General features: G+C 36.6%; 2 protein-coding genes across 2 annotated transcripts in view; one reads left to right on the top strand and one right to left on the bottom strand.

Annotated features, from left to right (window-relative positions):
* The window catches only part of TGDS (TDP-glucose 4,6-dehydratase), a 17,773-nt gene extending 1,286 nt beyond the window's left edge, over window positions 1-16,487 (bottom strand). The window contains exons 1-11 of the mRNA XM_061170945.1: window positions 16,320-16,487; window positions 13,936-14,002; window positions 12,817-12,885; window positions 11,649-11,739; window positions 8,419-8,561; window positions 6,116-6,214; window positions 5,094-5,153; window positions 3,721-3,764; window positions 2,981-3,146; window positions 1,510-1,568; window positions 659-756 (exon numbers count right to left, since the gene is read on the bottom strand). Coding sequence (XP_061026928.1) covers window positions 659-756; window positions 1,510-1,568; window positions 2,981-3,146; window positions 3,721-3,764; window positions 5,094-5,153; window positions 6,116-6,214; window positions 8,419-8,561; window positions 11,649-11,739; window positions 12,817-12,885; window positions 13,936-14,002; window positions 16,320-16,405 — 982 coding nt within the window. The 5' untranslated portion in view covers window positions 16,406-16,487. The remainder of the gene's footprint in view (window positions 1-658; window positions 757-1,509; window positions 1,569-2,980; window positions 3,147-3,720; window positions 3,765-5,093; window positions 5,154-6,115; window positions 6,215-8,418; window positions 8,562-11,648; window positions 11,740-12,816; window positions 12,886-13,935; window positions 14,003-16,319) is intronic.
* Window positions 16,488-19,851: 3,364 nt separating this feature from the next.
* GPR180 (G protein-coupled receptor 180) lies at window positions 19,852-45,674 on the top strand. Its single transcript, XM_061170988.1, has 9 exons — window positions 19,852-19,996; window positions 22,420-22,578; window positions 29,077-29,277; window positions 35,656-35,836; window positions 35,974-36,023; window positions 39,061-39,218; window positions 42,157-42,348; window positions 44,336-44,413; window positions 45,404-45,674. The coding sequence occupies exons 1-9, from the start codon at window positions 19,852-19,854 to the stop codon at window positions 45,560-45,562; spliced, it is 1,323 nt and encodes a 440-aa protein (XP_061026971.1). The 3' UTR covers window positions 45,563-45,674.
* Window positions 45,675-72,089: the final 26,415 nt, after the last annotated feature.

Below are 72,089 nucleotides of genomic sequence, written 5' to 3'. Positions count from 1 at the left end.
AGGGAAGTCCCTGAATTTGCTTTTTAAAATTCAACACAAATATTTTGTATGTCAAGCTCTGAACCGAGACTTTTTCCTACACTTGGGTATCTTTTCTCTTATCTTTCTCTCTAAATAAATTCTGTTTAGTACATTTCTAAACAGAATTTAACATATATGCACAAACTATATATACACTTATTTTAATGGCTATTTCTGCACATACTAAATTTGCTTCCTATCTGTTTGTTTCAGTATAAAAAGACTCAAGACGCTCAAAGACGGCAACTGTCTCTATTTCACCAAATCTCAGATGCCTGATCTTAAGATGGACCATTACTTCACATATTAGTAAGAAAGAAAAAAAGTTGAAATAATAATTATAAGACACTAGTGATTGTAAAACACATACCTCTCAAGGATGTGAAAAAATGTGTATCTGAGAATCAATGAAATAGGTATCTGATAAATGCTAGTAAGACAAAGGAAGCCTAATCAGAAGTTAGTCTATGAAATTCAGAATACTTAATTACTAATGTTAGAAATACATTAAATGTAAATATTTGAAAAGCGAAAGTGATTCACCACAACACTGTTTGTAGTGTCCTAAAATAAATTACTGTGCCTTAAAATTTTTCTGATTCTCCCCCTCCCCCCAAATGATCAATTCATAACATACTTGTTTTCTTTATTCCTTCTTTCCAAGGCACTTTAGGTCTCCATCCTAAGCCATGTATTTTTTCTGATTTCATTGGGTATCTCATGTCATTGGTAGGTCTTGGAAAACAAAACAGATTTAAAATGATACTGTGGATATATATTTACAAATGTATTTATTTATTTATTTTTGGCCCTGCTGCACGGCTTGCGGGATCTTCGTTCCCAGACTAGGGATTGAACTCAGGCCCTCGGCAGTGAAAGCGTGGAGTCCTAACCACTGGACCACCAGGAAATTCCCTATTTACAAATTTAAATACTAAGAGAAATAATGTGTGTCCATAATTCAAATTTTCTCTCAAAAAATTCTCCCTGATGACACACTTATATATTTGTAAAATAAAGTATACGTTAAAAATCATCTATAATCCAGAAGCCTAACCCTCTCTGTGGCTTATCCTTTTCTCATTTCAACCACAATCTAGGTATGAATGCAATGTCTCATACCTAAATGTTTGATGAATGTATGAATAAATACACATAAACTTGTTAGGACTCATATTCCATGCCCTGGGTCTGGTAGTTTATATACATTATAAATTAAATTTTAAAATACTTCTATAAGCAAGATATTATTATCCCTATTTCACACTCAAGGAAATCGCAGACTTGGAAAGGGTCAATAACTTTCTTTAAGTCACACAGCTAATAATAATGCTACAGTTTATTGTTATGACATTTATAATAAGGAAAAAACATTTTAGCAGAAAACTCAAAAAAGATAAACTTTTCTGGGTAAGTCCATACATTTTATAATCTTATAAGTACCTAAGATTTCACAACCTTTCCCCAATGTTTTAACTTGTTACTCACCTATCATTAACATAATCAACCCAGTTTTCCATTTCAGACTCTGAATTGGTCTCTTTGATCTGTCAAAATGGAGAAGACTTTCGAGTCAAATTATAAAGTGAGACCAGAGAATAAAATGGTATTCAACAACTGATTCAAAAGACAAGAAAAACAACCTCCTCCAAGTGGGGAAGACAGCTAAGACGAATAGCATTTTATTAACACTTTCCATACTTTATAACCTGAATTCCATCTGAAGCTCAGAGAGAATACACATTATATAAACTATAGGAGAAAATGAATTTTTTTGGCTTTTGGTTATTACTCAGTGTGATATTGCAATTTAAAATAAGAAATATATGTTTGGTGTTCATCCCTGCTCCTGGCACAGAGTTCCTAAAACCTTTGGAATTTCCTGGTGATGAGAGATAAAGGTGTCATAAGTTCCTTTCAACCACACCAGAGTTCAGGTTAACACGTGATTTTTGGAAAGCACCTAAGGATGAAGACTGCTTGCCAAGGGAACCAACCATGTGATTGAAGAGATGGAACTCAGCCTCCCTGCCCCCGCCTCCAGGGAGGGGAAGGGGACCAGAAGTGGAACTAATCGTCAGTGGCCATGATTCAATCAATCATGCCTACTTCATGAAGCCTCCATAAAAACCCAAGAGGAGAGCTTCCAGGCTGCTGAACACATGGAGGTGCTGGGAAGGTGGCACACCCGGAGAGGGCAGGAAGCTCCACGCCCTTTCCCTCATATCTTGCCCTATGCATCTCCTCCATCCTTTGTAATAAACCGGTAATCTAGTGGGTAAACTGTTTTCCTGAGTTCTGTGAGCCCCTCAGACTTATACCTCGTCGATCAAAAGCACAGGTGACAGCCAGGTCTCGGGGTTGACATGTGAAGTGAGGGCAGTCTTGTGAGACTGAGCCCTTAACCTGTGGGATCTGACACCATCACCAGACAGGTAATGTCAGAATTGAGTTAAATTGTAGGACACCGAGCTGGCGTCTGAGAATTGCTGGGCGTGGAAAACTCACACGTTTGGAGGACAGAGTGTTCTGTGAGTAGTGTAAAGGAAAACAAGTTTTTTCCATTCGTTCAGTCGCTCTTTTTACTGAATCCTGAGATTTATAATTGATGCTCACTAGTACATAAAAACACTCATAACTATTATCTATATATCAATGTTCCTTGATTCTAGGACACACAATTTAACATTCGATTTTCTGAAATTGAGTATGTCTTATAATGGGTATGTACATTTAATGCTGTGGAATTTTTTTCCTGAAAAGCTGTGACTAAATGAGTGATGCAGTTTCAAATAATGACACATCTCAGCATACATATGGAATTATGAAGTTCCTTTTTTCACCGGTTCACTTTTCAAATGAGTAAACTGTAAATTGTTGATTTTGACAAAATTAGTGATTACTGTCACTAATTTAGTGACAATTTTGAAAATACTACCCTTTTATAATATATACATACCAGTTGTATTAGTTCTTTGGCAAGCTGGAGAACTGACATTTCAAAATTGGTTCCAATGTTATAAATTTCACCTGGTTTTCCCTTTTTGAGGACAGTGAGAAATGCTTCTACTACATCAGTAGCATAAAGGAAGTTTCTTGTTTGAAGCCCTGATCCATGAATGCAGCTAAAAAGATGAAATGAAAGGGAATCATAAAGTGTAAAAAAAAAGTAAGCTCTACAATTCCAGAGAAGGCAATTCCCATGAAGATCCTAGACATCTCTTACTGAAAATACAAATTCTCATGACTTCCAGATTTTATCCATAATTCTTAACTGACCTCCAAACCCCCTGTGGGTGCTCAGTAGGAAAGTGGCAAACATGTAAGTGACCCCTGCAGAAATATTTATTCATCAATTTTATACCTTAAGTTCACTTCGAAGACTATCTACAGTTCAGTTAAATCTTTTGAAAAAGTAAAATTATATAACGATGGATGACAAATTTTAATGCTATAACTCAAAGTTTTAGGATGGATTATTTAAGAATTAAAATTATCTTAGTAATCAAATTATAAAGATGAATTATATATTATAATTATTTTTAAAACTATTACACTGACTGTAGAAGGAATTCTTAAATTTGTTGGGACATTAAATCCTAAGGCCTCCAACTCTAACACTTTATGATTTTCAAGAAAGACAGACACTAAATACTCTAGCATACCAGAAAAACATGGGTACAAAGGTAAATAACATACCATTTCCTGTTGTGTTGAAGTAAAGATATAAATTTTGGAATAACCTAAAAGAATATTTAAATTATCATTTCAGACTTTGGAAATTCATTCATTAATATAAACCTGAATTCATCATAAGATTAAAAGATTATTATTGTTAAGAAATACACTTATGGGCAAATTCTAATTCTTATCAGGAGTTCAAGAAACACTTAGTATAATTTTGGTAAGTAAAAGAACTGTAAGATCGTTTCCTATTTCACAAATACCAGTTATCTGCTAGATAAAAATGAAGATAAAATGATATAGTGAAAAGTTCAGAAAAAATCTTCCTGAACAGTTTGCTCTCACTGCAAGCTCACTTTTGTGTTGATTTTATACGAGCAGGAATCATATCATACTTTTTACTTTACATACAGTACCTATTCAATAAGTGCTTGTGAAATTAATAAAAAGTAATTCCAGTGCCACTGGATTCAAAGAAAATTTGTTAAACATGGTAAGATAAGAAATTATTAAATTTATAATAAGTCTGTTAAAAAATTAAGCCAAATATATATTAATATCAGCAGATCATGATATGGCCCTTTCCTCTGGGCAGACAGATCAAGGCAACCAGCGGCTAAGAAGTGAGAAAACCCAGCTCTAAATTTAGGCAGTGAGATATATGTATAACTGATTCACTCTGTACACCTGAAACGAACACAACATTGTAAATCAACTATACTCCAATAAAAATTTTAATAAATAAATTTAGGCAATGAGACTAGTAGTTACTTAACATTGGGCTTAATGATACAGAATCAACCTCCCACATTTTCAGCCTTTTAACTACATTTCTTTATTTGTTAAACTACTTTCTGGACGACATTCAGGCCTGCAACAATACAGAGGAGTTGGGGAACAGCTAATCGGCTGCCTTTAAGACAAGTTTATGTACAAGCTTCCTGCATCACTCTCTAACTAGCGTCTACGTTTCTGTACAGCCTGACATATGGTCTGACTGCATACTAGGAAGGAGTCTTCACTGGTGTGACAGTAGTGATGGGAGTACTCTATAGTGTTTTAGAATCCTGCAAAGTACAAGGCATTTTCACATACATCATCTCACTGGACTCTTCAAAATCCTTCCTAAGTATCATCATTACCCGTGAATTTAAAGACAATGCTCAAAGGACCTAAGGTCATCCCAGCTGGTGAGTATCAAGTTGAGACTTAAACTCAAGTTTTCAAACTCTAAACATGATGAGATTTGTATGTGGCCTATAAAGCATTTATAATTACAGTTAATTGCAACATAAATTATTTTGGACAAATAACTGAAGAGAGATTATTTTAAATAATGAGAAGTTACAATCACTAAAACACATCAGGAATTCAAAAGTAAAATGTACCTTTTCTGGATATTGATGTGGTCCATAAACATTACTGCTTCGTGTGATGACAACTGGAAACTTAAAGAGAGTTTGACCTTAAGGTAATGGAAAGGTCCAATAATAATGATTATCTAAAGATAAGCAGTTTTAACATACGGGCACTTTTGACTGAATAATTCCACACACCTTAAGGACAGAAGCAAAGGGATTTTTTTTCTAATGTAAGGTTCCTGAAAAGACAGGAGAGGACGGGATTCAGATAAAGGCAGAGGTTCCAAAAGGAAGAAGAGGAATAGTCTCTTCACTGGGACAAGGGAAGGATGAATACAGATGGAGGCAGGTTTGTAGGTCTGATAGCAGGAAATTAAGGACATTTCTACCTGATTATTTCAGAGACCACCTGAGATGTTACACTTCAAGCTGGCTTTCTCTGTTGGACCAACCCTTACAAATAAAAAGAGCGTCTGTGGAGGGAAAAGACCAATGCTACTGGAACACAAAAGGCTAGAGAAGCTGAAGCAATTCCTTGGTTCGCCTTTCTGACCCAGTCCCTAATAACTCTGGAAGATCAGTGGGAAGCCAAGTGCAGGGGTTCCAGCTGATGATTCATAGTGGGCAAGGCTCCCGCATGGACACTGACACAGCCACTGGGGTAAATCTCTCTCCCTTTCACGAGGGGCCGAGAGGAGCAGCGGCAGGTAAGGGAACCTGCCCTCCCTCTGTCTTCCTTCACTCAGAGGACTCCTGGGAATCAGGACATTCCAGCAGGGCTTTTCACTCTAGCTGTAACACCCTACCTATTAATGAAGTAGAAAAAAATATATACATAAATTATTCCTTTAAATGATGAACTGGATAAGAAGTAGGTCCCTGCTTTGTCCACACAATATAGGAAATCAGTTTTTAAAATTCCTTAATATATAACTTTTCTTAATCTATGTCTGCCATCCTAAAAATGAAATGTTGCTAATGCTAACTTGGAGTTTTAACACCTAAGTCCAAAGAAAAATGATTCTAGAGTTTCTGAAATCAGTTCTTACCCTGTATCGTTCCCAGTAAGACTGTACAAAACACTCAGCAGCTGCTTTAGATGATGCATAAGGATTTGTAGGTTGTTTGGGAGAAGATTCATCAAATTCCTAATTTTAAAAAGACATATTAAAAAGTAAGTATTATGTATACTTTCTAAGTAGAAAAATCGGAGAACATATTACAAACTTGAAATGTAAATCAGTACATTTAAAAAACATTTATCGAGGACGTCCCTGGTGGTGCAGCGGTTAAGAATCCTGCCAATGCAGGGGACACGGGTTCGATCCCTGGTCCAGGAAGATCCCACATGTCGTGGAACAACTAAGCCAGTGCGCCATGACTACTGAGCCTGCGCTCTAGATCCCACGAGCCACAACTACTGAGCCCACACGCCGCAACTACTGAGGCCCGCGCACCTAGAGCCCATGCTCCGCAACAAGAGAAGCCATCGCAGTGAGAAGCCCACGTACCGCAAGGAAGAGTAGCCCCCACTCGCCGCAACTAGAGAAAGCCCGCAGAGCAACAAAGACCCAATGCAGCCAAAAAAAAAAAAAAATTTATTGAAACCCAACTATGTGCCTGGCATTTTTCTAAGCACTTTACATGTAGTAACTTCTTTAAAGTTCACAACAACCCTGTAAGGCAGGCAGACAGAACAGCAAGTGCAAAGGCCCTGAGACAGACTGTGTCCAATGGAACTACAAGGAGGCTAGTGTGAGGGAAGAGAAATGTGAGATGAGGTCTGAAAGCTAGAGGCCAGAGCATGTGGAACCTTGAAGGCCACTGTCAAAACACTGATGGGTTTTGATGAGAGTAATATCATGATCTGACTTATATTTTAAAAAGCATTCTGGCTACTGTGTCAGATCTGATGTAGGCTGACAGGAGTACAAGGAAGAAGCTTACCTGATAAAAATTGCAAAGAGAGTTTGCAAATGGTTGTTCCTCAGAAGTGGGATTGGGCACTGAGGAGAAGTGGTCAGGGTCTGCTTTTTCTCATTATAAGTCTTTTCAAACTACTTGGTTTTTTTCCCACTATGCACGTGTTTTGGTAAATAAATGCATTTAAAAAATAAAACAAAACAAAATGAGGTCATTGTAAACACTGACTATGAAAAATACAGACTGGAGAATGGAGTCTTTCTTTGCATAAAAAGTATAATGTTTACAAATGATTAACAAAGGAGAACAGATTCCAGTTTCTACAACAATTTCACACTCACTCCTTGACAGTACAATATGCTTTGCTGAGCGGAAGAGAAGGGAGACAGGCCTTATGCTGCAGCGTAACTTACACATGCTTTGGCCCATGGGAATGACATTCATGATGTAAGACTGGGTGATCAGGGAAAAGCTGCTGCTCGCTTGCAAAATGTCGGTCAAATTACATATATAAATCTGTACCAGACTAGGCTGTGGTTCCCCATTTGGGGTGGTATTATTTGATTTGAACAGAAGACACAATAATATTCTTGGGAATCCCATAAGTGTGTATAATCAGAAGATGAAAAAAGTCCAGAGTAGGTTTTCATAAGACAGGTTTGTATGGTGGTACAGGGTAAGTAGGTGAAACAGTCATTTTCTTTTTATAACATCTGTTTTATTTATTTATTTAATTAATTTATTTTTGGTTGCGTTGGGTCTTTGTTGCTGCGCGCGGGCTTTCTCTAGTTGCGGTGAGCGGGCGCTACTCTTCGTTGCGGTGCGCAGGCTTCTCGTTGTGGTGGCTTGTCTTGTTGCGGAGCAAGGGCTCTAGGTGCGCGGGCTTCAGTAGTTGTAGCGCAGGGCTTCCCTAGTGGCTCAGTGGTTAAGAATCCTCCTGCCAATGCAGGGGACATGGGTTCGAGCCCTGGTCTGGGAAGATCCCACATGCTGTGGAGCAACTAAGTCCGTGCTCCGCAGTTACTGAGCCTGCGCTCTAGAGCCCGTGAGCCACAGCTACTGAGCCCACGTGCCGCAACTACTGAAGCCCACCTGCCTAGAGCCCATGCTCTGCAACAACAGAAGCCACTGCAATGAGAAGCCCGCGCACTGCAACGAAGAGTAGCCCCTGCTCGCCACAACTAGAGAAAGCCCGTGTGCAGCAACGAAGACCCAATGCAGCCAAAAATAAATAAATATTAAAAATTATTTTAAAAAAAAAGTAGTTGTGGTGCCTGGGCTCAGTAGTTGTGGTGCACGGGCTTAGCTGCTCCGCGGCATGTGGGGTCTTGCCGGACCAAGGCTCGAACCCGTGTCCCCTGCATTGGCAGGCGGACTCCTAACCACTGCGCCACCAGGGAAGTCCAAAACAGTCATTTTCTAAGCTCACCTTATCAAGACTGCCTCCATAGACCTCATCTGTGCTGACATAAATAAATTTCTCCACTCTGGCTTCATGAGCAGCACTTACCAAAACGTGAGTGCCATAAACATTAACATACGTAAACTCAAAGGCACGGACAAACGAAAGATCTAAAAAAAAGAAGAAAAAGCTAGAACAATTCCATTCAAGGGACAAAGCAAATGCTAAACAGTAGACTCAGGCTTAAGGAAAGCTCTATTCACTTTTCTTCATTCACCACAACTGTAATGGTGCTAAAAATAACATAAGGTGCATTGCTATTTATGATTTAAGCCCAAATTACATAGTACATGGGAATTCTTAGAACCTAGAAAACTATCAGTGCTATATTTGCAGGAAACACTTTTTTTTTAATTCAAAAAAGAAATGATACATCTAAAATTTTAAATGTTCTTACATTTTAAAAAATTTTGGAACAACTAAAAGGTAGGAGGGTTTGCTTTGCTGGTATCAAGAATTATTATGAAGTTACAGTAATTACAGTGTGGTAATGGCATAAGGATAGACAAAGACCAATGGAACAGAACAGGAGCCCAGAAACGGAACCATGCATACATATATGGGTACTTGATCTCCAACAAAGGTGGCAATGGGGAAAGGTTGAGTCTTTCAATAAATGGTGCTGGGTCAAGCTGATATTCATATGGGGAAAAAATCTGAATGTAGAAGGCAAAACAATAACTTTTATGAAAAGAATATAAGAGAATATCTCCATGACCTTGGAGGTAGGAAAAGAGTTCTTACACAGAACACAAAGAGCACTAACCATAAAGGAAAAGGTTGATAAACTGGACTACACTGAAATGAAGAATTTCAAATGATCCAAAGATATCATTAAGAAAGTGAAAAGGCAGGGAAATTCCTGGCAGTCTGGTGGTTAGGACTTAGCACTCTCACTGCCAAGGGCCTGGGTTCAGTCCTTGGTTGGGGAACTCAGATCGCACAACGCAGCTGAGGTGAGGTGAGGTCAGGTGAGGTGAGTTGAGGTGAGGTGAGATGAGATGAGATAAAATAAAATAGAAAGGAAGTGAAAAGGCAAATCACAGATTGGAAAAAAGGTAGTGGCAAAAGGTTTGAATTCAGAATATATAAAGGACTTATAAAAATCTGTAAGGAAAAAACTGACAACCCACTTGAAAATGGTAAACAGACTTACACAGAAACTTTCTAAAGAGATATACAAATAGGAAAGGGAGGAGGATAATCCAGTAAACAAATGCAAAGGTTTTTAACATCATTAATAATCAGGGAAAAATATAATAAAACCACCAAAGACTGACAACAGGAAGTACTGGTAAGCATCTCATAAATTGTTGGAAGGGAAACCACTTTATCATTAACAAAGTAGAAGGATTTGTTCTACCAGATATGAAAACACTACATTAGTCAATATACTGTGTAATCAGCACAGGCACAGACAGACAAATGGGGAGTTGAGAAACAGATACTCATATAGATACTTGATACATGACAGCGCAGTGGAAACTGGTGAACTTTCCCATAAGTGGTAGAGGTCCAATTGGTATTCAAATAGAAAAAAATGAAATTGGATTCTTATCTCATACTGCATATAAAAATGAGTTTCAGATGGATTACAAATCTAAATGTGAAAGGCAAAACTATAAAGCTTTTCAAGATAACACAGAAGAATATCTTCATGACCTTGGGGTAAAAGAGAATTTCTTAAGACCCAAAACGCATTAACCATACCATAAAAGATATATAAATTCATTAAGAATTTATATAAGAACATCTATTCATCAAAACACACTAGCAAAAAGATGAAAAAATAAGCCACAGAGTGGGAGAAGATATATATAATACACATAACAAAGGACTAGTATCCAGTGTGTGTGTGTGTATATATATATATATATATATATATACAAACACACACACACATATATATACACACACATATATATATATTCCAACAAATCAATGAGAATTGATTTAAAAATTTTAAAATGGACAAAAGATTTCAACAGCATTTCACAAAAGAAGAAACTGAAATTATTAATAAACATATAAAAAGTACACAGCTTCATCAGTTATCAGGGAAATAGAAATTAAAACCACAGTCAGATGCCACTCTACACACTACTCAGATTGACAAAAATGGAAAAGACTGACAAAACTAAGCTTTGGTGAGATCTAGAATAACAGAAGGTCTCATATACTCCTGCAGGAGAAGAAACTGGTATAACTGCTTTGGAATATAGTTGGAAATTATCTCCATGTTGAAGTGCGCAGATCTTACAATTCCAGTTATATACTGAGAGAAATGTGTATTTATGTGTACCAAGATGCATGTGTAAGAATGCTCATGGTAGTATTGTTCAAAATTGCTCCAACGTGCAAACAATCCAAATGCCCATCAAGAGTAAAACAGACACAGGAATTGTGGTATATACTTAGAATGCAATATTGTATGTCACTGACAAGGAACAAATTATATGTACACCCAACTGCATGGACGAATCTACAAGGATGAAAAAGCAAGACCAAAAACCCTACATGTTATTTTATATACGCATTTTTATAAAATCTAAAAAGAGGCAAAACTAACCTACACTGTTTAGAGATAAATACAGAGACAGTAAAACTGCAGAGAACACCAAGGGAAATTATAACTTAAAAATCAGGTAATAAGGCAGTAGTAATACTACTACTAAAGAGGGTTCAGCAACATTCTTTTGTTTAGGTGATGGCTACATGAGTATTCACATTATCATTATTCATTTAATCTTACTTCTAAATTCTTCTGAATATATATTACATTTCACAATATAAAATGTTAGACAAATTATTAGAAGACATCTTAGGACAAAACAGTACAGATAATAATATAATGTTCAGCTGTGTATCTACCACCCACCTTAAGAAAAACAACATAAAAATACAGCTGAAGGCCCATTTCCCCAGAAGTAATCACTATTCTGGATTTGGCTAAACTCAGTTTTAAGATAACAGTCAAGGTTACATTTTACCCTACACTAACACAAGGGATCTGAATAGCGCCAAGTATCTAGAGGACAGAGTGACTACGGGCTTTTCTGGTAAAACATGGTATATGTTCTTTCGCATACATTAAGTACCTACTTGTTCAACCCCATTATTGGACCTTCATTTTGGCTAGTTAGCCACTGGAAAAAAAACATTTTCCCATCATAACCGTAACATAAAACAACGCTTACCTACATGTGTTTGTGCGGCAAAATGTAGTACTATGTCTATTTTCTCTGTTTCAAAAAGTAGTTTCACGAAGTGAGAATCACATATGTCACCCTATATAAAAAAACAAACATGAAAAAACTAAGTTTCACTGAGCACTCCCAACCATAAAAACCATTTTACTTCATGAACAAAAAAATGATAAGAAAAAAGATTAATCCCCCCCAACCCAGGTACAAAAGAGAATATCTGGAAAATTCAACTGAGGGGTCAAATACAGTAATGAGGTATTTCTTCAGCATCCTAGGATACAAGATATTCAATTCAAAATATGTTTTTGCAAATAAGTGTCTAAAACAGTATTTTTTTGAGCACCAACTACTTCTGTGGACTGTGCTAGCCTTTTTTCTTAACATTCTTGCCAACCTAAGGTAACTATGTTAGCAGGAAAAAATTTAAACATACTTTTAAAAGTTTGGGATAACCACTATTGAAATATATTCAAAGTAAGTATAACAACTGGAATGATGGATTTCACCACAACTAAGTAAACTTAGGAGTATTTTTAATGTTATATGTACATTTAGTTCTAAAAATACGTATTCTCAACAATTCTTCAGTGACTAAAGGAGACACTTTCAGATAGAAGAAAAAAATTATGAAATGTTTGCTTAGTATATTCTCTAAGATTTGTGGTTAAAAAGAGAGTTTATAGAATCACTTTAAAAAACATAAATCATAAGGTAGTTTCATTTGACATTAAAATTTCCCTTTCTGAATTAGTGACCTGGCTGCCTGGCTTATATTTTGGACTACCATGGGCTTGTATGGTGGGGTTTTTGACTACTGACTGGCCTGACTAATACCCTACTTTATACCATCTCTTATAAATACCATCAAGGCCTTCTGAAGAAGGCTAGTGAGGACCTAAAAAGCACATACCATGGAATTTCAGTCAGCTACTCATAGATCTGCCAAGGCACCAAAAATAACATGTAGCTTTATATGCAGTATCAATCTACAAGTAATATTCTCTATAGCACATGGTACTTCTGGAAATTAAAAAGGTCTTTAATAAGCATGCTTCCAAGCCCATATTACACAAGTTTACAAAGTAGAAAGATATAATGTCTAAATGACTAAAGAGGCACAGTATAAAATAATTATATAATTATAAGAATACTTCCATACCTGTATAAATTTGTAATTTTGTTTATTAGAAATGGTTTCAAGATTCTTCAGGCTTGCACAGTAATCCAGCTTAAAATAAGTAAGGATGGGGGAAAAACAACACAAAAATTGATAATAGCTTTTCTTATAAAATATCAACTTATTTAAAATACTATAGATTTCTGATCATAACACAAAAGCATGTCTTTCTTAAAGTGTTTGCTCTCAGTGTGTTTAGAAGTTTCTGATATCTTAAAAGTAAAAAACAAACAAAAATATGTAATTTTGTTACCTTTTCAAAATACAAAAAAATTAATTTTTATAAGCCCCTCCTTTAAAAAATTTTCCTGCCCAGATTTGCCTTCAGCCACTGGGGGCTGTAAGAGTTCACCATTCCTTACTGAAAAGGAATTAGTGATTGCATACAATTACACCTGTGTTACACATATTGTAACTCATTATGCCTTTTCCTGAGTTAACTGTTGGTAAATCAGTGTATACAGATGGAAAAAATTACTGTCTATGATATTATGGCAGGCAAAAATTATTAAGACTTACAGATTATTTTTTGTCTCTCTCTCTATATTTTTTACTATTATGTTTTATAAAATTAAGGTAACTAATTGTATCTTGTGTTTAGAGTCAACAACACAGTGATTACCAATCATGGCTTTCAGAATGTCCAGGGAACTTCCAATTATTACAGAAAAATTCTCAAAACTAAATTAATTTACGTGCACTTTAGTTTTTAAAATAAATATATAATTTTCAGGAGGTGGCAGTTATAAAATCATATAATAAAATAATCAGAGTATCTCAATGCCAAAAAAGGTTAATAATCACAAGATTACACTAAATACTGAATTCAGAGTGACGATTTTCTTTTAGTAAAAATACTGCACTTAAAACCTTTACGTTATGGGCTATCATAACAAATTTAAAAGTTTCAAGACTTTATGTAAGATTTAAAACTGTACGAACACATGACTATATAGGCTCCTAAGCTGCTAAAATGACTAAATAAAAAACTAAAATATCAGCAGGACAGGATTCTAATACTTTTTTAAAAATATAAATAAGTTTCAGCACACAGGGCTCTTTTTTTTTTTTAAACACAGAGCTCATTTTTATAAAACTTACCTTGTCTAGATTTATGATCATATAGTTTGGATAATCTTCTACTAAGGAGACAATCACATGTGATGCACTATAAAGAAAAGTGTATCTTGTTAGCAGAAAATTTAACCTTTTCCTTAAATTCTCAAACGTTATCCTAAGTTGTTGAGTATTAGGAAACTATTCAAAGATACCTTCAAATTGTTGCAAGATAACAGAAATGATATAACTACGCTGAATATACACACATCCACACTTTTCATTAATCTTCTCAACAGTACTGATACACAAAGTCTTACACTCCCTTTACACTATGGTGAAGAGAGAATTTACTGGTCTTGGGTATAAGAAAATAATTAACCAAATGATGCTGTCCATGCATACTTTGAGCGTGGGAGTAAAGCAGTATCATAAATACAATGGGTGGTGTTCACTGAAGATGGACTTAAACGACAATGTGCCTTTTCAGAGACTGCAGGTGTAACTATGTAAAAGTTAAGCTGCTATGAGCATAGGAGTTGTCCATGTTCACAGTAGCCTATTGCAATGGCTATTTCTTGGTATAAGAATTTGGTGGTGTAGGGCTTCCCTGGTGGCACAGTGGTTGAGAGTCTGCCTGCCGATGCAGGGGACACTGGTTCGAGCCCTGGTCCGGGAAGATCCCACATGCCGCGGAGCAACTATGCCCGTGTGCCACAACTACTGAGCCTGCGCGTCTGGAGCTGTGCTCCGCAACGAGAGGCCCGCGCACCGCGATGAGGAGTGGCCCCCGCTCGCCACAACTAGAGAAAGCCCTCGCACAGAAACGAAGAACCAACACAGCCAAAAATAAATAAATTAATTAAATTAAAAAAAAAAAAAAAAAAGAATTTGGTGGTGTAAAGTGGTAAACCTAGGTTTCCAAGGCTAAGAACTGCTGAAACCATCCTGAAGTTAGTGGCACAGTGGGTTTTAGAGGACCCTGAAATGGAGCCAGAGGCATCTCTCAGTGAGATGATCCACCAGATTTTTATCACATACACCAAAACGTTGGGCTCCTAGGAACAAATTATGAATTCAAAGTTTGTACTTGACAGCCCTTTCACAGAACTTCCTAGGATGTACCTTTCCTGGACCAGCACTGTACCACCCTTTTATGCCCATGCTCCCCTTTTCATTAAATGAAACTTGCCTGGTACCCTCCTCCAAGTCACTGTCAGATTGGAAGGGATGATCTAATATACTAATGGGGGGGGGGTAAGCATTCTTCCAGGTGTTGAGGGAACCACAGTCTCTGCCCTCACTCGGTTTACATCCTAGGGTTGGGATGCAGGCAATAAGCAAGTAAACACAAATATGCAATATAGTTTCAGGTAGTGATAAGTGTGTTAGTTGGGAGAGGGGCTATTTTAGATAGGGTGGTCAGCTAAGGCCGGGAGGAGGTGACCTCTGCGTAAGCATCTGAGTGCTGCAGAGTGTAGAGTGATGCAAACAGCCTAAGCAAACAGGCTGTAGAGTGATGCAAACAGCCTAAGCAAAGGGGGAGCAAGTGCAAAGGCCTCAAAATAGGGGAAACTAGCCTCCTGGGTTCCAGGAACTGCAAGAGGCCCAGAAAAGCAAGAGGTGGAACGACAGGAGATCCGGTTTGAGCTCTGACACCTGAGAGTCTTCTAGACATGGTAAAGAGTTTGCATTTTATTCTAAGTCCGACAGGAATCTTTGGAGTGAAATTACGCACTTATTTACTTAATAAACACTGACTTGTGCGTGAGAACAGGCTTTAAGGGAACAAGAGTGGAAGCAGTGTGACTAATCAGGAGGCTACAGTAGCAGTCTAGGCAAAAGCAGACATTAACAGGGGCTAGGGTAGAACAGGGGAGGAGGGTGAGAAGTGGTCTCTTTGGAAGGAGTGAGAGAAGACTTGCTGATTAAATACGGGTGTGAGAGGGAAAGAAGCTTCAAACGACTAGTACAGGTCAAAACACCGACAGAGGATTTTTTTAAGTCTGCTGAATAAATGAAACCCTTATCATAATCCCAAAACCGGTTCATGGAGCCTATACGTCCAAGGCCTGTGTATCGTGGGCCCTGGGCTCGGGTTGGGGCAGTTGGTGAGAAGCTTACTGCAAAGGGGATGCACTCAGAAGAGTGACAGGTACCTCTCGGGCCAGGTAGAAAGGTGGACAGTACCACAGCACTTTTGCTTCGTTTGGGAGGCGCTTAAAAGAAGACGTTTCAAAGGAGCAACGCACGTCTTCGCAGGCCGGGAAGTGGAGAGAAGGTGGGATGATCCTAGTCGTGCGTTAAGACCCTCCCCCTGTCAATCAGATCCCCAAAGCTGATCCCAAGTTGCCAAGGGCAAGCAGAGGCGCAGGGAAAGGTTGGGGTTTCTGGGGAGCCACTACTCTGCCAGCGGCGCCGTTACCTACATGAAACCAGCACCCCCGGTCACCAGGACCCGCTTCGCAAAGCCGTCGGGAGGACGCAAGGGCTCGGGTCGTCCCGTAGCCGACATCTCCCAGCTCAGCAGGGACTGGAACCGTAAAACGCCAGGTTTGTAGATCGTAGGGAAGTTCCACCGCGACTTTTTGCGACGCGTCTCCCTCCCCTGACACGTTAACGGGGCAGGCAGCGGCCGCTTCCGGAGCTCGGGCTGACTTGTCCCCGCCCACTGAGGGCTGGGCGGGGCCTCCGGGTGTGCGGGCCGCGCAGCGCCACTGCGCAGGCGCAGCTCTTCTCTGCCAACACCTCGGAGGATTGGAGTGACTGGGGTAGCTGGGAAAGTAGGGTCTTAAAGGTTCCGGGGCAAATGACACCACCGTGGATTAGGCTTTACTTAGCTACACGTGTGGTCGGAGTTAGGAATGATGACCTTCTTTTCATTCTTGAACTACAGCGATCTCCACAGATTACTCACCGGTTGAGCTGAGAACTCCAGTTCTCTTAGTTCTCTTCTTTCAAACTGTGGAGATGGGAGGTTGGAATTGCAAAATGGCCTTTTACTTTGTCGTCGGCACCATTTACAGACAGTGCGGGCCGCTTGCAGTCGTGGTAAAGATGTTCCCTAGATCCTATCCTTAGATCTCTTCCTACTGTTCTCCCTCTTACTCACCCTGCCTCAGCCTCCCTGCCCTCCTTTGGTCTTCCTTGCATTTCCCAGGTATGCTTCTTCTCTTGGGCTTGGGTGCCCTTTCCTCAGATGTCTGCCTAGTTTTTACCCTCAGGTCTCAGCTTGAATGCCACCCTAGTGGACAGTCCCTCCTTGATCACTCCAGTTAAAATAGCAAGCTGTACCCGAGCCCTGCCGAGCCACTTTACCCTTCTTTATTTTTCTCCATAGCCATCTTCAACATTTATGTTGAATTGCTCATTGTTACTATTCTATGAAGGTAGGGCCTTTGTTTTGTTTCCTGCCATAATCCCAAGGCTTCAGGACCAGGCCTGGCACAGAATAAACCATCAGTAAATACTGTTTATTCAGATGGATAAATATCTTGGATTTTTGTTTTTGTTTTCCACATAATGTGCTGGTAAAGTCTAAGAAGAATGGGAATACCCAGTATATGTGGATGTGTCATTTGTTACAACTGTTTTTGGGGGCCAAGTGGTAACATACATGAAAAGTTCAAATGTACACACCACTCTATGATCCCCAAATTTCATGATGTAAAATATAGATAATTGCAGAAAAACATAAGTATGTTCATTGCTATAATGAAAAACTGGATACAATCTAAATGCCTACTAGTATTGTCTCACTTCTTCAATGCAGTGGGCTGATATATAGCTTTTAAAAAGAATGTACCAACATGGAATGAGGACCAAAATATATTGTAGTGAATACTTACGGTTCTATCTGACCAGACTTCCCTACCCCTTATCATCTCCCCAAGTTGACCCACCCAGGCAGACCACAGGATGTGCATCTGACTCACCATAGGCTAACTGAATCCTCTTCCTGGGATTTGGAATTGGACTAAGGTTTTAGCATAGTCTGGTTGCTCTTCTTGAACTGAGGACCTATAAAAATTTGCAACTTGTTGGTAGCTATACTCATTCAAATGAAACAAGGAATCAAGAAGCCTATCTTCAGTGAGAGAGAAAAACAAAGTTGATTATGAAGAGAAGAAGAAATAGTCACAGTATTCAAGGCCAATGTTCAGATTTTTTTCAGGACCAATTTTATTCCTGTCCTTGGTTTGCAAACACCACATAATTTGTAAATGCACGTCTTAAAGGATCCACCCTAAACTATTAACAAGGAGTTACCTTTGGGTATCCAAATGAGCAGGGAAAGAAGGAAATGAGGACTTCAATTTTTACATCATACTTTTTTTCCCCGTACTTTTTTGACTGTGAATTTTTTTCTAAGCTGCATGAATTACTTTTATAATTAAAAATAAATAAAATATTTTAATAAATAAAAATCTCATATATTAATATCTCCAGTTTATTCCTGGTCATCCAGATATAAAAAACGCTGGGTATATATGAAATGTTCCCTCAAGATTTCTTTTTCTAAATGATGAGGTCTGTTGTGAGAACTTGATTATATGTAATAAAAGCTTGTTGTCAAATGAAAATAATTTATATACATTTATTCATGAAATGATTTTTGAGCTTCTCCTCTCATCAAGACAGACATAGTCTCTGACCAGCTGGAGCTTACAATATAGTAAGGGATTCAGATAAATCAATAGACATTTACAAAATAGTGTGGTAACTGCCTCGGTAGGGCAGTAAGGGATTCTGGTACCAGGGGTATCTAACACAGATTTGAGGGTTTGAGAAAGGCTTCTTACCGTGCCTTGGGAAAGTGAAGTAGGAAAAGGAGATGAAGTGGAGGTTGAATGGTAGGATATGTGAAGTATTCCAGCAGGAGGGATCTGCAAGTGCTATAGGCCCAGAGGGGAGAACTTGGAGTGTGTTTAGCAAACTGACAGTGGCTCAGTAAGGATGGACATCAGCTGTTGAGAGATGCCAATTCGAGAGACTTGAAGGTCATATTCTAAAGGGTTTGGGTTATGTCCTAAGGCAACTGAGAGACTTTGAAGGAAAGGGATACAGTCATACCGCGCTTCCCAAAGCTTTCTGTGGTACTAGGCTAGAGATAGACTGTGTGTAACCACTTGGAGAAAATTGACTGTTGTCGGGTTAGTTGCCATAGGCCAAGTAAATAACGGTAAGATGGTGGCCTGCATAGAATAGTGGCTGACACTTCCTAACCTAACCGTCCAGAAGAGGCGCTAATAAACTTCTGTTTCATTGAATTGATTGGATGTAGAGGTATGAGGGGTGGCGGTAAGGTGGGGGGGGGGGCGGTGTCGCTATAATTCTCAGCTGTCTGGCCTGTTGGATGATGGCATAGCTCAAGAAGACAGGAAACCTAGGAGGAAAAAGTCGGTTGAAAGTGCCGAGAGGCCAGGCATTAAATGGACAGGGGCAGTTACGTGCTTTTGAGACATTAAATTGGAAACGTCCAGTACGTTACATGGGCACGTAGGGCTTTCTTTGCTGGAGTATTCCTCGCCTCACCAGAAACGTTGCTGTTGTGTGTTTCTTAGCTCTTTTCGAATCCCACACATCCCTGGAAACCTTTCGGGCCCGTTCCGCGCGCCCGCGCATGCGCAATGGCACCACGCGCGCGGAGGAGAGGAGGGCAATAATTTTTCCGTAACCTGAAGCAACATCCTCCTGAGTCTCCATAAAAAAGGCGGGAACTAGCCAAAAGGCCGGAGAGTGATGGGACTTGCATATCTGCAGTCCCGCCCATTTCAGCCTCTGATTGGTGGGTATCCTTGGCTCGTGGTGGAGGGGCCCCCTCATTGGCTGTTAGACTCCCGGGGGCGGGCCCGCGACGCTGGTCCCTCTCCCCTCACCTCCTCATCTCAAGCTGTAGACGTGGGGCCGCGGCCACAGGCGGTTAGGGGCAGGGGTGTGGGTGGCGAGCAGGAGGCGGGGATGGGGGGGCTGCGGCTGCTGGCGGTGGCCCTCACCTGCTGCTGGTGGCCACCCGGCAGCCAGGGTAAGACGCTGCGAGGCAGCTTCAGCAGCGCCGCGGCCCGAGACGCTCACGGCCAGAGCATCGGCCACTTCGAGTTCCACGGTAGGTGCGGGGGCGGGGAGAGGGATGAAGGCTCGTGGGCCCATCCCGCGGCCCCTCCCTCCCCGCCTCGCGTGGGGAACCGGGAGCCGGCGGCGGCGAGGCTGGGGACTTCACCCAGCTCACCTGCGCTTCCCGCGTGGCCGGCAGCCGCCCCCATCGCAGCTTCCCGGAATCGTGGGATGCGTTTATGGCCAGCCCCTGCGTTGCTGCTCCCCAGATCCTTGTCAGCACCTCCCCCGGTTAGTGGCTGTATTCTGCACCTAGAAGACCGTTTCCCCAATCCTCCCCGTACTAACGAATGTGCTGATGACTCTCCTGCTGCCAGTTTCGAGATCCTTCGCTCAAAGAAGCATCCTTTGCTCGCTCCGTTCTCAGCCTGATTGTATACACTAAGGCACCGTAATTCGTGAAGTCCCAGAACTTAGATTTCCTGGGTTTTGTTCTTTTTGTTTTAAGATCAGGTTGCTAAAACCTACTTGGCAGCAGAGAGGTTTTGGAACCACCCACCCCTCCCCCCCAAGCACCTGACAATCTAGTTGTCACAATTGCTGGGACAGTTTGGTTACCTCCCTACGAAAGGAGTAGCTTTACTGTGGACCACGAGGCCTAGAATTAACTTGACAGAGATGCGTGCAAGTGTATCCTGGAAGCTTCATAGTTTGTATCCTCTGTGGCCCTTCTGAAATGAGATTGCATTCCCTTCTGGTCTCCCTCAAAAATCCATAATTCTTCAATGAATGAATCTGCATTCTAATTTTTGCTTTATTTATTTGCACCCTCAAAATTTGAATGTTTTTCTTGGTATTATACTGCTGGTACTCTTAATTTGACTACTACTATATTTCAAATAATTATTTGCTTTGATGAGGTTAGGATCCTTGATTAATAGAGTCTTTAGCATTAAAAGATGCAAGATCAGAATACTGTCCTAGAGAGGATTCTTAGGAGAAGATAATAAAAACAGGAAGCTAATTGGTTGGGAAAGAAATTTAAAGTATTGAATTACAGAATTGTTGGTGTGAAGGGAGGGGAAACTTTATTATTTTTAATCTGAAGTTTTAAAAATAACTGAGAAAAGGAGATGCAATCCATTTAACAAAATCTATTGTGGAGTAGACCTTGGGTGAAGGAAGAAGAAACTCGAGAGTTTTATTATTTTTTTAGGTAACATTTTCAGTTACTTCATCAACTGGCTGTAACTATACTTTGACTATTGACAGTGATAGTAATGTCACTACAATAAATGGTACAGTCTGGACAGTACCAGAAAATCTGGCATGTATGGAAGCTGTGACATGGCTTGTTACTCGTGACTCCCAGACAGGCTTAGACAACCCTGATGTTTCATGGTGATTACCTGATAAACATAGGGGAGAAACATGTAGTAAATCCAGATTTCTCAGGTAAGATTGAGGAATAGAGTGTTCCAAGTATATTAACATACACACTTTCTCTCTTTTGTGTGTGTGTATTTTACTATTACCAATTTTCAGTGAATTCGAATTCAGGAAAATAATAATACTAAGACCATACAGTACTGAAATATGAACTCTAATTCAGAATGTGATTTAAGATGTTAATAGGGCCTTAGAGTCACTTTTAAGGCTGTTGATAATTTATAACGTAATTAGTTTATATCAGAGACTTAGATGGTTTTTGATATAACTTTAAATTTATTTAAAATGTTTAGTCAAAGTGATAGTAGTAAAAACAACAGAAACAGGAGAATAAAAAGATCTTCAGATGAAAAAACAGTCCCGTTTCCCTTCTCCTCACCCAGAGTCCCTTTCCCTAGAGGCAACTACTTTTTGCTATTTCTCTCCTGGGCCTTAAATGTAGTTGCTGTGTGCAACAAGGCTCATTCTATAGTTGTCTTACAACATATATTGTTCTGAAAATTCCTTTGTAAAAGTCACAGATGTCAAATTTTGTATCAGGTCTACCCCAAAACTCATTTATTTAACCTTTCTTGCTATAAGATGTTTTTGTTTTTTTATATTAAAAGAATAATTAAACATTAACAGCCATCTTATATTAAAAAACAAAAGAAACTTTGGCAGGAAATTTCTATGGATAGTTTATAGGCAAGTGTTAAAGATGTGGAGTGGTTGTAAAATGAGGCAAAATTCTATCACAGTGAATGTCTACATACAGAAGTGGCTGTTTATTCAGTGAAAAACCATGAGTTATCAGCTGAAGTATAAGGAAACACCACACATTGTTTTGGATAATTAATGTGAATAATCTCTTGACTTGCATCTGAATGGGATGGTCATTCTAATGTGACCTACCTAGCTAAAATGAGATTTAAGACAAACTGTGCTCTTTTAATTCCCATTTTGATAAATAGAGGTATTGAGTTGTCCTACCGTCTCAGTTCCATACAAGACCAACTAGTTGATAATTTTTGTTCTAATGTCCAGGTGACCATGCTCTTCTCTGTGTCAGAATCAATGGCATAGCAGTAGCCATTGGAAAGGAAGCTAAACTCTACCTGTTCCAAGCCCAGGAATGGCTAAAGCTGCAGGAAAGCGGTCACGGTTATAGCTGTAGTGAAAAATTAACCAAAGCTCAGTTGACAAGTGAGTATATCCTTTTTTCTTTGATCATTATGTATATTTTTTTCTTCCTTAATGTCGGGAGTATAATATTTACCTATCAAGATGTTTCATGGCACAGCACATATCACACTGTGTTGAGTACATTTTAAGCTAAAGTTTAAGGAAACTAATCTTTTCCTTGATCAAAAGATAGAATGCCTTTTTCCCCTCTTATTCAAAATATTTGAAAAAATATCCAGATAATTTATAAAGGTGTACTTTCCTACATTCAGACTTCTCACAGGTCACATAATTCATACCAATATGGCAGATATATTTTGAACAAGTGGCAGCATGGAGTGAATGATAACATTTGTTGAATGCTTATTATCTGGTAGCACTGAGCTAAACACTAAGCTTGCATTATCTCAGTTAATTGTATAATTTAGCCCAAGTGATGCTGTTTTGCAACATGTTATTGGGACTCGGGACCAAGTCATATGGTGACACAATGTGTCATTTTAGAATATACCAGCCCCACATCATTTGTAAACCTCTAGGTTTGCCTCTGGAGAGGCTCTACTTTTATTATTCTAGTTGCCTGAATTCTTGAGCTCTTCCATTCTCATCAACACTGTCCCATGCATTAGGGTGTTTGCCATCCAGAGTGAGTGCAAATCTTTTTAATATAGAAATGAAGAGCATATGCCATGCTACCCATTTTACCCCTTGGAAGTTAACTGGTTGTTAATTAGGAATATGAGACATCCATGAGAAAAAAATAGGAATTATCCCTCTCCCCTTTCCCCCCTGTATGTCCCCTACCGTGTTCTGCATAATGGTGAATCTCTGACTCTTCTTTCAGTCTAGTCAGTAAAGCACTGCCATTTCTAAACATCCAGTCTTCTTCGTCTTAGCAGCTGTCTGGTTCCCTCATAGCCTGAGTAGGGGTGAGAGTACAAGTCCCCAGTCATTGCCACCCATTGTGGGGATCTTTTGTCTAGGTTTGTGAGATGACATTGACAGTATGCTGAAGAAGCCTGAATGACTGGATTCAGATATCAAAGAGACAGTTACTTACATAAAGTTATTTACCTCAACCCTGAATTTTAGAACTTATCTGGGAAATTCCTACAAATGCTCATTATCAATTCTCTTTTCCTTTCTACACCAATTTAATCATCTAGGTGTTCCACATATGTATAAAAAGTTCTAGCCTTCTGTCCCCAGTTCTCATAATGTCAACCACCTTGCCCATCCAAACCTGGCCCTCTTCCAGTGTTCCCTGTTTCAGGAACTGGCACCACCATCTATCTAGGGAATAAACTAGAAACCAAGGAGTCTTCCAACACTGCCCTCTTTGACCTCTCTATCCCCTTCTTGTTTCGTAAGTTACCTCTCAGTATCTCTTGAATTCATCTACTTTTCTTCATCTCTACCCCCACCATGTTATTCCAGGCTGCCGTAATCTCTCGCCTGTACTATTGCAGTAGCTCCTACCTGGCCACTGCAGCTATGCTGGTCCCCCTCTGGAATCAGAGTGATTTTTCTGAGTAGCAGGTTTGATCATGTCACATTCACATCCTCACCACGCCCTTCAGTACTCCAGTGGGTTCCTACTGCTCTAGGACGAAGACGGCCCTCCTTAATCTGATCAGCAAAGCCATCCGAGTCTGGCTGTTGCTTACCCCCGACCCCAGCTTCATCTCACAACATTGCCCCCTTCGGCCTCATTTTATTTGTAGCGCAGGTGTTCTTTCAGTGCCACCCTGGGCCTTTGCACAGGCTTTTCCTCTGCTTTTTCTTCCTTCCCCTCTTTGGCTCCTCCATCCACTAAGTTAACACTTGAGTTTTTATAGCCTGTTGTTTTCCTCCACAGCATTTATTTTAGTTACAAGTTTACATTTTATTTATGTGTTATAAAATCAATCAGTGAGAGCAGCAGGGCTCTTTTGGTCTATTCATTCATTCATTCATTCATTCATTCACAGCACTTCCAGTACTATGCTCGGCACTAGTGATAAATCAAGGGACCAAAATACTGACACTCTCACAGTCCTTAAGGCTGCTGAGGGTATAAATAAGATCACTGTGAATAAATGTGAAACTGCTATTGTGATAAGGACTGTGAATGTTAGTTACATGGTACTATGAGTGAGAATTTATGATACACTAGTGCTCAGTTAAGCATTGACTAAGTATTTGTAGGATGAATTGTCATGGAGCTTAGTGCTTGAGGGGTTTTTGGTTAGTAGGTCATTTGCTTTGTACTTCGCACCTCAAAGTCTTTTTCTTTCTCTATTAAAAACTTATCAGGGACTTCCCTGGTGGTCCAGTGGTAAAGAATCCACCTTCCAATGCAGGGGACGTGGGTTCGATCCCTCGTCGGGGAACTAAGATCCCACATGCCGCGGGGCAACTAAGCCCGCACGCCACAACTACCGAGCCCGAGCGCCTCAACTAGAGGCTCGCGTGCCTCAACTACAGAGCCCACGTGCTCTTGAGGCCACGCACCACAACTAGAGAGAGAAAACCCACAGGCCACAACTAGATAGAAGCCTGCACACAGCAGCTAAAGATCCCACATGCGTCAAGGAAGATCCCGAGTGCCGCAACTAAGACCCGGCACAGCCAAATAAAATAAAGTGAAATTAAATGAAATAGTAACTTATCAGACAGTTTAAAGCTTTGAGCTATAGGAATCGATTTGTTTTCTTATATTACATGATCAATATTATATCATATACTATATACACTTGCAAAAACATAATTTTTTTATCAGTCAAATACCTTCAGTCACAGAACTTACGTATATAGAGAGACTTGCTGCATGGCAAAGACAGCTAAACTGAGAATCACTGCTAGTAACTTGTAATAAGATCTTGTTATCTTTGAGCTGCACTTTACCTATCTGTATAACAAGGAAGTTGGACTAGTTTTCTCTAAGCTTCCTAAAAGTCCTAAAATGCTGTGATTCTAATTATGACTCTTTAGGTGGAGTTGCATATGTAGAGAGCTATAATTTATAAAACCTCTTGCTGTTGTTTCTTTTTCTGTTTTCTCTTCCTCTTCCCTACTCTTAAGTGCAAGGGTATTCTTTGGAATTGTTGGAACGGAAGATCTCAGGAAACTGGAATTTTTGAGGAATGAAGATTGTTTTGTTAAATTTGGAGGTCTGAAATAAATTAAGTACTAATGACATATATATCACTTTCTACATATGTAATCAGTTCTTTTTCCCTTAACAAAAGCCAAGTCTTAACAAAATCTGTATTCTCCAACTTTTATATATTATTTTCATATTTATAGTATATTGTTATTTAGAAGCTTTGATGCATTGAAACAAAAAGCATATCCTTAAATTCATGACAGTGTAGTAGTATCACGTATCTGAAAATAATTCCTTGTAGAAATAACTCTCATTTCCTGACCATTAATGAGACTTTTAAGAATTAATAGCCTTTCACCTACTTGGTGATGAGCTCATTAACTATGCCTGACTCCTATGTAAAACCTTATTGCTGCTGTAAACTATGAGAAGATTAGTAGATTTGAAAAATCTCAGTGTTGAATGTTGCTTGTGATTATACATTCTCCCAAATTAATGTTTGAGAAATTATTTTTCAGTCTTACTTTTTGCTTTTTTCTCTTTCAGTAATGTCATAAAACATCAGATTTTTTTAAATGATAAAAACTATTTTGTAGGTTTTTAAAGCAAACAAAGAAGATATTTAAATGCACAGAAAATGAGTTTATATGCAAAAATATTTGCTGTCAGATTATAAGAATTAAATGTAACTTTGTATATAAAACATTTTCAGTATTATCTTTTTACATCATATGCATATATTTCCTCATGTACATTTGGTATATTGTATAAATCGCTTAAAGGTGTTAGTATTTTATTATTCCGGGTAATTTTGTTAACAGTATTCATTTCCTTTTATAATATTATTGGGCGATTAGCCTTTCAACACCATTCTCTGCAATTCAAGTTTTGTTAATATTTGAGGTACTCATTGCATCAGCATACAATAAGCGTGCTGTGCTGTAGTCTTTTGTTTCAAAAACAATGAACATGCAGTTTTGTCAAGAGGCTTATTTCCTAGGCATACTGAAAAAGACAGCAAGACAAAAACTAAGGCCAATATCACTTTATGAAGCACACTTTTGTTTTTATTTGATGTAGATCTACATAATTTAAAATGAAACATCAAAAAGTGTATTGGTGAAAATATAATGGTTAAATTTTTATATTGTTTTATCTAAGAGAAAAAGTGCAAGTGATAAAACCTCAGCACAGCAAAGCCTTTATATAATGAAGTCCAGATTACATAATTTCGAGCTGCACATTTCAAAAGCCTTATTTCTGAGCTGCTATTGATCATATATTGAATTCTTACTAAAGGTCATCAATTTAACAGAAACTAGAGAAACTAGAGTCTTTGCTACTTTTTTCTAGAAGCTGTGCAGTAAGAAAAACAGTATAAATGTCAGCTAAATTAAGATATCCAAAAAAACAATGCTGTGGTATTCTTAACAAAATCATCTTGTCCAGTTTAACTACTATTAATGAAATTCCCAAATGTAAAGTTTAAGTCCTCAAAATTTGAATCCTGACAAGGTAAATCTGTATCTCATTTGTAAAGACAACATATAAATAGTATTTCTCCAACTTTTTATTAGGAAAATTTTCAATTATACTTACAAGTTGAAAGCATAGTACAACCAACATCTGTATATCCTTGGCTTAGATTTAATAATTTTATCAATAATATTTTGTTACATTTGCTTTATGTTTGTATGTGTGTGATTTTTGTTTTTAACTGAAATGAAAATAAGCTGTTGGTGCCTTGAGCAGTTCACCGTATTTCAGCATACATCTTATAAGAGTAAGGACATTCTTCTCCATAACCATTACCATTACCATAACAATACCATTACTGCATCTAAGAAAATGAATAATTTCATAATAACCTCTAAAATCTCTTCCATATACAAATTTCCACAGTTATCTCAAGAAATGTATTTTATTTATTAAGAAGTTTCATTTTTTCAGTTGAGGAAAAGATCAAGACTAACTGGATGCAGTGGGGGCAATCTAGACTTGGGAATTGCACCCAACATAATCATATATTTTAAGAATACTTTATATAGAATCAGACTCTTCACACAGGATTTTCATATACTGTCTCACTTGCTCTTCACAAGAACTCTGAGTCAGATAGGGCAAGTATCTTAAGTTGACTACTGAAGAAAGAAATTTAGAGAGGTTAAGTAATGTATATGATTAGTAAGACTTGCTTCTCTAACTCTTCCATTGTCTTTATTACACATAGTGTTTGAGACGCCACTCTCCTGCAACACTCATGGTAGTAGTGAGTTTCTCTTGGGTCAGAATCATAGTTTTAGATCAAGAAGGGATCTTAGACATCATTTAGTGTTTCTCAAAGGGGGTGCTACTGGCATTTTGGGCAGAACAGGTCTTTGTCATGTAAGCTTGGATTGTATGAAGTTTAGCACAGCCCCGCTTCAAGTATCTTGAAGTTGAGAACAATTGCTGTGACAACAGAACTGTCCCTACACATATTCAAATGCCCTGCAGAGGAATAGCATTACCCTGGATTGAGAACCACTTATTGGTTTAATCACCTTATTTTAAAGAAAGGAAAAGGACAATTAACCTTTGTTCAGCTACTACTATATGACAGATACCATGTTAAGTGACTCATATAACTTAGTCCTTGCATCAGCTCTTTGCTGTATTATCTTCATTTTACAGATGAAGAAAGTGAGTGTCATTGTTTAGGTAACTTGCCCAAAGTCATATAGAAGGTAAGTATTGGAGCCAGGATTCAAGCACAGGTCTGTGTGAGGCCAACATTCATGAGTTCCCACCCCAGCCCAACACACTATATAGATCTGACCCGGTATAACAACTCATATTCCTGTAACTTCTATTTTTCTACTTTTAGTAACTTTTTAAAGAATAACCAATCAGGAAGAGATTTTGGAAAATCTTTTGAAGGTGTTTGTCAGTCATAATTTTTAGATATAATAATTTCCAAAGTTGAATGCTCCATTTTAAATTTAACTCAAGTCATTTTCAGAAATGTTACTGTGATGGTTACACAGCATTGTGCATATACTTAATACAGAACTGTACACTTAAAAATGGTTAAAATGGTAACTTTTGTATTGTGTACATTTTACCACCACAACAAAAAAATTTTTAGTGTTGCTAACTTGCTTGAAAATTTTGAAAATACTTATAATTGAAATTCAGAGTTTCAGTGAAACTATTCTAGTCATTTGTGGTATTTCATAGAACTTTTATAGTGATTCCTTTGGTTGGTTAAAATACACTATTTTTACCTGCTTTATGACTTACAGAACTTATTCCAATACTACATCAGGGCTTGGACTACTGAGACAATGAGAGCTAAACAGAAGAATTCTAATTTCAAATTGATTATGTGACTAAAACAATGAATACATTTGAGAATTTTGCTTTGAAAGTGCTATTTTTTATCTTTAAAGTAGCCATGAATCAGACTGAACATAATCTGACAGTGTCTCAGATTCCATATCCACAAACGTGGCACGTGTTCTATGCAGACAAGTATACGTGCAAAGAGGACAATGAGAATTCTCAGGTGGAAGATATCCCATTTGAAATGATGTTACTAAACCCGGATGCTGAAGGGAATCCATTTGATCATTTCAGTGCTGGAGAATCTGGTAAGAATATGTATTTAAATATATGTCCTAAATACGGAAAAAGATTTATGCACAAGTATCTTCATGTTGTGTTTTTAGAATACTGAAAATTAAAAACAACTTGTGTCCAACAGTAGACAAATGGTTAAAAAAATCTTCTTATAGAATTGTAACAGCTGTACTATTAAGTTTTAAAGCAGAACTGGAAATTTTGTATTGTATGGTTTCAAGTGTGTTAAAAAATGCAGAGAATAAACAGAAAGAAGTACAAGAATATTAACAGATTGTTTCCATATTTTGGGTGGTAGAATTATGGATAGTTTTTAGTTTCTACATTCTAAATCTTTTTGTTTTTATGATAAGCTAGCTTTATTTTTATAAACAGAAAAATGTTAAGAAACTGAGCAGTCTAAATTAGTAACCCAATGATTAAGTGAGATAGAAATTCCACTACTTTGTATAGCTGTCCTTCACTAGGTTGTTTGAACATATTTAGGGGTTGCCTTCATTGGAGATTGCAACCATTTTTGAAATGATCAAAATTGATAAAACTTTCCAAAATCAAATCTACTCCCATAAAATATTTCTTCAAAATTTTAGGTTGACAAAATTTTATGTTCTGCCTTACTGAAGTGAATTCCTAGCCCAAACAGAAATGAATGACTTCTTGTGATTAATGGTGGACATGCTATAAAGTATTATGGATTTGTAAATTAACATGTCAGAATGAAAACTAAAATCTCTAGGCCATCTGTCAAAGAAAAGGGTTAGGTGTTTACCTCTTCATGAGTTCATTACCCACTTGGAAGAGTCAATCTGCTTAGAGAAAAATTCAATCCCCTTGCATTACATTTGCCATCAAGGTGGGTGGGTGGAGGTAGGCCAGGAGTTGAGGCCCCATTAGACTAAACCAGTTGTTAAGCTCAAAGTGTAAATTGCCACAGCTAGAAAAGCAACTCAAGGAGCTTGTGTTATAAACAATAAGTCACAAGTAACTTAATGTATAAAGAAAGAAACTTTTAAAAAAATATCCTTTAGTTTGGGGGCTTCCCTGGTGGCGCAGTGGTTGGGAATCTGCCTGCCAATGCAGGGGACACGGGTTCGAGCCCTGGGCTGGGAAGATCCCACATGCCGCGGAGCAACTGGGCCCGTGAGCCACAACTGCTGAGCCTGCGCGTCTGGAGCCTGTGCTCCGCAACAAGAGAGGCCACGATAGTGAGAGGCCCGTGCACCGCGATGAAGGGTGGCCCCCACTTGCCACAACTAGAGAAAGCCCTCGCACAGAAACGAAGACCCAACACAGCCATAAATAAAAAAATAAATTAATTAATTAATTAAAAAATATATATATCCTTTAGTTTGAGAAAATACTTACATAGTGACAGAATGGGGTCCTAAACATTTAAAAATAATTCATTCTAAAAGTCTTTTCTGTGAAGGAAATGACATAATTGTTTTTGAATGCAAATGAATGTAAAGGTTAAATTTCACTTGATACTATTTTGGATCAATGTAGATCACTATTGAAAGTTAATTCTGTCCTACCATTTCTTTTATCTTAGTAAGAGATATTGACACTTATTTTACATAGTTTGGAAAGGCATTGATGAAACCCAGGTCTAGTGATAGCATTGGATGGGTGGTTGGATTAACTTGCTTTTAAGGTTTCTTTTAACTATAAAGCTTCATTATTTCATATGACACTTATCTTTAGGACTGGTCAGGCTTCAGCAGGAAGTAATGCTCTTCTGTAGTCACTGTACATGCAAACCCTACTGCCTCTAGTGGAGTCCACATCTAGTAGCCCTTCCCCCTTCTGCCTTCAGGCAGGAGGGTGGAGACTCAAGAGGTTGTTTTATTTATTGTATGGATCTGTGAGACTCACTGGATCCTGATATTCTTTTTCTTGCCTCCTTATCTAGGCTCTCATTTCTAGACTCTTTTCCTCATTCCCAGTTTGATATCTGAACTTTGACCGTAGGCCATAAAGTAATGACATTTGTGCCCTGTGCCGTGCTTAGACTACTGAATGTCAGTCATCCTTACCCTGGCTCATCCTGAACCTTGCCCATATCTTCTAGTGTTTTTTTCAACACCCTAAATTATGGCTAGCTTTTTCTTTAGGGTTCCCACTAACCATTCTGACTAAGTTCTTAGTCCTGACTCCTTTTGACCTATCTTCTCCTGTGACTGATTTTGATTTGATACTTATAGTATGTCTAAAATCTGTCTTTCTTATACTAGAATGGGGAGAGTTACTTTGGTCATGTCACCAAGAGTATTTAAATGAGGGGAAAAAATTCACTATAATACGGATTTTCATTAAGCATGGGATTCTGTGCAAGGCTAATCTGTGGGGATTGATTATTAAAAAGTGCCATAAGTACTCAAAAGTATTCATTGCTAGATGGCTGGCATAATTTCCAAGGATCACATCATTTTATTATTTAAATGCCTTAAAATATGATTAATTCTATGTTGAAGTCTAAATCGGTGGTTCTCAACCTGTCACTGTGTATGCATATGGAGAGCTTTGGAAAAAATACAGATGTCCACCCCCAGAGACTGAGAGGTAGACTTGGTTTTGGAGTGGAAGCCAGGCATTTGTAGTTGGTCAAAGCTCTGAAGTTGATTCTAATGTGCAGAACCACTTAGCTAAAAGTCCATATTCCACATTGTTTTGGTAATGTGTTGGTTTCAACGTAGAGCCTTAAGAGTGATTCTTCCTATTCTGTAGCCTCAGGTATAGAATTTGTTTCCAGGGAATAATTCCCAGTTAGTTCATTTTAGAAACTTTTCCTCATTTGACTAATTTTCTGCCCTGAGTAGAGAAAATTGATTTGCTATGCTTTTTACTGAGAATTGACTGCTAGAACATGTATCTTAGAGGTTTGAATTAGAATAACCTGGTGCAAAAAGCTACAATCAATGTTATATGTTACTCTGGTTAAATCTTACAGTTTGTTTTCTTTCAAACCAACTATGTATTTTATATCTACGAGACTTTAGTTAGTCCTATATTTTACAGACTTAGGTTTTTTTGTTTTTTGGTTTTTTTTTTTTTGAATGTAGACTAAGGCAAGTTTGATGCTACTTGACAAAATACTACATAGGAATATCATGCTTCAAGGTAGAATAAAATAAAACTACCTCTTAAAAAATTAGAATCCTTGTTAACTATATTTGTGATTGGTAGAGACCAAAAGAAGAAGTACTCAGAATCCTGAGAATTAAAGCATTATTGTCTAAAGTAGACTGGTTTTCATTGGAATGGTATTACAGGCTCTGTCACACCTGCCATCTCACTGTTCTTAAGATTCCAGATATGTTTGTTATTTTCTCTTGTTCCCTTTTCTCCTCCGTTATCCTGAAAGATAATGGGTTGCATCTTACCTTTGGCTCTGTAACTTAAAGTAACAGAAAACTCTAATGCAAGTGGTATAGACAATAAGGAAATTAATTCTCTTACATAACAATAATTTCTGAGGCTTCTTCAGGGTAGTTTATTTAACATTATCCTACCCTGTTATCCTCTGACTGTCAGCTTTGTCACCTCCCTCATATTCACAGTTAACTGCAGCAGTCTGGGCCGTACATCTAGGCAATGGCAAAATTCAGTGTCTCTTTTTTAAGAGCAAGGAAACCTTTCCCAGAAGCTCTCTTATCACATTTCATTGGCCAGAACTCGACACATGACCTTGTTGTCTAACATCATAAGAGAAATGTAAGTGAAGGTATCAGAAAGGTGATAAGGGTAAACCAACATGTCGAAGTAAAGGGTTAGGTTTACCTCTTTGGGAAAGGGGAATATTGGAATTTCTCTAATTGGTTTAGACTAATCAGGATTTATCTTGAGACCCTTGAGGGTGGGATGGACAATGGGGTTCTGAGACAGCAAGCATCACAGGTAGGCAAGAGTGTTCCAGGGGCTGCCCCATGACCCATTGACTCTCTCCTTTTCTTACCCTCTTTTCTCCTATCTCCCACCTGTTTTAAAATTAGATTTTAATTTCAAGGTGAACATAGATTACTTTCCTGTGAAGGATGGTGGCAGAACAAAAGTAAAGTTGATTGAAGAGAAAAAAAAAACAGACTTTTTCTCCTAGAGGTGGTTTATTTAAAAGAACACTTGAGTGCAGACCCAGTTTTATTTTTAAAGTATCAGGGTCAAGGTAAGAATAATTTATGCAAAATGCAATGAGCAAAGTGTAGGACAAATGTCCTAGTTCAAGTTATTTAATATATTATCTCAATGAAATAATTTTTTGGTTACCGTGTTAGCTTTTTATGGAAGATACATTTAATCTTGAATAATCCTAAAACATTTTTTGCTAGTGACATGTGTCTTATTTTCAAAAGTCCCTTCCTCCTATATTATTCTGGTTCTCAATAAATAGTCTGGGATTTTCTTTTCATGGTGCATTTCTAACCTAATAGAGTCTGAAACCTTATCTTGTAATGAATATTTTGTAAAGTATTACAAATAAATAAAAATTTAAATAGAATGCCGTATTTAATTCTTTATACTAAGAAGAAAAGGTAAAAACAGATTCAGAACACAGGATAGCATACTTTTACTGACACACAGTTATAATATGTTTAGCTTATTTTCTGCCTTGTTCCATTACTATAACAATCCCAGGTTTATTGTCCCATTATTTCTAAAGCTAGAATACTTCTCTATATCAGGAATTTTAAAAGAAAATATGCCCATTCTGTTATTTGATATTCTCTTCCTGAAGTCTAAACATACTTTCTCACCTAGACTAGAGAAGTGGACAATCACCATTTATGTATGTAGAGCAAGAGAGACACCCAGTGGCTGAAATACTTTCTCTCTCTCGCTCTCTTTTTCTCCTAACAATGCCAAAAACATGATTGAGATTGAACTGTTTATTGAGTATTTTTCCTACTATTTGTATCTTCTGGATGACTTTTCTAAAATTATTTTCCATACAATGTAAATATTCCCTTCTATGCCTATTGTTTGGAGTTTATCCCACATGGGAAACCGGAGCAGGTTCAGGGGTTACAGTTGGAATGGAAGTGAGTACAGTTTAGACTGTTCATCCACAGATTCAATAGAGACAGCTATAGCCACTGTCACGATATCCAGTGTTATTTAGATAGAATATAAAAGCCCTAATATTAGGGACTAGGTTTAGATGTAACCAAGTAAATGTAAGCCATTAAACTCAAAGCTGGCCCCTGGTTTGTTATAAAATTTTCTGAAATTTCTGAAAAATGAAGACACAGTCAAAAGATTCCAGGTAACACAGAAAAAGGAGTGTTTATCTCGAGGATGTGTGAAGGCTACTGAAAAGCTGCTGGTAGAAACTGGAGGCGGTTTCATGCCTGGGACCGTTTTTAATAGAAAATCTGCACATTCGTATACTCTGTTCTTGTCTTTACCAACCAGCTTCCTCTGCTCATTCAAAATTCCTGCTTACCCAAAATCTTTATTTCATCAGGGCCTGGTTTGACCCTTTGGCCTGCTCCATCATCAACTCTTTTCAACTCCAGTTTCCATTGCCTCATCCTTTCTATGTTTTGTGGTTTGATGTCCCAAGAGAACATGATTGGCTTCGTATCTTTGAGAACCAAGTGATGCTGCTGGCCAGTGACTAGTCTTTGGATTGGTAGCCACTTGGTCACGTGTTTTAGTTTCAGTCACCTGTGGAGTGGAGTCATATGGTCTCCATAGGTTTTCCTCTTTGACTGAGCTGAATGCCATTTACTTCAGAAGGAGGCCTGGTGGTGACAGGTATTTTGACACTTTGTCCAAATGGGAATTTAAAGTTATGATACATTCCAGAGCTTGGTTCTTAGGCTTTAGCTGTATCAGAATCACTGAAGGACTTATTAAAAACCAGAATGCTGGGTCCCACTCCCAGAATCTCTGATTCAGTAGATATGGGATGAGTCCCAAGAATCTGCCTTTCTAACTACTTCCCTAGTGATGGTGCTGCTGGCACAGGGCTCACACTTTGAGAATCATTGTCAGGGTATATAAAACTCTTATTGACTGACTAAATCTATTTTTAAACGTCTTATAAAAGAAATCCACTTTGGGGGTAAAAAAGCATATCTAACTGAATGCTGAAATCATTGTTTTAATTTACTGTTTGGACCAAAACTATGATCTTGTGGTTAGTCTTTGGGCTTATTCCCTGACCAATATGATTTCTTATAGATTGACTTTAGTTTAATCTGCGTTCTTATAGTTAAGACTGTATCCTAAAGTAGAAAATTATTTGTTTCAACAATCTTCCTTTTTTTTCTCTTACAAAAGTAAATGCTATGACTTCAATTAAAAAACAAGTTCTGGAAATATACCGATGGGAAGATTTGAAAGCACCCCAACACTATAACTGGCTTGTTCCTTTCTTCTCTTCACAGGGTTACATGAGTTCTTTTTCCTCCTAGTCCTAGTGTACTTTGTGATTGCTTGCATTTATGCGCAATCATTGTGGCAGGCTATTAAGAAAGGAGGACCCATGCACGTGGTTTTAAAGGTTCTGACAACTGCATTGCTGTTACAAGCTGGTTCAGCTTTCGCTAATTACATTCATTTCTCCAGGTAACTCAAAACCATTAAAACTCATCATTACGTCTAATTAATCCTAATTAGTCCACCAAAATTATGCTTGCTTTGATTATGAATGATTTTTTTCACATTTGTAATTGATGCTAATATTCTCCTCTTCAATTCTTCAGTTACTCCAAAGATGGAATAGGGGTACCTTTTATGGGAAGTTTGGCAGAATGTGAGTATCTTACTGAGCATTGTTTTAAAACATAAACTTGCTATCTGCTTCTTGTATGTTTTCCTTTTTTGTCAATTATTTTTTGTCATAATAGTTTTTTTATCCAAGGTTGGTTAGATTCAACTCAACTGGAAAAAAGATTATACATTTAGTTTCCACATATCCTATTTAGTTTCTTCTTAGTGATAGGTAATGTGTATAGCTCTTCATTGTCTTTAGAGCATATTTATATGCATTCTCTCATTTTTTTTTTCATGTGGACCATTTTTACAGTCTTTATTGAATTTGTCACAATATTGCTTCTGTTTTATGTTTTGGTTTTTTGGCTGCAAAGCATGCAGGATCCTAGCTCCCCGACCAGGGATCAAACCCGCACCCCCTGCATTGGAAGGCCAAGTCTTAATCACTGGACCGCCAGGGGATTCCCACATTCTCTCATTTTTATCCTCAACAAAAACTCAGTGAAGTAGATATGCTTATCCCTATTTTGCAGATAAAGAATCTGGGCTCAGTGACAGGAAGTACATTCCCAAATGTCAGTCCGCTAGTGAATGGTAGAGCCAAGATTTAGACCCAAATTTTCTGACCACAAAGCTAAAGTTTTTTTTTTCCCTTTTTCATCCCTTTTTTGACTTTTTGTCTCTATTTCTAACCCAGAGCCATAGAGTATACCTATAATTGAGCTGACCTCTCAGCTTTGTTCTTTAATTTATAAGAGGAACTTTTGTGAAGTAGTTTTTCAATTAAATATGATGGTGAAAAACTAAAAGTTCCTATAATCATGACTTTTTAAAGGGAACTTTAGAGGGACATCAGGTCATATGCCATTCTCAATCCTGAAAAACAAGTTAAGATTTGCTCTAAAAAAGCAGATTCTGAATACAAAACCATTCTAGGATTTACTTTCCTTATATTTCCATATTTCTCTTCTAGTCTCCTCACTCTTCAATAGGGTATCTTATGATAATCTCTATAATCATCTCAGGACCCACTTATCCTGATCTTGCTGCCTATTTTAAGATTCTAAAACTTCTAGAACCTTTCCTTTTCCTTGTGAAGAGGATGTATACTGTTTACCTCTTGGGCATGAACAAGAGTTGCTTCTCCTTTTTTGACATTACTAGAACCCTGGTTTCAACTCCTGTTTTCTCTTAGATGACTCAGGATGTTTAAGAGAATCCTAGAGTTTTAAAGCTGGACAGAGCATAGAAATAATTTAGCTTATGCATTTTAGATGAAGAAATTGTGGTCCAAAGAGGCAAAGCACACAGAGGCCCATCAGTAGCAAAGCTGTTACTAAAATCAAGGACTTTTGAAGTTTTGTTGAGTGTCTACTGTATACAAAACAGTGTTTTAGGCTCTCTGGCATCTTCATGGTAAGTTAAAAGCAAAAGTCTTTTTAAAAAAACTGCAATAAATCAATGTTGATCATTTTTGGTAGTTCTGACAACAGGTTTGGTTAATGAAGATTTTTAATCAAATTCCACAGAATGGGGTTTTTGTGTCATCTGTGTATTTATTAGTTATTTTTCAAGAACAGATAAGCAGTGTCTACCTACCCTAACAGTTATGGTATTATATCAATATGTGCATTACTTAGTATGTAAAGAAATGAGCCAGAAAATCAACGTTCCCTCCTCCCCAGTATTTGCTTTTGCTAATTAGCAACTTATGTAGGGATATTCCTTTGGCTAACTTCTTTAAGTAACTGAATATGTATTTGTGAAATGTTTAATAAAAATAATTAGCATCACAGTCATTTAAAATCTTTGGTGTAAGAAAATTGTGCTTGTTCTGAAAGGCCATGACATTTTATATCATTAAAGTGTAGTGACAGTTCATTATTAGAATTTGCTATTACAAGTATATAAGCATAAATGTAAAGTATCCAGTTTTAATTTGGGTGGCAGAGCTGGAGAAAAATATGTCAAAATAAAGCTGAAAAGGTCTATTATTAATAGGTTTTTGGCTTGTCACTTTTAATATTAGTTTGATACTACAGCTAGTTTTATCTGTTTCTCTAAGAATATCTTTATATAAAAGAAATAAAAGTCGTAGACATCAAAGTTATAAATGGCAATTTGAAGAAAGTTTTATTTTGTTGAATTGTGATCACATGTTTATTCCAAAATCCACATCAAAATACACTCTGATGAAAAAGTAATAATTTTTTTAAAACTCAATAAATAGAACTTCTAAAATGAATGCACATGGCAGTTGAAGTATTATTGCTTGTTATTTTCTTGTAGCACTGAACTGGGTGCAGGTGCTTTCTTTGCGTCTTTTCTACCGCAGCCAACTTCCCCTGCAGTGTAAGTGATGGCCACCGGGTGGCACATCACACTAATGCATGGAGCGCTTCATTTGTCTTCAGGACTCTGACGCTAGGGCCAACATAATTGGATGTTATAGCAGCTCTGCGTTTTATTGTCATGCTATTTCTTATTAATAGGTTTAGAAAATACTCTTCACGTTATATATAGGTCAGCCACCAAAAAAAATTAACAACCCAGAAGTATTCTCCACATTGCAGAAGTTATATTTAAAATTTGTTTCTTTTCATAAGCAGTGAGTTATAGATTGTAATTAGAAAAACTAAGAAGAATAAGAAACACAAAGAGATTTAAAGTTGGCCTTAATAAAGATATGATATGGACACATATATATTTTTTAAAATAGGAGTATTGCCATTGTTTTAACTATTTTCAGAAATGTTTACAAATTTAATGGCAAAATTTTAATTCTTTAGAATTATTATACATGAATATCTCTTATTGAATTTCATCAGTTTCTTTTTTAAAATGCCTGTCTTTTGTGGTTAATAAAATAATTATATTCTCAATGCAAAAAGGATAAAATTTGGGAATTCCCTCGTGGTTCAGTGGTTAGGACTCCATGCTTTTACTGCTGAGGACGCAGGTTCAATCCCTGGTCGGGGAGCTAAGATCCCGCAAGCTGCGCAGTGTGGCCAAAAAAAAAGGATAAAATTCTTTGTATTGTGAAAACTCAGTTGACTTTGGTTTTCATTTCCCATTAGTTTTTGACATCGCTTCCCAAATTCAAATGTTATACTTACTTCTGAGTCTATGCATGGGTTGGACAATAGTCAGAATGAAGAAGTCTCAGAGCAGACCTCTCCAGTGGGATTCTACTCCTGCGTCCACTGGCATTGCTGTATTCATTGTCATAACACAGGTTAGTAGTGATACTAAATGTTTCTGCTTTGCAATATTGAGAAATGCAAATTTGAACATATCTCATGTCAAGAAACCTGGGACCCATGAGGAATTTGTGTCATTTTAAAGTGTGGATTTAAAGAGTGATAGATCATAAATGAAGTAAGTGAGAAAGAGAAAGGCAAATACCATATGATATCACTTATATGTGGAATCTAAAATAAGACACAAATGAATTTATCTACAAAACAGAAACAGACTCTCAGACATAGAAAACAAATTTATGGTTACCAAAGGGGAAAGAGGGAGAGGGGGGGATAAATTAGGAGTTTGGGATTAGCAGATGCACACTACTATATATAAAATAGATAAACAAGGTCCTACTGTATAGCACTGGGAACTACATTCAATATCCTGTAATAAACCATAATGGAAAAGACTCTGAAAAAGAATATGTATATATATGTGTAACTGAATCACTTTGTTGTACATCAGAAACTAACACAACATTGTAAATCACCTATACTTCAATTTTTTTAAAATGGGAAAAAAAAAGAGTGATAGATAAATAACGTGTTAATTTTCTGAGTGCTGGTTTATGTAAATTGTAGAATTTCATTGTAATTTACCTGAGTCTGAGCTTCCTATCAGATTATTTCAGTGCAGTATATTTAATATTCAGTTAGATTCTCATTTCCTAATTAAGAGCTTTCTTTCATATTTTCTAACACTTAGTAAGTACTCAATATTAAATGAGTCAGTTAATGAATTTGAGATTCATTCATTGGCCAGAATCTACTTTATACATGAAAGAATTCAAGTGAATATCAGATTAAAGAAAAAACAAAATGTAGAATAAAAAAGAATAGGATCTTGTTTTTGAAAACAAATGCAAAAACAAACTTGGTCTTTTAGAAGAGTCCTCTATGCCTTTTTTTTGTTTTTCTCTATAGTGACCTATAGACATTATTCTAGTATCTCCATATGCCTATGTGCAATGGATTTATAAAAATTAAGAAGAAAGATATAAACATAAAAATTTGTATTGAGTTTGTGACTGTCATTAGCTATAGATGAAAATGAAATATACATCTGGGCTCTGTAAAGGACATCATAATCTAAGTTTTAATGCATTAACTAAATTGAAAAACTCACTAGTGAAGGGTAAGGCCTGTGCTCATCTACCTCTAGTACTTATTTTAGTACCTTAGGTGCTGAGTGAAGGTTTATTGAATTTATATGATTGATTTAGAAAGAGACCATATCACAGATACTGATATTTAAAAAGGAGATAATGCCAGGAAGGGAGAGCTAGTGAGAAAGAACTGAATTAGAGGTGATTAAAATAAGGGTAAGTTCTACCAACTTAATGTTTTTGATCCAGGATTTATGGAGAGTAGTGTTAATATCAAGTTAAATTCTCATTTCTCAATAACTGTTTTAAAAATTGAATTTTCATTATTTCATTGCAATTTAAATTCATTATCATAAACAAATACAAATTGAGATTATAACACTACCGTAGAGTTTATGTGAGCATTTGTGAAGAATGTATTAGACATGGCCCTGACTCTCAACAGCAGCCAGACTAGGTGGACGAGACAGGCAGCAAGAGATCACGTAAATCTGTACAGTGTATTCCAGAGGTCATGCATTAGCATACGTATGTGAAAATATGGGAGTATGAATATGTAAAAATGTGAATCATGGGAAATAGTAGTTTATTATTATTTTTTGCTTTATTGGGTTATAATTGAAAAATAGAAATTGTATAGATTTAAGGTATACAACTTGATGTTTTGATATATTTATACATTATGAAATGATCACCACAATCAAGCCAGTTAACATGTCCATCACCTCACATAGCAGGAAATGATAGTTCTATAATAGCACTTCTTTGTTGTAAAAAGTTAAGGAATCAGACGGGTATAATTTGGCGTAGAGGAATAAATTTCTGTAATAAAGATCAAATTTTCATTTCAAGAAGGAAATTTATGTGTGCAAGATGAGAAAAGAGTTCACCTAGCAAGAATGGTAGCTGGAGTAACATTAGGGTGGAAGATTTGAGAATGAGGAAAGGAAGTGGTTGCTGGTAAACCCCATAAAGCCTAAAATTGGATTTAATAATGGAGTTTTGATCTAAATTCTTTGGAAGCCACTGAAGACCCAATTCTGAAGGCTGAGTTGGCAAATGAAGGGAGCACAGAGGGCTACTGACATGTGTGATGGTGAAAATTATCGTAATTTAAGTGATTGTTGTTTGGTAAAGGTGGAGGGAATGTGGGCACTGATTTCTACTGAATAACAGTAAACAGAACAGCTTAATGAGGAACTTGTGAGCTTTATACTGGGATAGTAACAATATGGGAAAAAAAGGTGAACAAACAAATAAGGATAAGTAACTGTGCCCTGGATGCTATGGTGGATATTGAAAATCTACTCTCCTTTACCCAGGGAGGTTACTGTGGGAAAAGAATGAGGTCTGAAATCAACAATTCTGACTTGTTAATTTCTGGATTACAAAAGATACTGAGATATTTGAAAGTTTATCCTGAGATAATAAATTCTGCTTGAATGCAGAACGGTTTGATTCCTAATAAGGTGTTGAAGTAAGAAAGAGATAGATTTAGAAGAAAGTTTATATTTATTCTCTTCATCTTTTCAACTTATTTTCATCATTAGAGATGTCTTACTTGAATCATGGTAACAGTAGCATTTTTTATCTCTTGTATGTGGTCTCATTTGATAACAATCCCTTTTCTCCAGCTGAGGGTATCAGTGAAGGAAAAACTGCCTGTGCTTTATTAATCAACACCTTATATAGTCTGATAAATCTTAGAGCCTCTTAGGAATGCTTATATACTGGTTAAGGGGATATAGAAAAGAGTTGAAAAAAGTACTTTATTGTAAGTAGACATGACTTTTTTCTCTAAATATAATATTGTTTTTTGCAGAGTATCTTGCTACTTTGGGAACAGTTTGAAGACACCAGTCCTCACAGCCACCATTCACATCACAACTTAGCAGGGATCCTTCTAATTGTTTTAAGAATTTGCCTAGCATTGTCATTAGGCTGTGGACTCTACCAGATCATCACAGTGGAAAGAAGTACACTCAAAAGGGAGTTCTATATCACTTTTGCCAAAGTATGGGTTTGGTTAGAAAATGACTTCTTCGCATTATCAACTTCATTTTGCTTTACTTGGGAAGTTAAGGAGCAACCATATGTTAATATTTAGTAAACTTTTATTATGCGCCAGGTACTTTATGTGCTTCAAATCATTTAATCTTCACAACTTATGAGATATAGATATTATCCCCACTTTGCAGAATTCATGAAACAGTAGTTTCCATGTAATCTTTGGCAGGTCAGTTTTGCCTGTATTATAATTTCTTTATCAATAGGGATTTTACATTTTTTCTGTAGTATCAGACTTTTTTAAATAAAAAAATTAGGATTCAGTTTGCATGTCTCAAAAAACAGTCATTAGTGGACTATGAACTGTTACTCCCAGAATTATGCAATGTTTTATAACAAACTCTGAAGAGCCGTCCTTCAGCGTAAGCAGAGGGAGCCAGGAGGCTGAGTACATACTGTGCTTCAGCCGTTTCATGGCATCCATGTGAGACCGTGTCTACTTCATTCCCCCTGGCTGTGTCCTTCTTACGCTAGTGAGATCTAAAGGCAGATGGATTTTTTTTCTGTACCCATTTAATAAAGGAAAAGATCAGGAGACAGGTTGAGTCAGTAACGTTACAGAAGCCTCCCTTCCTAGAAAGCTACATTTTTTTGGTCAGATTGAGAGAATCCATAACCCATCATCTTGGCAACTCAGAGCAGCATTCTGATAAGCTGTTTGGTCAGCCCCCCCTAGGTGACAGTCTCAGCAGAGCAAGGCTGAGACGGAGGAGGGCCAGATTCCTTGTTTATTCCAGACGGAGGGCCGAATTCCTTCTTTATGCCAGATGTGGAGCATTTTAAAGCTGCTGCTGCAGCCCTAGGAACCCATGTCAGGCCTCTGAGTACCAAACAGGCAAGGATATGCCATTTCACTTTGGAATTCTTCCCAGAGACAGTAGTGCTTACTGTTTCAAAAGTTAGTATATATTTCGGGTATTTTAAAACTAAATTTTTTCTTTTCTTCTATGTTTAAAACAGTACAAAAATTTTTTCTTAAACTTTAATTTTCATTTTTATATGTTTTAATATAACTATTTGAATAGGTTCAAACATCCAAAAGTATTTTAAAAGCAGCAAACGTGTTTCTTACTTCTCTCCCATCTATGCAGTTATCACCTCCTCATATAATCACTGCTATTAATTCCTAATTTATTTTTTAGAGAATTTAAAATATATATTACTATATACACTAATATGTATAAAATGGATAACTAATAAGAACCTGCTGTATAAAAAAATAAATAAAATTCAAAAATTCAAAAATATATATATATATATTACTTTATATTTCCCTTCACTTTTATACAAATAGTAGCATACTGAACACATTTTTCTATATCTTGTTTTTTTTTCTTATAACCTCAATATACCAAGCATTTCAACAGTTACTAGTATTAACTTATTATTTTATTTCAAATTTAATTTTGGAAAAGGATATGTTGCCATGTTCTAGGAAAAATAGAACATATATATTTGAAAAGTATAGTGTTAAAAAGTTTCCCATTCTGACTCGCCTAATTCTGTGTCTTTTGTACTAAATCTCAAACAAGTAACTGCTGCTAATCAGTTTTTTGTGTATTCTTACAGAATTTCTTTGTGTATCTATATGCAAATATGAATGTATATTCTTATATTTTTTTATAGAAATATTACACATTTGTACCTTGTTTTTCTCAATTATTGATTTGTTACTTATATATCAAAACATCAAAATATATGTATGAGGAAGATGTAAGATTTTAAATACTCCAAAACACCCATTTGATTAGAAACAGAATATCATTGTCACAACAATAGCAAATATATTTCTACATTTTATTGAAAGTTCTACTGTACAGGCCAATTGAGATCAATCAAGACCTCCTAAATATGCTAGTAATGTTATTTATCTGGTACATTCTGAAAACAAAGACATAGCTGCGCTTATTTGACTTATTTTTCATTTGTTTCAGGGCTGTATCTTGTGGTTTTTGTGCCATCCAGGTCTTGCATGCATTTCTATCATTTTTAATGACTACCAAAGAGATAAGGTAAATAGTATACATGATCAAAATAGTTTTTTGTAGTCTTTATTGGGAAATTATTAAAGTAGGAAAGGCCTGTTTATCCATTCAGCGGTTTCTTGGATTCTTTAAAATAAAACTTTGAAACAAAATATTGAACCAGTGAGTATTTAAATTTAGTTTATAAGCAAAATGATGGAAATAGCTTTTGTTATTCTTATTTTAGCCTATTTCATAATACTGTTTTATAAATTAAATTATAAAATTTATAACACATCTTTGTAGTTAAGAAAAAATGATTAAAATTTTTTGCTACACAATGTTAAAAATCAAGACAGCTTTCTAAAAGACAGTCTAGTTGCTTTAACAGCCTGCAGACTGGAATGCCATGCTCAAGTATGCCGCATTTTGGTTGTATTGATACCTACCTTCTTAGGTGAATTACTCCATCATCTCGAAGTGGAGTTCTGCCAGGAGCCCTTTACAAGCAATGCAGTGTGTGGTTGAACGCACAAATGTTTCTTGAACCTGAGGTATTCACAAAGGGTAAATAGATAGGAAGGTAGTCTACAAAAATAGAGAAGTGACTTGAGAATTTCAGAAAGGGCTTTTAGAGTACTCTTCAGGATTCGGGTAGGGGTATGCTTTATTCCTATTACTAGATTAGCCAGGAGTCTGATTTTTCTTATTACTTTCTTTAGTGCATGCACCCTGAGGAGAAAATGGTTTAGAAAATTATTCTTTTGTATCTTATTTTGACATCTATAAACTAACCATTAAAGGAATTTTACTTTTGAACAATTATAGTTGAACATTAGTCTCATTTTCCTATTGAAAATTTCTTTTACAAAATGTACCCACAGTAAAGATGGGACGGATACAGTTTGTTATTTATATGTATTTATATAAAGTATATATAAGTTTATATATGTATAAAGTATTTATAGGTCCATGATAAATTAAATATAATTTCTGTTTTGCATGCATTGTAAAGCATTCCCTTTCTTTTCTTTTCAGGTCATTACAGTAGGCGTTATCCTTTGCCAGTCTGTTTCCATGGTGATTCTCTACAGACTCTTTCTATCCCACAGTCTATACTGGGAAGTTTCTTCACTTTCCTCAGTAACACTGCCACTGACCATATCATCTGGACACAAAAGTCGGCCTCACTTCTGATACTTGATTTTCTTTAGAGGAAAAGTAAATTTATTTACCAGAGTGCAATAAGGATCCAAATACAGTGACTTTTTTTTTCATACTTTTGGTATGAAAAATTGAACAGAGAAGGCAGAGCATGTTATTTATACAACTGCATTTAAGCAGTACCAAACTGAAAAAAAGGTAATAAATGTTTTGAAATATACTTAATAAACTTTCAAGAAAGAGTGTTGTTATAAGGTGATCTATGCAATTTCCATATGGAAATAAAGATGAAAAGAATTATATGATATTTTGGTAAGAGATTCACCACTTATAATGCCTCCTCTTATATCAATAGTTAACTCAGGTTTGATAGTCTTATAAAAAGTAATCAGTTAAATGATTACTGGCTTATACATGTCTAAACCAAGTCCAGTTATGAAATCAGTGTAAGACACTGGTTAAAAACTGCTTCTTTTTATGCTTTAAGGAAAGTGCATTTCGTATTGGAGTTTAAAGAAATTGAAAATGAAGTTACTTCAGAAAATCAATATAAAATATACTCATAGTTAAGTGAATAAGCTTTTGTTTATTTGTGGGTGGGGTTATTCTCCCTTTTCTTCTATTACTTTTAGCTCTAGTTAGGTTTTAGCTTGATTAGCAAAGCGTTTTTGACAGATAGTTTATGAAAAACTTAGATACATTGCATTGGTTTTACAAAGGGTTTTAAAATCTGAGCACTTAGGTGAAGGGACAAGCAGGTTTACATGTTTAAAAAGAAAGAAGGAGAAAGTACTGTGTGATATGCTACTAAAATTTTAATCCTGATATAATTCATTTCTCTTACACTGAATCCCCAATCATAATTAAGCTGTATACTCAGATTAAATTAACAGAAGCGTTTCACATAAATACTGGTTTCAGTCATCAACTACCCATGAATTCCTGCCCAAGGATACTTAATCAGGATTAAATTTTCTATGAATAATTGAAAAACAAAATACTCACTGGATTTGTTATAATCCGTGTTGGCACTGGATTCTAAGTAGTTGCCATCTTGAATCCTTTGTAATAAAGCCATATTTTTGCGTATGATGCCCCAGTATTGAGTATACACTCTTATCAAGTGCCTGTTTAAAAAACTGCTAAATTGTTGTTGCTACTTGCTGTATAAAATGACTATGCCCATTAATAGTCACTGATCAGAAATTATTCTGTTTCTGTTTTTCAAGTCATTCAGGCCTTTACATTTTTACCTCTGGCTTATTTTAAAGATATTTTTTTTTATCTACTTGCAAAGGTATTATGTTTTTAAGCAAGAGGTGGTGCACTGATCTGGTAATTAACCTTTTTAAAATTAAATAGTTAAAGCAACATAGCACAACTTAAAAATATCTATGATTTTGTCTTTGTTTTTCCCTTACATCTAGTCTCATTGGAAATGAATAGTATTCTGCTTCATTTTAAAGGGAAAATACATGTGTTCATGACTAGCAAAATGGCAGAACGACAGAGTTCAGCCTGCTCATTAAATCATCAACAGTTCTTTGTAAATTATTTCATAAGTGAGAGCTACAGATTGAGACTAGAAAATCTGAGGTATATCTTAGGTTTACATGTTCTTCTGAGTGGTCATGACCTTTTCTTTTACCACATCTCACTAATAACCCCAGTTATTATCTGTTGTGTTCAACTGAAGTACAGTTAATTGAGCTGGGAAAAAAAAGAGTGAAGCCTTTTCATAAATTTTGTGAACTTGCAACAGTGGGAGGAGAATAATCTTTGTGTTATTTACACAAAGAACATGGAAACTGTAATCAACATATATGAAATATATTACTGTGCTTGCATTTATGAGACTTGAACAGGTTTTTTTTTACTCTATTTTTTTTTACTCTATTTTTTAAGTTATGGTTGAACTTGCTGATAATTTATTTTGTTATTCAAGAGCCATTGTTAAATGAAGAAAAACAGTTAATAAATGTATAAGGCAGTTGTGAATAAAGGTTAGTAATCCGAGCTCAAAATTCATAGTTCATAAGTCATGACACAGTGTCCCCTCTTTTTCTCTTTCTGAATGTTTACATGGAGATCTGTCACCACAGATTACGGAAAGATAAGTGTATACTGCAAACGCTAATTAAAGATCAAAAGTTTTCTACTTTTCTTTCTCTGTCAGATAATGCTTTTTTAAAAATCTATTGATATTTTTACATTTTTTCTTAAAGAAGATGAGTGGTCTCTCGAGAGCTTTTTTTTTTTTTTTCCAGAAGCATCTTGTTTCTTCTTTTAGGAAGGTATATATATAGTGGTGTTTATTTTTATTGACATGTATAATAATATTAGCCCCTATTTAATTGAGTGCTTACTGTGCATCAGGCCCTTCACACTCATCCCTAAGCTCTAGTGCTGTAAGCACACTCCCCTTTAACTGAATATAAGAGAGAGGATAAATGATTCCCCATAGTCACCTGACTTTCCTTCACTTTTCTACTTTACCCTCATGATTTAATTAGTACCTATTAGATGTTGTGTTAAATTTTAGTGAGAATGAATGGCTATCCATAGTTAATTTTAACTGTTGATTTTTAACATTAAACCTGGAATTGTGCTGAAAATCAGAAATGAACTTGACTATCTCTGTATCCTCAATATTTGAACACCTGGCTTTCAGCCAGACAGTATTGCTAGCAGGGAGAGATAATCCAGGCAGAAGAGCTTGCTTTAAGAAAAATTTTCATGATCTCAAGTCAAATAAGCCATTTCTGATGAAAATGGGAGATATACAAGTCTAAGGCCAACTCTAACACAAGGAGACTAGAATCTATACGTCAGCATAAACATTGGCCCCTTCAACATGTTTCCTTTAGGCGGCTATGCATATTCTCTGGAAATTCTTTGGAAATCTAGAATTTATGACACGTTCACTTTAAATAGCTTCAGTGGTGTCAAATCTTTAAGGTTCTTTGTTTTTGAGAAGTGATTTGATATAGCCAATAAATTTGAGACTAGATCTGAAGAGGTAATACCAATTTTTGTTCCAACATGTATTTATGAATTGAGACTAAAATAATGAGATTGGTTTTCCAATGAGATGTGAAAACTGAACTTGTGCAGTAGTTCTGTAATATTGCTGCTTCCACACTTGGGTGCCTTCTCTGCACAACTCCAAGGGCATCATGCACATTGTGCTCTAGGAGTGACAGTTACATAGAAGAGCAAGAAGCTTGGAGTTGTGGAAGGGGTGGTCCTGCCCGCTACAGCCCAGTCTCCACAAAGCAAAGGGAAGTCACCTGGATGATGGAGTTCTTTGTGCTAACCCGATGCCTTTTATATTTGAAATTATTTTAAAATAGTTTAGAAATGTAAATCAGATCAAACTACTGCTGTCTTATTAAAAACTCTCCATTTGCTTCTCGTTGCACTTAGAAAAAAGTGACTCATGCTCGTTACCATGTTCTACAAGGCCCCACGGTGATCTGGTCCCTCCCTCTTATCTCTGATCTCATTTCGTACCACTCTCCCTCTCACCATGCCCTAGTCTCATCATCCAAAAATACCTCATTTATATCACTGCCTCAGAGCCTTTGCACTAGCTATTTCTTCTGCCAGGAATATTCTCTTCCAAAGCTTGATGTGGTTGCATGGTTGAATCGTCACCCTTCAAGTGTCAGCTCAGATATCTTTCAGAGACCTCTGACCATTTGTGGTGGATTTATATGAGGCCAACGTAGCTAAGCTGGAGATATGTTTCTCAGAATTACCTCTGCATAATTCCAGAATAGCATGGGTCAAAGAGATGTTTGGAGGAAGATTTAGCGGGCTGAAGTAAAGTAGCCGGATCCAGATTCTTTTTAAAATCGAAAGGTCCAAGCAAGGCATGCACTGTTGCTGCTCAGCCAGGTTATTGCTTATCTGCTGGTTCACCTTCTTGGTCTGTGGGCCAGCAGCCAGGTCCACAGAACACCAGCTCCTACTGGGTCACCTCCTTCAGCTTCTCTGACTCCTGGGCCAGATGTGTGTATTACTCTATGACAAAGCGTGCTGGGTTGTGCAGGACAACCCCATTCTCGAGGGTGGAGACGTCCAGTCCATTCTCATGAGTTCCACTCAATTCCCATAGGTTTTGCTCATCCTGGCAGGTCCCAGTGCGTCTTTGCTTTCCCCGCTTCACATTCATCTTCCCTCTCACTTGCCAGACACAAAAGGAATAGCCCCCTAGAATCCCTATAATAAATCCCTTATTATATATATTAAAAATGGAGTGTGTGTGTGTGTGTGAGAGAGAGAGAGAGATCCTAGTGGTTTTCCTTTTCTGAACAGACCCGACAGATACACCATCCTATCTAATGCTGCTCCCCATTCTAATCACTCTATTACAGTATTTTCTTTTCTCTTTATAGTACCGCTTTATCTTTGCCTGTTGCCTCTCTCCCCCCAACTAGAATGTAAATTTTGAGGGAGTTTGGTCATTGTCTGTATTGTTCATTGCTGTATCCCTAGCACCTAGAACATTCTCTGGTGCACACTAGATGCTCAAAAATACTTTTGAATGAATGGATAAAAGCAATTCTGAAAAAGTTTCAGACATGTATTTAGCAATACCTCCTATATAGTGACTTCAATAATGCCTTGCTGTTCTTTATTAAGTTATATGGAACTGAGAATGTGTAAAAATCTTGAGTGGTCAAGTAGTTGTTAAATAAAGTCTAACCTCTAAAGCTCATCAATTTTAAGAGGATTCCTCAAGTTGTCAAAGAGCCAGTTTCCCTCTGTTTTAAATAGACTGTATTGGGACCATGTGACTGGCATTTTAGCCTACCGCACTAAAAGCACCAATTTAAAAGACGTTTAAGTTAGCTAGAGGAAGGAATGTTGACAGTAGTCAGAAGCAGCTGGGAGAAAGAAAAACTAAAAATGACCCTAACACTCAAATCACAGCAGCCTGGGGTCATTTAGTGTGGGTGAAAACAGCCCTGTGTGCCTCGATAGACACTTAGAGCTTTATTGTTCAATATAGCTCATGACAATAGCCCTTAGTATTCAAAGATTAAATTATAAATTATGTTCAGAACCCTCATAGAAACGTTCAAATACATTGTTAATGTTTTATTCTTGTTAAATTGGTAATATATGTACATTGATTGTACAAAAATTAGAAGGTTGAAAAGGGTAAAAAAGTAAGTCCTTGCAGCCACTTATTTCCCTCCCCTGGATTCAACCTCTGTTACCAGTTTCTTGTATATTTTTCTAGAGGTGGCCCCATGTATATATAAACATATGTGAAACACAGATTGGAGCACCCCATACAGGTTTTTTGCACATTCAGCAGTTTATTTTGTATCCCTACCTACTGAGTTGCCCCATCTTTTCATCGATTGCTTAGAATTCCATTATATGAATGAATCTTAATTTTTTTTATCAGTCCTTTGTTACTAGACTTGGTTTCCAGCCTTTTGCTATAACAGATAGCCTCTTAACTCTTGGAGTAAAAAATTTGCCTGGCCCTCTTCCCCTACTCCCAGACTGTCCTGCTCCCCACCCCCCCATCCCACTTTCTAGGATCTAAATCATTGGAATTTCCAGAGTGCTAGAAGTGTCTTTGTTATTCATGGTGGAAACTGATAGTTTATGCTAATGAGATGACTCAGTATGAAAGCTGACCCCACCAGAAGGACCAAACATGTGATTAGAGGGTTGGGGCTTTGAGTCACAGTGATATCAGCCTGACCTCTGGGGAGGGAAAAGGGGATGGGGATTAAGTTCAACCCTGTGGTCAGTGAGAGACTCTATCATGCCCATGTAGTGAAACCCCAACAAAGACTCTGCACACTGAAGCTCAGTTGAGCTTATAGATTTTTAAAATACAGGTAGAATTTAAAGTTGTTTTTTTTTAATGGCCTCTGTGTTTTACCTGTGTCATAGGTAGAAAAGCCTTACCTCTTGGAGATTATGTTTAAACCCCTCATATTTTCTTCTAACAGTCTTTTTTTTAAAATATGTTTAAAGTTTTGATCCACCTGGAATTAACTTTGCTGTAAAATGTGAACTAGGGATACAACTTAATTTTTTTGAGATGGTTGCCCCCTTATTGCAACATCATATATTGTATAATCCACCTTTTATTTATTGATTTGTAGCTAATCTATTTGGGGACTTTTAAGCCTTTTCAATAAACTGTTGATTCATGGTTTAATACCACACTGTTTTAATTATTGTAGCTTTAAAATATGCCTTACTGTCTGATAGGGATAATTTCCTGTTAATACTCTCCTTTTTCATAATTTTTAAATTATTCTTGCCAATTTTTTCATATGAGCTTTAGAATCCTTTTTTTTTCCAAAAGAAAAACAAATCCTGTTTACTATTTTTAGTGGGATGTATTAAATTTCCGTATCAACTTAGGGATTTGACTTCCTTAACATGTTGGATGTTAATTTCACAGATGGTAGCTTGTCCTTTTGGCTCCTTAGCCAAGCATGTCATCAACTCTCTGAACTGTGGTTGCTTCCATAGTGATTCATGAAACTGGTATGAAATACCTTTCTATTTTTTTAATATGAGTGTGTGTTTGTCAATCGCTTTTTAAAGACATCTTTATATAGAACTTATACATTTCTTGATAATGCCTAGATATTTTAATGTTTTCTTTCATTATATGTTGTATATGGCTATTGTTTTACATGTGAAGACTGTTGGTTTCTGTATTTTAATTTTTCTTTCAATCACCCAACTGAAATCCCGTAACAGTTGTAATAACTTTCTAGTTGGTTCTTTTGTACTTTCTAGATAAACAATCATGTCATCTGCAAATAACGATCATTTAAATTCTCTTCTTCCCTTTTTTACCTCTCATTTTTACTCCTTATTGCTAGTATCTCCAGAACAAGGTTAATTAGTTTTGGTAACATGGTGGTAAAGAGTTCTACATTCCACATGAAGTGGTTCCAAGTAGACTGAAAAGTTAAATATTTATACTGTAATCCCTAGAATAAGAACTAAGAAAAAAACAAACTATACATTTTTTTTTCAAAAATGCAATAGGAAAATTAAAAGGCAATAATAAGAAATGTTCCAAAAAAAAAAGAAAAAGAGGAAAGGGGAAACGAAGGAATTAAAATCAGAGAAAAATAGAAAAGCAGAAAACAATAAAATGATAGACCTATATCCGAACACATCAATAATTACGTTAACTGTAAGTGTTCTAAATCACCAGTTAAAAGACAGAGATTGTCAGAATAGATTTTTTTGAATGTCCCAACTATATGCTATCTATAAGAAGCTCACTTCAAATATAATGATATAAGTAAGTTGAAATAAAATAATGGGAAAGATATACACATGCAGACAATAATCAACTAAAAGCTGGAATGACTATGTTAAGATCAAAGTAGACTTCAGAGTAATGAAGATTACCATGGATAAAGAAAGGATTAAAAGATAAAAGGGACAATTCACTAAGACGACATTGCAATCCTAAATGTATACATCAAACAATAGATCTTCAAAATACATACATCAAAAACTGACAGAACTGAAGGGAGAAATAGACAAACTCATAATTATAGTTGGAGACCTGAGAACTCTTCTCTTAGTGATCAACAGAACTAGTAAAAAATCAGCTAGAATACAGAATTGAACACCACCACCAGTCAACCAGATCTAGTTGATATTTACAGATCACTCAACCCAACAACAGAAAAATATACATTCTTTTCAGGTGCACATGGACCATTCATTAAGATAGACTATATCTTGGGTCATAAACCATAACAAATCTAAAAGAATTGAATTTATACAAAATATGCTTTCTGATCATAATCAGGAGCAGAAAGATAACTGGGAAATCTACAAACACTTGAAAACCAAACACTTTTTAAATGAACCATGGCTTACCAAATATATTTTGAATTGACAGAAAATGAAAATACAGCATATGAAAATTTGTGGGAGGAAGCAAAAGTATTTCTTAGAAGGAAGTTTATAGCACCAAATGCTTGTATAGGGACTTCCCTGGTGGCGCAGTGGTTAAGAATCCGCCTTCCAGTGCAGGGGACGCGGGTTCAATCCCTGGTCAGGGAACTAGATCCCACATGCATGCTGCGACTAAGAGTTCACATGCCACAACTAAGGAGCACATATGCCACAACTAAGGAGCCGGGGAGCCACAACTAAGGAGCCTGTGAGCCGCGACTAAGGAGCCCACCTGCCGCAACTAAGACCCAGTGCAACCAAAATAAATAATAAAATAAAATAAATAAAATTAAATAAAAATTTAAAAAAGAAAGAAATGAGCTATCAAGCATGAAAAGACATAAAGAAAACTTAAAAAATAATGCTTGTATAGAAAAGAAGAAAAGTCTCAAATTAATAATCTCAGCTTCCAACTGAAGAAAATAAAGAAGTGAAAAATAACCCCAAAGCTATCAGAAGGAAGGAAATAATATAAGAACAGATATCAATGAACTTGATCACCGAAAAACCATGAAGAAAATCAATAAAACCAAAACTGCTTCTTTGAAAAAAATCAGTAAAATTGATAAACTGCTAATAAAATTGAAAAGAAAATAAGAGGAGACACAAATTACTGTTATCAGGAAAAAAAGAGGAGATATCAGACTCAGCAGACATTTACAGACTAACAAGGAAATACTGCAAAACAAAACCAAAAACAAAATCTCTGCTAACATTAATATGACAATTTAGTGGGCTTCCCTGGTGGCGCAGTGGTTGAGAATCTGCCTGCCAATGCAGGGGACACGGGTTCGAGCCCTCGTCTGGGAAGATCCCACATGCCGTGGAGCAACTAGGCCCGTGAGCCACAACTACTGAGCCTGCGCGTCTGGAGCCTGTGCTCCGCAACAAGAGAGGCCGCGACAGTGAGAGGCCCACGCATCGCGATGAAGAGTGGCCCCTGCTTGCCTCAACTAGAGAAAGCCCTCGCACAGAAACGAAGACCCAACACAGCCAAAAATAAATAATAAATAAATTAGAATATATATATGTGACAATTTAGTTTAAATAATCATTTCCTGAAAACCATACGTAAAGAACTATGAAGGGTCTGAGATTTTACCCTACTTACTACCTAACTAGTTAACCTGTTACTGCTTCGTGGAGGCTGCAGAACACATGAGACTCCTAGATCAGAGACAAAGGACGTTATTACTCAGAACACAGTAAGCATCATGAACTTCAGGCTGTTTTGCATTGGTTACACATACCTCAAATTCCATGGGGGCAATACTGGTAAGACTAGATGGATGTTACACATGCAGTGGATTTGTGTAGCCCCCAAGGAACTCTGAACTTGGGGAATTTCTCTCTTTTGTAACTGGCTTTGTGTTAAGAGGGAGAAGTTACCTCACCTTGCTCACTGCAAACACAATCCTGAGAAAGACCCAGACAGAGAATGTTTGGAGCCTTGCATTCTTGACATACCCAGCAAAGGCATATGCAGGGATTCATAGGGCTCATGATGGATTACCTCTTCCAATACCACAAACCACCAAAACCTACTCAAGATGAACTAAATATCCAAAATTGTCCTATAATGACTAAGGAATTCTTGTTTAAAAGGTTTAAAAGCCTTCTGAAATAGAAATCTCAAGGCCCAGATGGTTTTACTAGTGAATTCTACCACGCATTTAAAGAAGAAATAATACCAAATTCTACACAGTCCCTTCCAGAGAAATATAAGAGGAAAGAGAGAAAGATGCAAAGGCAATTCAGTGGAGAAATGAATGTCTTTCCAACAAACAGTGTTGGAACTATCGGACATCCATAGGCAAAATAAATGAACCTCAACATAAACCCTACACCTTATACAAAAATGAACTCAGAACGAATCATTGATTTAAATGTAAAACTATAAAACTGTAAAAACTTTTATAGAATACATAGGATGAAATCTTTGTGACTTAAAGTTAGTCAAAGAGTTCTGACATACCAAAAGCACAATCTACAAAAGAAAATATTGAGAAATTTGACTTCATTAGAATTGAAAACTTTTGCTCTGCAAAAGACACAGTTAAGAGAATGAATAGACAAGTTACAGTCTGGGAGAAAATATTTTAAATCACTTATGCAATAAAGTGCTCTATATTAAAAAATGTGTAAAGAGCTCTTAAAACCCTACAGTGTGAAGACAACCTAATTAAAAAATGGACCAGGGAATTCCCTGGTTGTCCAGTGGTTAGGACTCAGCACTTTCACTGCAGAGGGCCTGGGTCTGATGGTTGGGGAATTAAGATTGCGCAAGAATATATATAGATGACAAATTAGCACATGAAAAGATGTTCAACATAATTAGCCATTAGGGAAATGTTAATTAAAATCATGGTGAGATACCCCCTATTAGAATGCTAAAATAAAAATACTGAAAATACCAAGTCCTGCCAGGGGTGTGGAGCATCTGGAACTCTCCTATATTGCTGGTGGGAATGCAAAATGGCACAGCCATTCTAGAAAAACTGTTTTGCAGTTGCTTATAATGTTAAATAAATTACCATATGACACAGCAATCCTACCTCTGGGTAATAACCCTAGAGAAGTGAAAACTTATGTTCACACAAAAATCTGTACACAAATGTTTATAGCAGCTCTATTCACAATCAAAAAACTGGAAACAACCCACATGTCCTGGATTTATAAAGTATGATATATCCATGCAAAGGAATAGTGTCAGTAATAAAAAGAAACAAACTTAATTCACACAACTTGGGTGAGTCTCAAAGGCATTATGCTGAATAAAAAAGTCAGTCTTAAAAGGTTATATACTACATGATTCCATTTAGATGACTTTTCAAATAAACAAAAACTATAGTCACGGAGAAAAGATCAGTGGTTGCCAAAAATTACAGGTGGGAGAAGGGTAAGACTATGAAGGGGTAACACCAAGGAGTTTTTTGGAGGTGTTGGAACTTTTCTGTATCTTGACTGTGGTTGTGGCTACATCAATCTATGCGTGTGTTGAAAGTCAAAAAGCTGCACACTAAAAAAATCAATTTTGTGTCATAATTTAGAGAATAAAATAATTTTTAAAAAATGGATGTTGGATGTTGTCTAATGCCTTTCAGCATCCAAGAATATGATGATAGGATTTTTCTCTATTGTTCTATTAAGTAGTGAGTAGTATTATCAGATTTCCTGATGAAGAACCATACATTTTCGAAAGTTTTACCATCCCAAACTAATGAGATTTTTTAAAACTGGGATAGTTAATAGGGTATAAACTTTAGCAGTTTAGAGAATGAAAACATTCAGGTTCTCTCATTCTTTGAGAATGTCTTTTTAAATTTTTTTAAACATCTTTATTGGAGTATAATTGCTTTACAATGGTGTGTTAGTTTCTGCTTTATAACAAAGTGAATCAGCTATACATATACATATATCCCCATATCTCCTCCCTCTTGCGTCTCCCTCCCATCCTCCCTATCCCACCCCTCTAGGTGGACACAAAACACCGAGCTGATCTCCCTGTGCTATGTGGCTGCTTCCCACTAGCTATCTATTTTACATTTGGTAGTGTATATATGTCCATGCCATACTCTCACTTCGTCCCAGCTTAGCCTTCCCCCTCCCCGTGTCCTCAAGTCCATTCTCTAAGTCTGTGCCTTTATTCCTGTCCTGCCCCTAGGTTCTTCAGAACCATTTTTTTTTTTAGATTCCATATATATGTGTTAGCATAAGTTATTTGTTCTTCTCTTTCTGACTTACTTCACTCTGTATGACAGACTCTAGTTCCATCCACCTCACTACAAATAACTCAATTTCGTTTCTTTTTATGGCTGAGTAATATTCCATTGTATATATGTGCCACATCTTCTTTATCCATTCATCTGTTGATGGACACTTAGGTTGCTTCCATGTCCTGGCTATTGTAAATGTCTTTGAAAGACAAGAGTCGTGTGTTTGTTCTGAAAAGTACATTTAAAATCAGTTGTATTATTTTGAATTTTTGCTTTATGCATCACTTATATTTCAGGGTTTTTGCCACTAGATGCTTTAGAGTATAGCTGGTTATTTGTAAAAGGTGCCAAAATCTTTCATATTTAGAAGGTAGTATTACCTACTAGAAGGAACAGGGACTTTTTAACAAGACAGACTGATTTCAAATCCTGGCTCTGCCATTTTTCAGTCATTTTCTCATGTGTAATCTGGCTTTGGAGCAAACAGTGATTCCTTTAGCATGGAGAAGGGGTCTTACTGAATAGAGTAAGGAGTGTCCAAAAGTGAGAGATGGGTTCTAATATTACTAACTCATAGGATTGTTGTAAAGATTATGTATGGTGCTTGTGCCTACTCAGTGCAATGTTCTTTTTTTATAGACCTGAAGGTTGTGTGCAAAACTTTCAGCGAACCTGAGGTTCTTCCTAATCTATTCATTCAGAGATAATATTTAAATGTCCGTGAGATGAAAGTGTTTGTTTTAAATAATTGTACATATGTGGTTAGAACAGAAAGTAGGTGTGATTGGAATATATTCAAGATTCTATCTAATTCACACGTGACTACATTCCAACATACACCCACACAAAATAAACTTTAAAATCTCTTGCTTAGCCTGTGAACCTCATAGATCTTTCAGAAGATTAGCTTTTAAGACTTATCCAGAAGTTAGAGTGTTTGTAAAAGATTTTTTGGAGGGGAGGGGGGGTGTTAAAGTAGAAAGTGGTTTCTTCTCAGATACACCAATTTCTATGACCAAAGTTCCTTATCAAATTAGTAAACTATAATATTCTTTTGTTCCTTTTGTAAAGATATCAGGGTCTGTAGAAATAAATGACATTCAATAGTTATTAAAGTTTACTATTTCCAAACTAACAATCCTTTTAAGCCCCTGTAAATTCTATCTTTGATTGTTCCTAAAAGCATATAGAGTGGTTCATAAGCTTAATTTGAGAATTCTAGATGGAAAGCATTCTAAATGTAGTAAAGTCAGGCTTTAATAACAATATCAAAAATCACAAATTATGGCTCTTATCTAGATTTCAAGGTCATAGATCTCTCACCTTTTTAAATATAAATTCCTTTCCAGAGAGCAACATTTCACTGCCTGCTCTTCAGCTTCCAGGAACCCATCTCTCTCGCTCTATCCAGTAGGACCCCTTCACTGTGCTGAAAGGATCACTGTGCTCCGAACCAGATGTTTTCCCCCAGGGCTCTGCTTTAAGTCGGTAAGGCAATATTTCCTGCCCTTTGTCTTCTTATTTCTCATACTCTTTACCATAATGTTATTTTGCTGTTTCTAGTTCTTGATGATACACCACTGTCAGCTCAAGCTCACGCTATGACTTTCAACAGCTATGACATGTCTAAACCGCATTACCTTGAAAGTGTTGGCACTAGTGAAAAATAGAAAGGAGCCAAATTAATAAAACAAAACATTTCAAAGGGTTCCTATGGATACACCCTGAAACCAGGAAGTACACTTTGGGTTGAGTTGACTCATTCGCCTATAATCACCTCTCCTATCCTTGCTGCATCATTTATGTACACACCGTATAATACGGGCTTGAGGAGAATCGGAGCATCTGATGATTGCGATCACATCACCAAAGGTGTGCCTTTCAGCCTATAAAATCCATTCTTAAATGGGTTATTGTATTTGAAGTGATTTATTACAATCTTTAGAGATAAAATATGAATACTGTACAAGGGGTGTGGAAACCGAGGTACAAAAATGGCATGTTTTATGTAGAGGAGCAATCAGAAACTAATGAGTATGCATTCTAATAAGGGTAAAGGCACTGCAGCAGATTGAAAAGACTTCCTTTGATTGCGAGTTGAACCTGTGCAGAGCTGGACTCAGTAATAAAGCGGTGTTATGTTCCTTTGCATCTGATTTTATGAGACCTTTATGTGTCAGTGTGACTCTCCTCTATGTATTTGTATTTTAGTTTTAATATATTTGCTTATAGTTTGATTTTCTTTAGTGAGGTAAAGCTTCAGGGTATAAATGTAAATGCTACTGTATAGCCCCTGAGTTATGAGTGGCAGGCGAGGAGTCAGGAAAGGAGGAATATAGTCTGAAGTGAAGATCAGCTTTTTTTTCATTTAAAGAGGAAATGCTTTTTTATCTCCATATATGTAGTGACTTTTTTTTTCTTGGGTGATTTACCTATACCTGACCTTTTCTATTTAGTTCTTCATCTTTTCCTTTATACTTTCTAAGAGCTTTACCTATAATGCATATTGGAAATATTTTTACTAGTTTGTGATTTGCTTTTCCGTTTTGTTTGTGATTTTTTTGGCATTCAGAAATGTAAAGTTTTCATGTAGCTAAATATATGAATATTTTCCTTTGATGTTTCTGCCTTTACTATTCTTTAGTACCCTAAGATTATATATACAGTTACATTTTTATTCACTAATTCCATGGTTTCTTTTTTTTCACAATATTTTAATTTACTTGGAGTTTATCTAGATGTAAAACAATAGTTCTCATCCAGGGCTACGCATTAGAATTACATGAGAAAAAAATTTGTGTGTCTAGATGCCATCCCAGACTAATTAATTCATTTAGACTTTCTGAGGGTGGGGTCTGGCCATTGTATTTTTCTTAGAATTTCTGCAAGTGATTGACGATGTGCAAACAGAGTCAACAATCACTGTTTAAAGAGTCAGGTATGAATCCAAGGTTTTGTTTTTCCAAATTGTTCCAATCCACCTTACCAAGATGTTTTTGAAGAATATTTACTAATATGAAAATGGTCATGATAAAATAAGCATAAGTGAAAAAAATTGACATAAACTTTACACATGTGTGGCATATATACCAATACCCTCTGATTCCAACTTTACACTAATGTATGTAGCACTATACAAAAGACTGAAAAAATACATTCAAATCTTAGTGATGATTATCTCAGAGTGGTAGAATTCAAATTTTTAAATTTATTCTTTTCTGCATTTTCCAAATTCTCTACAAGGAGCATGTATTACCCTTTATAATAAGAAAAATTAAAAAGATTGATTTCTAGTCTTATTTAATTTTTTAAAAGATTTTTGAAAAGATTAATTTCTAGTCTTAATTATTTTTTAAACAGTACTAGAAGAATAGGAGAAATGTTTCAACTGCGACAATTTTCATTAGATTAGGTCTGTGGGTTGGGGAGGTGGCTTGTAAGATGAGGGCATTGCACTTGCATACATAAGTTTTACTGTTTGCTGATTATATTTTTATAAACAAATACATGTGTATTTTATAGACATTGATTTAAATTATAACTGATTTTAAGTTTATGAAATGTTTGCTTTTTAAAAAAATTTATTTATTTTTGGCTGCATCGGGTCTTCATTGCTGCAAGCAGGCTTTCTCTAGTTGAGGTGAGCGGGGACTACTCTTCATTGTGGTGCACGGGCTTCTCATTGTGATGGCTTCTCTTGTTGTGGAGCACGGGCTCTAGGCACGTGGGCTTCAGTAGTTGTGGCATTTGGGCTCAGTAGTGGTGGCTCACGGGCTCTAGAGCGCAGGCTCAGTAGCTGTGGTGCACGGGCTTAGTTGCTCCGCAGCATGTGGGATCTTCCCGGACCAGGGCTCGAACCCGTGTCCCCTGCATTGGCAGGCAGATTCTTAACCACTGCGCCACCAGGGAAACCCCAAAATGTTTACTTTTTAACATTAACTTATCTCTGAGAATAAAATACAGTTTGGGAAAGACTGAAAAAAAGAATCTGTAGAGTTCAGCATCTGATTTCTTTGGCCAATGAGGAAATCATAGTGACCAGTATGGTTTTATCTTAGCTTGTGTTGGCACATTTCCTCATTCTGCAGAAGGGATTCAATTTAATACTAAGACCTTGCATTCATGTAGGACTTCTGTAGACATTAGAAACTAAGAACTTTAGACAACATTCAGTCCATTCTCCTGTTGACAATTTAAAAAAAATTTTTTAATTGAAGTGTAGTTGATTTACAATGTTGTGTTAGCTTCAGGTGTACAGCAAAGTGATTCAGTTTTTCAGATTCTTTTCCATTACAAGTTATCACACGATATTGAATATAGTTCCCTGTGCTATACAGTAGGTCCCTATTGTTTATGTTGACAATTGACAAGACTTTTTGAAGACCATTTATTACATTGGTGCCTTACAAAAATTTCTGTATTCAGTTGGTGAGATTTTACTGTATGTAATTGAATCTAAGATTCCATTGTTTTAAGATTTACTGTTAATTTTACTAAGAAACAAATTGCTGCTAACCAAATTATGACACAATGCTTTCCAAACACATCGACTATTAGATGTGTTCAATTTCAAGATCTTAAAATTTGAAACATAGATGCATCTTAGAATCGAAATACAGGCATTTTTCTCTTCAAATGAGAACACAGAAAGATGAGGAGACTTTCTTTTCTAATACATCCAGGATTTAAACTTTAATATTCAAATGTTCTATACCATGAGGACAACTAATTTGTAGAAGTTGTAACTAAGATTAGTGAAGAAAGGATTTGTATGATAATTTGTTAGGAGATGTATTAGTCCAAGTGATAAAGGTATTATTGTGGGAGGTCAACCTGAGAAGGATCAGAGGCCACGTCTTCCTACCAATCGAAGTGACACTGGAGACACTTGTTTCTGCCATATTAAGTGTAAAGTCTTATTGCTAGTAAGCGTTCTTCTGCAAAAGCTTTCTAATTAGTTAAATGACTCAGGCCCCCTCTTTGCCATAGCTTTGACATCTTCCCTAAGTGCTAGAGGGGAGTGAGGGGATTTGAAACATTTTATCATAAATATTTGACTAGTTTGACTCTGAGCAGAGTGGCAATTATATTAATTAGTCAAATCTTACAATCACAGATTTGAAAAGGAGTCTTAGAGATTCTCTTAAAACAATCCCCTCATTTTGCAGATAAGGAATCTAGAGGCTCTGGGCAGGGGCGAGGGGGTGTAAATAATTTACTCAAGATCACATGGTCACATAGAGGCAGAGCCAAGACTGGAATCTAGGCCCAGGCTCCCAGTCTAATATGCACTTTCCACTGTTACACATTCCCAGTATTCAGGGATATGATGATTGTGGTTTTTAAGTAATTTCAAACGCACTGAATTTGTAAATTATATGCTTATTTTGGCATATTTGTTTTGTAAGTGTTTGCTTCATTTGCTTTGGGGAAAATCTAAAAGAGAAACCAGCAGTGGTGACTTATCACTTACAGAGTTCAAGGCATTGGCCAAGTACTTTCTATAATGTAATCCTCTCAACAACCTTGAGAGTTCATGCGGTCAAATAGGTTAAGTAATTTACCCAATGTTACACAGTTAAGTGACAGAACTGAGAGTGTGTCAGGCTCTAAAGCTTATTAGCTGCTACACGATACTCCCTTCTTTTGATTAAAACAAACTTCAAGTGAAGTATTTTATACTGCATAGAAGATGGACATCCTGGGTCTCTCACGTTTGCAGAAGATACTTTCACAGACTTGCCAGAACATTCATAGCCCCAGCCAGGAGAGGAGTAAGAAGGGAATTTGTTGGGAGGAGTCCTTCACTGATGCTGTTGTGCTGTACTTGTGGGGAGGGGAAAGAAAAGCATTTGAATCTCCTAGGTCAATCAGCCAGATAGGCTGATTTTTATTGGTAGCATAGCATCTTTCTTATCAACCAGATTATTGTTCATTTTTATTAAATATTGTGCTTTTTTTGAGGTGTGTTAAAGAAAATAAGAATCTTTTATTTTGTTAGTATGTTTTAAGTAGTGTATTTACTCATCTCATTATTAACAATTGTAATTTTAAAGCATTTTTTCATCCCTTTACAAATACGTTCCATAAAAAAAGTATTAAGCATGGCCTCAAAAATAGGCATGTCATTGGTAAGAGCTGTAAAATGCTTTCTTCAGGAATAGTATGTAGCATTTACATGTCGCTCTGTCATTGCAACTTTTTCTTTAAAAAAATTTTTTAATGAAATTCTAAAATTTGAGTCAAAGTTTTTTCTGTTCACACACATTCCTGAATGATTTTTTTCCAGGTTTATTGAGGTATAATTGACATATAGCACTGTATGAGTTTAAGGTGTACAGCATAATAATTTGACTTACATATATTGTTAAATGATTACCGGTACCATAGTAAGTTTAGTTAACATGCATCATCTCATATAGATACAAAAAATTAAAAAGAAATAAAGAAAATGAAAAGAAAAAAATTATTTTTTCCTTGTGATGGGAACTCATAGGAGGTACTCTCTTAACAATTTTCAAATATAGCACATAGCAGTGCTAACAATGGTCATCATGTTGTACATTACATCCTCAGTAATTACGTATCTTAAAACTGGAAGTTTGTACCTCTTGATATCCAATTCCCCCTCTCCCTACCCCCTGCCTCTGGTAACCACAAAGCTGATCTCTTTTTCTATGAGTTTGGTTTTGTTGTCATGTTGTTGTTTTAGATTCCACATATAAACGAAATCATACAGTATTTGTCTTTGTCTGACTTATTTCACTTAGCATAATGCCCTCAAGGTCCATCCATGTTTTTGCAAATAACAGGATTTCCTTCTTTTTTATGGCTGAATACTCTAAGTATATATATATAAAATCTCCATTCATCTATTGATGAACACTCAGGTTGTTTCCGGTCTTGGCTATTGTAAATAATGCTGCTGTGAACATGGGAGTGCAGAAATCTCTCCTTGAATGATTTTATGTACACATGTCAACATAAGATATAAGACTGCTAATCTGTTTAAACAGACTTGTCAAGACCCTCACAGCGAAGAGGGACTGTGTTGGCTATTGTTTTGTTGGCCAAAAGATCCATTTTGAAATGTTTTATTTTAAAAAACTGACTTTTTTCAAAAATTATATTTATTAGTATTAAACAGTATATAATTTTAAAGATGTAATCAAAATATTCTTGAAAAATGAGAACAAAATTGGATTCACATGACTTGATTTTAAGACCTACTATAAAGTTACAATAATCAAGATGATATGGTTTTGGTGTAAAGACAGACAGATCAGTGGAACAGAATATAGAGTCCAGAACTGACCCACACTTACATAATCAAATGCTTTACAACAAACATGTCAAGGCAATTAAATAAGGAAAGGAAAGTCTTTGCAACAGATGGTACTGAAATGACTGGATAGATGTATGTAAATAATAATGAACTAATGAACCTTGAACCCCCTACCTCATACCACACCCAAAAAATTAATTTGAGAGGAATAATAGGACTAAGATATAAAAACTAAAATTACAAATTTACAAAACTTCTAGAAGAAAACTTTGTGACTTTCAGGTTGGCAAAAAATTTCTTAAGACACAAAAAGCACTAAGCTTTTTGTGAAGCTTAGAGGAAGTTGAGAGTGTCTTCACTCTTTTGATGTCTTCATCAAAATCAAAACCTTTGCTTTTCAAAAGATATCATGAAAAAACGAATGGTAAGACACAGACTGGTAGAAAATATTCACAATGCATATATCCAAAAAAGGACTTTATCCAGACTAAAGAAGCCCTATAATCAAATAGGAAAAACACAACCTAATTTGTAAAAATGGGCAAAAATCTTGAACACAAAAAAGATATATGATTAATAAGCACATGGAAATATGTTCAACATCATTATCATCAGAGAAATACAAATCAAAGCCGAATACCACTTCACACCCAGTAGAATGGCTGAAATTAATGAAGCTGTTTCCAAATAGTAAGACTGTGGAGCAGCTCAAACTCATATACATTGCTGTTGGGAGTGTAAACTGATACACCCACTCTGGAAAATTTATTGGCAGTTTCTTATTTATTTATTTATTTTGGCCACACAATGTGGCTTGTGGGATCTCAGTTCCCCAACCAGTGATTGAACCTGTGCCCTCGGCAGTGAAAGCACAGAATCCTAACCACTGGACCGCCAGGGAATTCCGTATTGGCTGTTTCCTATATGATTAAACGAACATTGATCCTAGGACCCAGCAATTCCACTCCTAGGTCTTTATCTTGAAGGAAAAAACATATGTCCACAAGTCATTTGACTTACATAAGAATGTTCAGAATGGCCAAATCCTGGGAACAACCCAAATATCTGTAAACAGGGGAATGAATTAAAAAATAGTGCTATATTCATGTAATAGAATATTACTCAGCAATAAAAAGGAATGAACTATGATATATGCAACAACATAAGTGAATCACAAAAACATTATGTTAAACAAAAAAAGCCATACATGAAGGAGTATGCTCACATTCATATGAAGTTTTAGAGCAGGCAAAACTAATCTGTGGTGATAGAAACATGAACAGTGAGAAAAGATTAGAAGGGGACAAAGAAAACTTTATGGCGTACTAGACATATTCTTATCTTGATTGGATGTTTGTTACATGGATGTACACACATCAAAATTCACCAAATTGTACACTTAAGATCCATGCATTCTACTCTATATAAATTTTACCTAAAAAATATTTTTAAAAGATGCCATTGTATTCATAGCTATGAAGGTAGCTAACAAAGTTGTTTCACATAAAATGGGGGTATAACTAAGTAACACAGGGTAGGGGCTTCCCTGGTGGCGCAGTGGTTAAGAATCCACCTGCCAATACAGGAGACACAGGTTCGAGCCCTGGTCCGGGAAGATCCCACATGCCGCGGAGCAACTAAGCCTGTGAGCCACAACTACTGAGCCTGTGCTACAGAGCCCGCGAGCCACAACTACTGAAGCCCACACACCTAGAGCCTGTGCTCTGCAACAAGAGAAGACACGGCAACGAGAAGCCCGTGCACCGCAATGAAGAGTAGCCCCCGCTCACCGCAGCTAGAGAAAGCCTGCACGCAGCAACGAAGACCCAACACAGCCAAAAATTTAAAATACTAAATTAAAAAAAAAGTATGCACAGGGTATAGAAGAAAAATTCATATTGGACTACTGTTGAATATTACTAAACAATGGAGTATATTTTACTCTACAAAGCCTGGATGTACTAAATATTTAGAAACATTACATGGAAGAGCTGGAAATGCATTATTTTGTTACTGAAACCAGTTCAATTGGATTTTAGTATTTTGAGAGGACTATGGATATATTGAAGAGCGTAGAAGACAAAGCAACGTGTAGTCGTTTCTATGAGAAAATGTGAAATGAGTGACAGTTACAGATTCAAGAAATGGCAGAGGGGTCTTCTTAAAAAACAAACAAATAAACAATGTGAATAAAAGAGTAGATGGAGGAAATAGCTCTTTTATATTTCACAGATGACAATTATATGCAATAATTCAAAACTATAGTAAGAGCAATTTAGTTTAGACTTTTAGAAAGAATTTAGTGATTGAACATGTTCGCACCGGCCAAAGGTTAGACACCGGAGCCTTAAAAGTTCAGTGTTGGTAGTTCTGCCTGCAAGCGCATGAAGAACTACTGGACATTTGAGAGCCCCTCACGGCCCTGATCTGGTGAACCCAGGATATCTGGGATCAGTTAAAGGAAACCCCTAAGTCAGTACACACCCTCATTCATTTCGGTTCTCATGAACTACGGAATAAAGGAAGGTGTTTGTTAATTTTCTTTTTACTAATAAGAATCCCCTGACTTTTGATCTTTGGGGCTCAACTTAAGTGTTAACTCCTCTGGGAAGCCTCTCTGGCTCACCCTTCTCCCAGGCTGCGTTAGATGTTCCCCCCTTATGCTTCTGCTTACAGGTTCTTGCCTTAGTATACTGTATTGAGTTTTCCAATTTTCAAATTATCACAAACTTAGTGGCCTAAAACAACATACATTTATTATGTCTGTTTCCATGGATTGGGAGACTAGGCATGGCTTAGCTGGGTCCTCTGCCTAGAGTCTTATAAAGGTACAGTTATGGTAGCAGCCGGGCCATCTTCCTTCCTGGAGCCCAAGGTCTTCTTCCAAGCTCATGCGGTTGCTGGCAAGATTCAGTCGCTTGCATCTGTTAAGACTGAGGTTCCTATTCTCTTGCTGGCTGTCAGCCAGGGGTCACTCTCATCTCCTAGAGGCCATCCACATGTGGTCCTCTCACAGGTCCTCTCCCAATGTAATGTATTACATCTGAGGTAGCTTCCTTCTTCAGAGCCAGCAGGAGAATCTCTCTGACTTCTAGACCCTCTTTTAAAGGGCTCACCTCATTAAATCAGGCCCATTCAGTTTCATCTTCCTTTTGATTAACTCAAAGTCAACCAATTAGGGGCTTTAACTACATCTGCAAAATCCCTTCACCTTTGACACACAGTGAGTGTGAGTGCTATCCCACCATACTCACAGGTCCTGCCCACACTCAAGAGTGTGGGTCATTGGGGTTCACTTTAGGATTCTGCCTACCACAGATAATGTGTCATGAATTGAAATAGAAAATACATGAAGATGGGCAATTTTATTGGGGTTAAATATTGAGTCTAATATTTGAGGCATTGAGTTTGAAATGCCTGTGTGTCACCTGGGTGTAGAATACTGTGTTTGGTGACTTTCCCCACAGTCCCCATGGACTTTGGCAACCATTCCACTCCAGTACAAATACTACAAAATCATCTTCTGAATAACTGTACCCATCCAATGGGACAGAAGTAGTAGTTACATGAATGATAAGAGCATCTTAAAATTTCTTTGACTGTGTCATTACAACCTTGATGTAAATTTTCAATTTTATACACTTTACTTATAGTTTTGTGCATATGTGTATATACACATATCTTAAAATAATGTGAAGTTCTTTCCCATGATATATTTGCTTCTAAGTAGTGTGAGATATTCTTATGAAAAATGGATGCACAAACCACATGTTTAATGTATTACATCAACAGTATATATTTATTTCCTAATATTTTCTGGGTTCTCTGGCTTTAGGACAGAAACCAAAACACATTCTTTCTTATGTTTTGAATTCTAAGAAGAAGCATCCTTATAATGATATGTTATTATGTCCTTCTACAGACTGTGATCTCATGCAGTAAAATGTAGTTTATGTGATACCTGATATTATATAGTTGATGTCCATGAATACTGTTGTATTTTGCATTTGCAGCATGTGGGTTGGCATTTTATGGGAAGAGTCTGTGTTACAGCTACACAGTTGCCCCACAAAGGATAAAACAGCTGCCAACTGAGAGTAGGCACTGCCTGAGGCCTTTCAGAGCTCCTTTTAACTACAAGAACAACATCAAACAAGATGGTGGATGGCTTCATTAACAGCCTGTTTGAATAGCATTTTCTCACTTTGAGATAAAAATGTTCTGAAGAGTTTGTTTAGGTCTACTAATGAATATTTCATCCCCAGTGGAGGGAACACACAGGGGACTGCCGCACTAACAACCCTTCCGTGAACTCACCCACCCTTTGTGTTCAAGTGGTGTGTGTATCCGGAGAGGACGGGGCTGCACATTTGAGAGCACTGACTCTTTTCGAACGTGGTTTTCTTCTTGTTTGGTTTGGTTTGCCATGTGAAACAATTGAATTCTCAGTTGCAGTCTAAAAGTGTGGTACATATATGAGAAATCAGACTAGAGCAGTATTTATTTAGTAAACATCTAACTTCAGGATTTTAAAACCCTCCCTCCTGAAGACTTTTATTAGGGTGAAATTTCACATGGAATATAAAATTAAAATGTTTACAAATAAGTATGTTTTGCTGTGTCTCATGATGACTTTAATTTTTGAGTTTAAAAAAAAAATCTTTGAAGTGTATCAGCCTTTACATATTCACAAGATCTGAAGGATCAGGCCCTTCATTTGCATTTTTGAATTTTCTTTAGCTCAGAATAGATTTGATTAAAAAACAAAATTTGGCACAAGATTAATCCGTAATAGGATTTTATTGCTTCTGTTATTTAAAAAAAAAAACAAACAATGTTATGCTTTGACGTGTGATTAGCACATAAGTACAGCAGCTACTTTTCAGATATGTCTCATTTCATTTTACTATGTATTCACTTATTGGATTCCACATTTGTGGAATGGTGTGTTGGAAGTATACGGTTTAGTTTACTCTCCTTACATCCACCAAGTGACACAAAATTTAATAACATTTGTTTTTGCCTGATTGTAACAAATGTGTATTCATACTTACTAGGTGTGAGGTCTAATTTATCACAAAAACTAATAGGTTTCCCTAAAAGTACATCCAGTAGATTTTTGAATTGTGAGAAATTTAAAGTTATGGTTGAAATGCTAAAATTAAGTTGCCCCACCCTGCCTCAGGGGCCAGATTTTGCACTATTAAACATCTACATAAGTAAGGATTTCAGAAATCAGTACACTTCCTTTTGTGTGTAATCTACTTGGAACATTGCTCTTTTTTTTTATAGTCTATCTTGGTTAGAAAAGTTAAGATCACAATGACTGTTGCTTTTCTATAAATGACCAGTTTAATTTTTTCCTTGGTATGACCTTTGATTTTGAATTGTTCACTCTGTTTCCTGTAACATTATGGTCACAATTTAATATTTCTTGAGCACAAGCTGAGAATTAAACAAGGTTCAAGACTGGAAGGTAAACTTGGTGCTTGGATTTATGATCTAAAATAGGCATATACTTCAAAGACAAGCTGTTAAAACACGTAGTTAATATAAAAAACTCATTACCTGAAGAGGCTGTGTCAGCCATATATATGTATTGGATATATCTATGAATTATAGAAATGTCTGACTTCCTACATACTTATCCTTTATCTTATTTATATATGAATATATGTATGTATAATATATGTACATGTTCACATATGTGTATATATGAGTTTATGGCCATATACACGTGTACATATATATGCAAATATATACAAGATACAATGTGAGTATGCAGAGAGCTAGGCATGTGGATTGTTCACATATTTTATTTTATTTTATTTTTTACTTTTAAAAAATATTTATTTATTTGGCTGCATCAGGTCTTAGTTGCGGCATGTGGGATCTTTCATTGCGGTGCACTGGTTCTTCCTTGCGACGCACAGGCTTCTCTCTAGTTGTGGTGCAGGCTCCAGGGCGCGCGGGCTCAGTAGTTGTGGCGCGGGGCCTTAGTCGCCCCGCATCATGTGGGATCTTAGTTCCCCAATCAGGGTTCGAACCTGCGTCCCCTGCATTGGAAGGCAGATTCTTAACCACTGGACCACCAGGGAAGTCCCAGTTCACATATTTAAAAATCATAACAGTTTATCTTAGTGGAAAGAACATGTGTGGACATTAGCCCCTTATAACTCAAGGATCATTCCATTGCCATCACTTAGTGATATACCTCTGTATACATTTAAATTCTTAACTTTTCTGAAGGAAGGGAGAGGGGCCTGCTTAGGAAGGAACCCACACTTCAAGCATTTAATCCTAGACTGGCATTTAAGCCTACCTCCCTACTAACCTGCTCGGGAGGGTTGATAAAATTTTTATTGTTCCATTGAGGAACTGAAAGTTTGGGCCTATCTTTTTATGTGTTGATGCCATTGTAAGCCATTTCCAGGCTCTCTCACAAGACATTCTTTAATACAAAACTAAATAATTATTGCTCTAATTTAGTATCACATGTTTTACACAGAAAGACATGTGGAATGTGTGAACAGAAGACTTATCTGACTAAATTTGACTAAAAGTCAAAAGTCATGTTTTTTGAATTTCAAGCCCCAAACAGGAAAATACTGACATTGCCAACATTACATATCACTAACATTACTAGAAGAGAAGTGGGATATCCCATAATGTTTTGAACTAGTTAAATGTAAAATATTGCAATTTAAATTTTTCTGTAGGAAAATAATGATATCTTTAAGATAATTTTCTTTGAGTGACCTTTATTAAAACTGTAAGAACAAGTGAAACGTTATTGTCAATTAAATTGTCCAATTAGTAAAAATGATTAACTACTAAAAGCAAGTTTTTTGGATCAAATATTAAGTGCTTTGAGAACCAGCATTCTCAGCGTGGGAGAAGAAAGATACAATGTAATATAGAAGAGGTTAAGTAAAACCCTGCAGTCCTGAATTTAAATTAGAACTATCACTATGAACACTTGATATAGTTTATCTTTAGTATGTATTCATGCCTAGTGCTGTCCACTGGAAAAACCCAGAAACGATGGTGAACCCAGCAGCAATGAGCACCTCTAGTGCCATCTGCATATATCATTTCTCACTCAAAGGAGCTAGGGCTCCTTGCAGAATTTGCTGCTTTGGGGCAGGGAATGTCTAAGATGATGTCAGAGCATCTTGTCAAGCCAGAAAGAAAGGAAACTATTAAAGATTACCAGGGTCTTATCTAATGGACTTAGGAGCCAACTTGAAAAGGTTTCCAGCAGCCAAAGATGGAACAATTTGATATTATTAAGAACAGAAACTGCAATGGGTTAAAATGCATCAAACACAGTTAAACACATGAGTTCATAAGGATACCAAAAAGTTGAAAGAAACTAAATCTTGATTTTGAAAATTGATAAAAGGGAAAAAAATCAAATGTTTACCCTGTCTTACCTATGTAAACTGTACCAGTAGATGAGGGGACGTTTCTCTTTATACAAGTATTCTGGCTCATAAATGAGGGGTGATGGACCACCACCACTTAGCAACTCCAGATAACTCAGGGATAATCTGAGTAATGCTGCCGTGGATGTTCCTGTGCATGT

This window comes from Eubalaena glacialis, chromosome 16 (assembly GCF_028564815.1).
Source record: "Eubalaena glacialis isolate mEubGla1 chromosome 16, mEubGla1.1.hap2.+ XY, whole genome shotgun sequence".
Classification (NCBI taxonomy): domain Eukaryota; kingdom Metazoa; phylum Chordata; class Mammalia; order Artiodactyla; family Balaenidae; genus Eubalaena; species Eubalaena glacialis.
Note: the sequence above shows the minus strand (reverse complement) of the source record. Positions and strands in the feature narration are given on the sequence as shown.

What these genes read in the sequence shown, in the direction of transcription:
- GPR180 (XM_061170988.1), top strand. Translation starts at nt 19,852, where the DNA reads ATGGGGGGGCTGCGGCTGCTGGCGGTGGCCCTCACCTGCTGCTGGTGG. An exon ending in CGGCCACTTCGAGTTCCACG is followed by an intron (nt 19,997 to 22,419) that starts GTAGGTGCGGGG and finishes TCTAATGTCCAG; the next exon opens with GTGACCATGCTCTTCTCTGT. An exon ending in TCTATATCACTTTTGCCAAA is followed by an intron (nt 42,349 to 44,335) that starts GTATGGGTTTGG and finishes CATTTGTTTCAG; the next exon opens with GGCTGTATCTTGTGGTTTTT.